Source organism: Neltuma alba, unplaced genomic scaffold (genome assembly GCF_004799145.2).
Source record: "Neltuma alba isolate B1F8T4 unplaced genomic scaffold, ASM479914v2 tig00002157_pilon, whole genome shotgun sequence".
Taxonomy (NCBI): domain Eukaryota; kingdom Viridiplantae; phylum Streptophyta; class Magnoliopsida; order Fabales; family Fabaceae; genus Neltuma; species Neltuma alba.
The window spans coordinates 1-56,492 of record NW_021632759.1 but is presented as its reverse complement, the minus strand read 5'-3'; the positions used below and the strand labels follow the sequence as shown (position 1 = coordinate 56,492).

Here is a 56,492-nt window from a genome sequence, read left to right as displayed (position 1 = left end):
TTTTTTTCATTGGCGCATCCAAAGACAAAATATGATATTCTCATAATTTAGAGTAATATGAGCGGTGTGACAATAATCACGCCATGCAGATGGAGTCCTACTGCAAAGAGACAGGAATGCCCTTGCTTTTAATGTGGGTTTTGTCTCTTAAATGTCCCAGAATAACACATGCTAGTCAGGGCCTACTGACCTAAGGACCAAGTATTTTTTCCCTTTTCATTTGAGTTGGATCAAGCATAATTTGTGGGTAAATCTCTGCTGATAAATGAAAGGTAAAATTAAAAACATAGTGCTAGTTATGAGAAAAGTAATGTGCAAGAGCATAATGGAGACCCGGTTTGGGCTCTTAGAAATACAATCACCTCCCATGTGATCGCCCATCTTCCCCCACGCCTCATTCTTAGCGCGTCATGGAATCCAAACGGCGATTGGTTGGTTTATTGCGGGTCAGAATGTGGGCCGTTGCCTCATGGGCCTTGTGAATAGGCCCACACGTAAGCCTCAAATTAAGCCTGATATTTTTGTCCATTTTGTCCATTTAACACATTTTTACCTTGCATATATTCCTTAATTTATAGGGATATAGCAAGAAGAGATATAAATTAATATGACTTTTAAATAGTTGGGTTTAGCACAATCACAAGCATAGTATTAAAAACTAATTGATTTTTATGAGAACTTTAATATTTTTAACCGGTAGGTGTAAAATTAAAAAAGAAGTTATTTATATTAAGGACATGAAAAAGTATATTACTCCTTTCAATACTGAATGTATGAAGTTAGACAACTGATAGGGTTGTTCTGGATTTAGATGCAAGATGTTAATTAACTTTCTCTCTTAAAATTATAACTTTATATATTATTTCTAATAATTACACATATTAAATAAGAATTTTTTCAATGAAATAATTTCAATGCAGATTTTTAAAACAAAAGAAAAAAATAACACACGTGTATAGTGAATATAAATAATATAATTTAACCAAATCTTGTAGTCCCTATCCATTAGTCACAGATATCGCGGGATAGAGCATCGTCGAGGTGGGGATCGAGGGCATTAAATTTGAGGGCATGTTGGAGGGAGAGAGGTTGGAGTTTGGAATTTGGAAGCACGAGAGGGAATACATTTACAGAGTTTGAATGTTTTTCCCATTACAATCTCAATCTCATGCTCATCCCTTTTGTTTTTTGTTTTTACCACTTCTGCTTTCCCACCGCCGTCCCGACCTTTACTTATTACCATATCTTATCAATACTTAAAACTCCATCATAACAATCACTCCACGTAAATCAAATAAATATATATTCTTTGGTCTTATGTATAGGACAAAGAAAGAATATATTTTTTGATCCTATTTATAGGATACTGAGAGAAATTTTTCGTATGGATGTATAATTTACCTCTCATTTATTATTGTGTTGACTTTGTTTATATGAGATATAATGCATATTAAATAGGGATAAAATTAAAAAATTATTAAATTATTAAATAAAAATTAATTTAAATTTTAGATTTTTTTAATCTGCTAACAAAAAAAAGATTTTTTTATTCTATATAAAACATACTAGAAGTCTTTTATAAATAGAATCAAGAGAAAGAGAATATATTTAAATTAATGTGACAAAAATTCTCTACACTATTCTAGGATGCCTTTTAGATTAGATGCAGTCATGAAAGTGAGCAGGTGGCTAGCAGCACCTTGGCTTCACGCCCCCAAGACATGTGGCACCCAACATGCCCCTTCCTCATATTTATGCCACTTTGACTGCTTTCCAAATCCCCACCGAAATGACATTACTGCCCCTCCACGTCCTAGCCGTTACATCTATCTTCCCGAATGCCACATGAAACGCCACAAAAGGCCACATCCGTAATTAGCTTCCTTCCTTCCTCTCTCCTGTCTCTTGACTGAACCCTGTCGTTGGAGTTATCTATTCCACTGTGACTCCCCCCATAACATCTAACCCAAATCCTCACTCCCTTCTTGGACTGAGCTTGAATTCTATCCATGGCTTCTTCTTCCTCTGATCCTCCTGCCAAGCCCGAGCTTGGCTGTGCCATGCCAGAGACTTCGGAAGCAGCCATCAACAACGATCAGGTGTTTTCATACAGGGATTTCAAGAAGCCGAAGAAAGAGAGAGGATGTACGGCCAAAGAGAGAATCAGCAAAATGCCCCCTTGTACTGCCGGCAAACGCAGCTCCATATATCGTGGTGTAACCAGGTCCGTTTATCCTTTGCTTTCTCTCACTCATAGGCTGCCAAACTGGTCCTACCCTTTCACCTTTCTTGCTAATCGCCTAACGTTTCTTGATTTGTAATCATGTCTAATTCTTCAGAGATTACTTCCCTTTTCATTTTCTTTCATTAAATGGGAAAGTGAGCATAAAACAGAACGGTAACTGACAAATACTGTCATGTGTGCCACGTCACAAAGCTTAAGGTTATACGTCAAAATTTCTTTTCATCGTATGCTGTCATTCATCTGCTATATCCGGTCTTGGTGTCTGTTCTGTGTCATCAGATGGGACTGAGTTTCTCTGGTTTCTAACTATTTTGAATCTCTGTATCGGCTCTGCTTTTGAGATGTGGAAGCTTTTCTGAAATATGACTGACTGTTCTTGTGTCGTGAATTATCAGGCATAGATGGACAGGTCGTTATGAAGCACATCTTTGGGATAAGAGCACGTGGTGGAACCAAAATCGAACAGAACAAGAAGGAAAGCAAGGTCTCCCCCCCCCCCCCTTCTGCTTCCTTTTTCCGTCTCTTTCTAATTACTTGCACACGTACGAAGTTATTGGTAAACACACTTGAATATCACGCTCTTATGATCCTATAGTCACTTACATTTTTTTGGGTCAAAATCCTATAGTCACTTACATAATCTCGTTATTTTGCTGTGCACTGGGCATGGATATGTTGGACAATAATTCATTGGTGATGCCAGTTTACTTGGGTATGTGTGGCTTCGTCCTCTTATTCCTTCTTGAAGTTGCTGCACCATTCATTATGATAATGCCCTTGACGGCGTTTATGCAGGCGCGTATGATGATGAAGAGGCTGCGGCTAGAGCTTATGACCTTGCTGCTCTAAAATATTGGGGTCCAGGGACTCTTATTAATTTTCCAGTAAGATAAGTGCTTGGATGGTTATGTTCACAGCAGGACTCATGGGGGAGGGGAAAGAAATGCTGTGTCTATTTTTCTTTTTCTTTTTCTTTTTAGGCCAAAAGGGTCATATGTCTATTCATTTCTTACTTTATTTTCTGATATCAAAAGATGCGTTGCATGACCAGAATTTGAAATTGAAAACTGCCACTTTGCTCAAGGGACTATTAAGTGTAGTGTCTACAATCTTTACCCCAATTAAAAAAAAAAAAAAAAAGCATTTACAATGCATTCTTTCCCTGAGACATTACTTGCACAATACTATACTCTATTGTTGCTCTGAATTGACTTGTGGTATGAATCTAACAAATTCAGTGCTCTATTTTTCAAGAAAAGTGCAAACATGCTATTCTCTTCTGATAGACACAATCAGATACTCGTTTTATTTGTGGCCTGTTGACATGCGCAGTGTCTAATTTTTCTAAGATGTACGTTTTGATAATAACCACCTATGAATTAAATACCTTAAATCTGGTGGCCTTCGGCAGAAGGAGGGGAAGACAAGATGTTCTACTTCTGGTATATACAATAATTTCTGCATCAAGTTTTGATCTTCGTACTGCAGGTGTCTGATTATACAAGAGATCTTGAGAAATGCAGAATTTTTTCGAGAGAAGAATACCTAGCGTCTTTACGACGGTATATACACACACACACTTCACCAAATATATCCTATCAGGAATTCAACTGCGTTGCTAACATGTGATGCTTTCTGCAGGAAGAGCAGTGGCTTTTCTAGAGGAATCTCAAAATATCGTGGACTCTCCAGGTGTGGATCCATCTTGAAGGATGCCAAATGCATGAAAACCACATAGCCAAACATATCCTTTGTAAACTGGTGTTTATTCTCCGCTAGAGAGTAGATTATAATGGTTTTCAAAAGAAATGTTGCTTTATATGCTTTCTATCACCCACTTTGAATTTTAATGCTCGTCACTGCACATTTATGGTGCCCGACACGGATTTGATTGTTAATTTTAATTCTGCATTTCATATTGCATGTGATGGTACAAAAAAATTAGTCGATGGGAGCCATCATATGGTCGCATGGCTGGATCTGACTACTTCAATAGCATACATTATGGTAAGTCCTAATCATATTTAGTGCTCAAGCAATCATCTGTCAAACCTAATTTGTATAAACCGCGTCTTTGATGGTAAAATTAAACTAGATTCTTTGGCTTGCATGAATTCAACTGATTTCACCAGTTTTATCTGCTAGAGCACTACCATCTTATTGCTCTGTAATATTAAAGGTACAGGCGACGACTCAGCTGCAGAAAGTGAATATTTAAGTGGTTTCGGTGTGGACAGAAAAACTGATTTAACGAGTTACATTAAATGGTGGGGATCTAATAAGAGTCGCCAAGCTGATACTGGAACAAAATTATCAGAAGAAAAAAACCGTAGTTTTGCTGGAGGAGACCATGGCAGTGAGCTCAGAACATTGGAACAGCAAACACGACCTACTGAACCATATCAGATGCCACGGTTAGGCACGTCCCATGATGAAAAAAGGCATAAAAATCCTTCAGTTTCTGCTTTAAGTATCTTGTCTCGATCAGCTGCCTACAAGAGCTTGCTAGAGAACGCATCAAAGAGAGAGGGAAATAGCACTGACCCTAATGAAAATGAAAACAAAAATGGCATTGATAAGTTGGACCGTGGCAAGGCTGTGGAGAAATCATCAAATCATGATGGCGGCAATGAAGGACCTGAATCTGTAATGGGGATGAGTGGGGCTTTGTCTCTTCAAAAGAATGTTTACAACCCACTGGCTCCATTCTTGTCTGCACCCCTTTTGACTGCTTGTAGTACTATCGATCCCTTAGTAGATCCTCTTCTCTGGACGTCTCTTGCTCCTATGCTTCCTGCTGGCCTTCCCCGTAATGCTGAGGTTGGTAGATTTTTATTGTACTTTACTTGAATGAATTTGTTTTCTTCAGAACATTATTTCATTCAACGCCGTAATATATGTTTTAAAGATCATCTCTTTACATGTTTACAAGCCTTATTTTCTTGTGCTGTTAGTACTAGCTACAATGTTATTTGTCGTTTGATGCTGATTAATGATTATATTTCTGGAATTCATCTTAAATGGTTCTGTTTCTGCATTTTGACGGGTATATGAGGAATAATTCTAGATAGGTAAATTCTGAAATAGCATAGCCACCAAATGTCAGTAATTCTAGACTCATTACTGATTTTCATTCAATTACCTGTTCGGAATGGAAACTATCTGACGAATGACAGTAATGAAATGGCTAAGACAACAAATGTTTAGAAGTCGGTAACACAAAACAGTTGTGATATATTTCCATTCGTCAATTTCTCCCCAGGTCATTTAAGAGTCACTCATTACATTCTGTGTGGATTCATACCACCAAAAACATGTGGACTCATTTGCAGGTTACAAAGACTGAGGCCAGTTCATCTTATAGCGTCTTCCAGCCGGAGGACTGAATGGAAGTTCCCTTTGAAAGGATTTGTGATGTGAAGAATAGCGAGTTCCTGAAGAACTGAGTAACATAATTGGGAGGGCTCCGTCTGTTCAGATCTTCATACAGAACGAGAGATCCAAGTGTCTGACTAGCTCAATGGTCTGAGAAAATGCCCCCATGGCTTGAAGCCCTGAACTATGCATGCTTATTGTGATACACAAACTAGGAACTTTGACATAAAAGATTACTGTGCTCAGTGCTCTATACATAGATGACATATATAGGGTTATAACAAATCATTTCTTGCGATATGTTGCTGTCAAGTTTTTGCAGGCGGTATCGAAGAGGGTGATTTCATGTACAGAACGTACGAGGGAGGAAGAAGTATATTAGACAATTTTATTTTATGTTTGATTTGTTTGTTTGAGTTAGACAGTGCTATGTCATATTTGATTCGTTCGCAACGTAAGATACATGCCAAGAGAGCAATGGTTTGAAGTTTAATCATCGGATACGTACCAGGAAGTTAATTTGAAGCCAACAAATTTTGGTTTGTGGGGAAAATTCTACGTTGTGGTTGAGGATAAAGTCTTCGCCTTTGAATTTATGAGTGATCAGCCAGACAAACACCATGCAGATTTCAAAATCACGAAATATTCTTGCAATTTGATTCCTCCCATTTCGTTAGCAATCAATACGAAGATAGTACAAACATAAAAATCCTCCTTCTATGCTTTCCTACTTTTCGCCCTCCATCAAATTAAACCTTTCATTTTGTTGACTTCTGCTCTCAATTTTGACCTCTCACTAATTCCTTTTCTTTTTTTCACTTGCACCCTAAGGTAGCGTTTTGTAGGAAGCATTAAAAATAAGGTATTGAGATTAGAATTGCAATTGAAAAAATTTATTAAAAGAGTGTTTAATATAAGAAATTGTTTGTTATATAGGATTAGCCAGATTAGAGAATATCATGGGGGAAGTGGTATTCCTCAATCCTACCTCTATAGGTTTACCTAATCTCATATAATAAGCAATTATTCATGTTAAATACTACTCCTCCGGTCCTAAATATAAGGGTTTTATATTTAAGACCGAAGGGATATTTTAATGATTTCTTTTCAATTGCAATCCCAATCTTAATATCTCATTTTCAATACTTCGTATCAAACGAGACCTAAATAGTTCCTACAAAACTACACCACATCTTATTTTTATTATGACCTGAATCGATATCAATTGACTTGTCGCTGGCTTCATTGGTTCAAAGTGAAACACATAATTATGTCTATCACATGCATACTGGGATTTGCAGAGTTGGACGGCCGGTGGTTCTATAAGAAATCAATAAAAAAAACAAAAACAAAAGATTGAAAACGTGCGCATTGCTTGCTTTGTTGGAAGAAGAAAAGGTTGTTGGATTTGGCTGCTACTAGAAAGGAATTAGAAGAAGGATTTAAAAAAGTGGAAATTAAAAGCGAACGTTTTCCATGAGAGGAAGAAGAGTCCAGGTTCAGGGGGCCGCCAACGATTCTGAAAAAGTAGGGAATCCTACAAGGCTTAAATTTGATCACATCAAAATTCAAAATTTGCAGGCCATAATAGCAATTGGCTAGACAAATCGAACACACTTCAGATTTTTTTTCCCCCTCATTACTTACTTAGTATTTATAATATCTTTTTTATAGAGAGTTTAAATGTCAACCTCATATTTAAGAGAGATTAATATCATTAGACTGCGAAGCTTCAGAATTCTTGTCTTATTCCTGAATTCTAAAATTAATATCAATTTCGAATCGGCGAATCCATCGTCATCACATTTGCAGGTATTCCTGCCCTTCCCAGACTTTAACAACCGACCGTATTAGAATCGAAGGAATCTTGCTTTTTTTGGGGCGACATGGATACATCCCTGTTTATAACCTTTTTCAGTCAGATTTTGAAAACAAAATTTTTTTTTTTTACTTTTAGAATTGTGTGTTAATGAATAGCAAATGGTGTTGGTTTTATTTTTAGGCTTTAAAATATTTTTAATGAAAAAATTGAATTAATATTTTTTTTGGGCAAAACTTATGATTCGGTCGGGTCATATAATTACTAAGAAATTATTTTGTTGCATTAAAAAAAAAGTCATAATCTCCTTGAAAATTGACCCATATGACATAAATAGAAGTTCACATGATTTTAACTGACATTTAATTTGGACTAACCGCTTCCCCTAAGACGGGATAAAAATGGAGCAGTTAAAATCTTTTTATAATCTTGCCCTGTCAGCATGTTTTCAATTCTCATTGTAGTCATTGGTGTTAATGAATCACAAAGTAGAAAGTCACACATCTTTTTAAAAATAAATAAATAAATAAAATATCACCTATCTCTTGAGAATAATCAAAATCAGTCAATTATATTTCACTGGGATTAATTAAACAGAATCACGACTCTATTACATTTGTAATTCTGATGAAAGACCGTATAATAACGTAACAATGCGATTTGTTTGATATAACACAGCACATAAACTAGATACAATTGAACTGTCTTCACTGTTGAATTTCATTCCTGACTTTTTGGTTTTTTGCCAGCAATTTCATTCCTGACTTAGACGATATTATATTATTATATTTAACACTGTACGTATGGTATATTATGATCTATGACGGATTCATTTGCATGACTGGGGCAGTAAAATACTGGGATTATTATTTGTCTCTGTCTTCAAGTCTCTCTGTCCTTGGTTCACATCGAGCCTTACCCCAAATAACATAGGCCTCTCGTCTTCCTGCTCGGTTTTCTTGGCATGCTTAGCCACGAGCTCAAGCAGGTCCTTGCACTTCCTCTTCATGGCCGTGAGCTCAGAGTTCAATGCCCCATTCTCTCTCTTGAGTCTCTTGTTTTCGTCCACGAGAGTTGAATAACCAGAAGACGAAGAGGTTGAAGAAGACCTTTGGTCTTCCTCTGAATATTCCTGATGATTTCCTTGTGTTCCTGCTGGTTGTTGTTGTTTGCCTGCTTGACCACGCCTTTCTTCGTCTAATCTCGCTTAGTTTTTCTCTCTCCCCCTTCCTAAATTTGTTGTTGCAAAATTCCCATCTGTTCGTCGCCGCTTTACGAAATCCCTGCGATCATATTAACAAGTTTAATCCTTTTCATGTTGCTCAGCAATATATTGATGATAATCCCAGTACTTTACTCAATCAAAGACGACAGGGGTTTGAAATGGCCAAAACTTGTGGATTACACGCTTGCAGTGTCTTCTTAAATACATAATCCTACCTTTCTTCACCGGATAATTATAAATTAAACTTTTCATTTGGCTTCTCCACAGTAATACAAAAACTAAAGCCGATCGATAAGAAAACTGAAAGCGGCAAGAAGGCAATTACGTGGGGAAAATAAAGACACTGGATTATATATATATGCGTACGTACATAGGTATTGAGCTGGCGAACAAAGCTAGAGAAGTTGCTGTGCTTGAAGAGAGTAGGAAGAAGGTCGCGGGCAAACTCCGCCGGCTGCCACACCACAAACGCCGTGCCGTCAGCGTTCCACGATATGACGTCGTCGGTGGCGGGATCCTCCACCAGCATGTATGTCTTTAACAAGAAGGGTGGTGGGTTCGACTTCCTTGCATGTAACTGATCCAACGACTCTTTGTTCTTCACTTCCTCCATCATCATCACTTCCTTTCTTTCCATACCTGCCTGTGTCTATCAGGAGGAGGAGGAAGAAGAAGAAGAAGAAGGAGTTGACGAGGATGGTTGATTGAGAGAGAAAAGAAGAAGAGCAGTTAAGAATTTCCAACCCCAGCAATAGAAACCCAACACGACTCCACAGTTCATGAGAATTGCAACCCCCTTAATTTCCCTTCTATTTCTTCCCCTCTTCTTTCCTCCTTCCTCAATAAATATTTGAAACGTATGTTCTAAGCCTTCCCCCTCATTATAGTCAACTATTTCACAGCTCCCACTATGTATATTTTTCTTTCCCATTCAAAAATTTATATCATGCCGCGTAAAAGAGATGATGATTTTCCCAGTCAAATCAACAAGTTTATTTTATCTATCTTTTTTCTTCGTCCCGATTCGTGTTCACAATACATGAACCTGCTTATTAGTTAAATGCAAGACAAAGCAACACGAGCGTGTGAAGTGGCGATTAGTCAACAGTAATATCTTTTAAGAAAGTCAAAAGAAATTAAAGTCGACAGGGTCGCAAAGCAAATATTGACTAATGCGAATTTGTCGCACAGAAATCAAACCTACGAACAGAGCAGGAGAGATGAAAAGAACACGGCGTTATCCAGATTATGGTGAACTTGGAATAACAATTAAGAAAAGACAGGAACATGGACTTGGCATGGGGGAGTGTTTGGCGGAATTGAGAGACAAAATTTTCTATGAAAATAATGTTTGTTTAAGATGTGTAGGTGTGCTGATATTTTCATTAAGCAATAATAATAATAATAATCTTACGTGTAGATTCCTTCTCTTCCAGAGCTTTTCTCCTACGTCGTGCCACAGTTTTGATTTATTCCTTTAATGCATGATGGCGATATAATCATATAATGCCTTTGTGGCCTTTTCTCTAATTAAAGGAATTACTTCTTTATTTGACTTTTTGCATTCTTCCAGCTGTCCTTTTTCTTCCATTCGGCTTTCAACACTGATACACTCCAAACCCAGTTAGCCCCCCTTCTCACCTTAAAACGAATTAATATTACATTTTCTCAAGTCCTGATCATAAATATAAAGAGGTAGTTGAGAGGTTCATGTCAATCTTCTTCTTTTTTTAGTAAAATATTTATTTCAATCTTAAAAAATCTTAATTTTCCTTGTCAATCAAATTTATAACTTTTTTTCAAACTATTTTTATTGAATACACGTAGTAAGATTTATAATTACGATGTAGTTCTAATACAAGTAATAATTAATAGAGATATTTTAAGAAAATCAACCCATGTTTTTTTCTAAATAATTAATTTAATTAATTTTTATAATTTAATACAAATTATTTAATCTAATTTTAATAATTGCAGGTGAAAATGTTTCCCCTCTTTGTATATATCCCAAATATGAGATTTAGTTTATAATATAAATTATATTATAAAGTGAATTTTGTATTCAGTAAAAATGGTAGTATTATCCATCACATCAAAACAGAAAATGGTCGTATTATCCATGTTTCATGTTTCGGGAATAAACAAGTTTGCGGGGGATGATTCTATTTTGGTGGGACCGGTTAAATTAGGCATCAGTTCAGTAGGTCTGGGTTTGGCCAAAAAAAAAAAAGTAGGTTTGGGGCCATGTTGGATATCAGATTAGGCCATTTCTCACCTCAAGATGCATCCATCGACCTCCATGCACATTCGAGATAATCACCTTCAGAAGATTCCTGCATAGTACGTCTATATATCTACCATAATCATACTCTACATTTAGATATTTAATTATTTATTACAGAGCCGGTAAACCGAGGTGTGAAAAGACCAATTAGTTTTTCAAACTTCGTGTAGAAAACTACATAATTTTGTGTGTGTGTGTGTGAAAAATTCCCATTTCCCATTTATTTCAACATATACACTGTAACATGTGTGATGACCCAATTGCCCTTCTTTTTTTAACAAAAATTACATGTAGCCCCCTTAAAAGCTTTTTTTTTTTTTTTTACGCATGAGTAACATTCTATTAAAAACAATCCTATTTGAAACACTGTTGAGTACTAAATGTGAGTACTTCTCTCAACAATATCTGGATCCTAATTTGTCACGTTATAAGAAATTAGCCATTTCTGTTAGATCTAACCTCTACTTGTCTAAAAAATTATTTAATCAGTGTAATAGAAACATTTAATATGTCTATGCTAAATACACAAACAATTTGATACATACATTTTCATTACTCTTTTCAGTTTTGAATGCAACACCTATTCCGTAGTGTAATTTATATGATAAAATGTATTTTATATTTAAGGCGGAAGAGTAATTTTTTTTTCCCTCTCGAACGTTTCCGAACAAACTCAAAAAACTGAGTTTGCCTTTATCCATATAGTCAGGGGACTTGGACAAATTTAAGAAGCTACTGAATTTGGTTGGCCCGCTCAACTTTCTTGACTGCTTGAGATTTTAAAACCTTCCCTTCTTTCTCTCTTTTTTGAGGTCTTCAACCTTAACGAGTACGCCTCAACAACCACCTTCCCTTCGTTACATTGAAAAACTGCGTGTCTTCGTTTCCCTCATGTAGCGTCCTTTCAAACTGCAAATTCAGAACCGTAACTAATGCAAACTCCACGTTTTTTTCATTTCATATTACTATTTCTAATTTCGTATCATTTCGTTTCTCTCCGGGCATGGCCTTCCATTTGACACTTTATGCCCCAAAAAAAACACACACACACACACAAACTCAATTATTTAATTGTTTGGCTGTATTTCTGGGTCAATCACGAAGTTTCACTGTTAGGGAATGAAATTGTTTTCCCTTGATTTCTTCAAAGCGTGCTTGACGGGGAAGAGTCTTTTCATTAGTAGATTATGTTGTCAAACGCGGGTGAGTGGTTTCTTTTTATATTATTATTCTATAAAATTGAGGAATATTTTCAAATAAAATTTTGAAATAAGTCATCTTCATGCGAAAAGAATGTGCCGTTCAAATTATTGTGGGGCAGATGGTTACCGAAGGAGATTTTTTTTTCGGTAACAAAAGGTTTAGGTGGGTTCGGTACCGGTCAACCCACCAAGGCTAGTTCACGGCCCGAGAGCCTAGAGAGCACTTACAAGGGACTTACGAGATCGCCTACCAATAGAGTCCTCACAACAGCATGAGGAGCCGAACTTGCGTCCTTGTGGGATACAAGTCTGCTCCACTGACCATCTGTGCCGACATCTGTTGGCGAAGGGGATTATTTTTGAGTGGGGCTATGTTTTACACGGGCTAGTATGGGCCGTCTGCCTTCTCCAGTTTGGCCCAAATTGCAACCGTTACCTCCGCCATGGCTCACCAATGTAAGTCCCTATTATGATTCATTCACTAAGCAGCAAACTGTGAGTCCCCAGATGGCCCATGCATATTTAACCAGGGACAAATATGTCATATTTGTCAATAATAGGTGATTGGGTTGTTAAAAAGTCAGCTTACAATTCACAAAGTAGTGAGTTTGAATCTCGCTACAAATACAAGAACTCTATTGATGTGCAATCTGTAAGTACCTCGGTAAGTATTCTCTGAGTCTAGAGGTATATTCTAACCCTGATGAATCAAAGCATTCAACTCATCTAAATTTTCTTTATGTAGGAAAAAATGCCATATATCTCTGGCCAATGTATGTGTATATATGCCATGTTTTAAATATGAATAAAGAACTAGTGACGACACTAATGTCATATGAGATCAAATGTCACTGCTCACTACAAAAATTCTCGGGATAGAATGTGTCCGCAAGTAAATTATCAATCATTTAGTTAATTATTCAGCTCGATTGTATCTGCTCAGCTCTGCAAGCATGATGATAATGCCAATGGAACCGAGTTGATTGTCCCTTTGTTAATCATTGAATCTTAAACATCAAATTATCTTTAAAATCACTAAACAAATTTTGTTTGATGCCTTGATCATCTTTTCTCCATAAAGAACTATAAAATATGGCATCGGAGTATCTCTTACTTGGATTTGCAAACGAGCATGACCAGAAAAAAAACCACTTGCATCTGTCCATGTTAATATATTCTTGATACAAAAAAAAAGCTTAAATATAAAATTAAAAAAAAACCACCTTTAAAACAAAAATTCAAGAAACGCCATTATTCAGATATACAAAGTTTTAAGATAAACATTCAAACTGTTTATGTTTTTCAAAAGCACATGCAAATCAGTAATTATGTTTATTCTTTTGAAATAAGAACATTTCCACGTACAATATACATACTCCATGAACAACGGGGCTGGGTACAAAATTTATGTTCTATACTATTAACTGATGAATATTAATTTTAACTAACACAAGAAATGTGTACGCATATTTTTTTTAACACTCCATTTATTTGAAAATTTCCACTTTGAAATTTTGAGCTTGTTCCAATACAATTCCAAAATTTTAATTATTTTTATGTCATAATTTATTAATGAAATTAATAGCAAGTTAAATTCACCTGCCATTAAGTTTTACATTTTAATTACAAAAAACATTATTTAATAAATTCATAAAATTATAAAACAGGGGCAGCGCGTGTTCCACAAGCACGTACGATATAAAGAAAAACGGACCAATTTCAGCAGATGGCGCTTTAACTACTCTTCTCTCATTGTATGGTCTTAAACTTCAATGGCTGCTGCGAAGATAGGCATCGGAGTGGGACTCGGCCTCCCTATCCACCGAGTCTCAATGGCCACAATCTCCTCCACCTCCCTCCATCAACCGCACCCCGTCGTCTTCTTCAACTCATGCTCGTCTTTGTCTTCCCCCACTCGGCGCCTCGACTCACTCCGAACTCGTCCTTCCCTCCTCAGACTCCGAGCCTCATCCGCCGACGCGCCAAGCTCCCCAGGTTACTCACATGCCTGCACAAGCACTCTCACACTTTCTCATTGCTCTTTTTTCTTTTTCTTTTTTTTTTCCGTTTGCGTCTGATGCTTGAATCCTTGGAATTGAACGTTAGTGAGTGGACAGCCTCTTTTATGTTTCCTTTATTGTGTAATCACGTTTCGGAGATAATAAAAAGATAACATGCATGTTTATGGCAAATTCTTAGCTTCAAAGTCCAGTTCTTTTGCAGAGTATTAGTGCTGACGCTATATTCAGTCCCCGAAAGCAGAATGGAAAAAACGAGACAGCTGTTCATAGTCCGCCTGTTTTCGGGTACCCCTTAATTTCGGTAACTCGGAAACTAAACCCCCATTGGCGATGTCCGTTGAGAAAACTTCATATTTGCTAAGTTTATTTGTTGAGAGTGTATACAGCTGATGCCAAATTGGACCGAAGAATTAGAACGTTAATCATGTCCTCGTTGCGTAACGCATGGACGATGATTGAACCAATGCCGCGACTTTTTTGTAGTTCCTCTTTATCCGATCGATTACGCTAGAAGAAAGGCACTTTTGGGCAGCTGTATTTATATTTATATGTCTTTCGCTCTGCTTATTTGATTAGTCTAGCGTTTTTAGGCCGAAGTTTGACCTTCTAGCAGAACCTGCTTTAAGGACACTACCTAGGTGTTTATGAAGTCCTGCTTATTCAGATATAGATGTTTCTGATGAGTGATGATAACGCAATACTGGCTTGTCAAATGAAAATCAGCCATAATAACGCATTGATTGTTATTGGTCTTAAATCTTAATACGTTTTTTCCTTTCCACAGGACACGATGTCGAGAATGTAGTCGTTATAGGTTCAGGTCCTGCAGGATACACAGCGGCAATATATGCGGCTCGTGCCAATTTAAAACCTGTAGTGTTTGAAGGTTATCAAGTAGGTGGCGTACCTGGGGGGCAGTTGATGACCACCACTGAAGTGGAGAACTTTCCAGGATTTCCAGATGGGATAACTGGTCCCGATCTGATGGACAAGTAGTAGAACAGAAAAAATAAGATATAGTATAATTGTGTTGTTATTAATTGACGTGAAGGCCTTGTAATTTACACATTTCCTGCCTGCCTATGCAGGATGCGACGGCAAGCTGAACGATGGGGAGCAGAATTGTTCCAAGAAGACGTTGAAGCTGTTGACGTTAAAAATAGACCTTTCACGGTCCAAAGCAGTGAACGTAAGGTGATACTGACATGTTCATCAGCCCCAAGTTGATTTAAAGTCACATGATTGCATAAATTAATATTCTCGCTTCTTCTAAAACTTATCCGTATCTTCGAATCTAGCTGCTCAATTAAATCTGATTATGTATGTGTGTATTAATTTTTGGAGTTAAAACATTTGAATGTTGCACGAGTGTGGTGAGGAAGTTTTTTCAATCATATCTCTTCTCTTTGGAAGAAAAGTAGTCATAAAATTATCAGAATTTTTTATTAACATTTTATTTCAGGTCAAGTGCCATACTGTCATTTTTGCTACTGGAGCTACAGCAAAGAGACTTAGGCTACCCCGAGAGGATGAATTCTGGAGTAGAGGAATTAGTGCCTGCGCAATCTGTGATGGAGCCTCCCCTCTCTTTAAGGGTCAGGTCCTTGCTGTTATAGGAGGGGGAGATACAGCTACTGAGGAAGCAATATACTTGACTAAATATGCTCGTCATGTTCACTTACTTGTGCGGAAGGCCCAACTAAAGGCTTCCAGAGCTATGCAAGATAGGTGGGTCTGAATTTAATGAACATTTTCCAACTTTAATTACTTGGTAGTCTGTGTTTTTATATGGAGCCTTCTGTTTGGATTCCTTGATGAAGGTAAATTATATACTAATAAACAATTTGCACGTGAGTTTTCAACTCCCTGAATGTTTGTTTAACAGGTTGATTATCGCGAATGTTTCAGAGTGTTCACCAATCCCAATGTCACTGTGCATTTCAATACGGAGACTCTAGATGTCGTGAGCAATGCAAAAGGTCAGATGTCTGGAATTTTAATTCGAAATGTGGATACTAGGGAGGAGTCTGTGCTTGAGGCAAAGGGGCTATTTTATGGCATTGGTCATTCACCGAACAGCCAACTAGTGGAAGGGCAAGTTGCGCTTGACCACTCTGGCTATATCTTGGTTAAAGAGGGTACTGCAAAAACTTCAGTTGAAGGTGTATTTGCGGCTGGAGATGTACAGGTAACCTGTTGAATATCTTCTCCGTTGTATTTTTGCAGCAGACTTGTATTAGTTCTACACAGTTGAAAAACAAAAATAAAACTTATGCAGGACCAGATCCAGTAGTTATGAGATAATATTCTTGGTACTGAGAATATAACTTTCCAGAAAGTAAATTGTCTAAATCTATTCGGTTGATGTTACCATGTTTAAAAAATAAGTTGTATGTAGTAATTGCTGTAGGTTCTCTTAAAATTCGTCTTTTAGGATCATGAATGGAGGCAAGCAATAACAGCTGCTGGTTCTGGGTGCATTGCTGCTTTATCAGCCGAGAGATATCTTGTTAGCAATGATCTTCTTGTGGAGTTCCATCAGGTATTTGATTTCAATAGACCCCGATTTATATGAGCTTATTGTCCTCTGGATTCATGGTATTTCAGTATGTTCCAATAATTTTCTCAGTCTTTCTATTTACTCATAACAGCCTGCAACTGAAGAGGTTAGGAAGGAACTCACAGAGAGGGATGTTCAAGAGGGTTTTGATATCACACTTACAAATCATAGAGGGCAGGTAAGTGTTTCCTTGCCACGTTCTTAGGCTAATGGGATTGATATCTGGCTTTTATTATGCATCCAAAGAAAGAACTGGCTTTTATCGTTTAGTTTTGGGTTTGAATTATAATGTGTTTTCTTCCTTTGTTATATATCCTTTTTGTAGTATGCTCTGCGGAAATTGTACCATGAAAGTCCGAGGCTTATATGCGTAATATATACATCGCCAACATGTGGTCCTTGTAGGACTTTGAAACCAATTCTCAGTAAGGTATGTGTTAAAAAAGGCAAATGAAAGCTATTTCACTTTCCTTGAATATATAGAATGGTACTTGCCATGTTCTTTTCACTTTGTGATCATTAAATTTATGTGACATGATTCTGCTGTCGTTCTTTTCATGCTAGGAACAAGCACAAATGACATAATCTTGCTATCAGAAAGCATGAAATTAATATTTTATGAACTTAATGGGGAATCAATAAATCACATTTACCTGTGCTTATGTATAAAGTAATTAAAAGTTTAAAACTTCTTTCCACGTGTTACATTTACCATAAACTACTACTTATCCTGGTTCAATGTTGCCCATGGTTTTATAACACTGGTAGTCTGTTTTCAATTATACATTGAGAGTAAAAAATGTTTGGATTTCTTCTCTCAACTCTCCCATGGCAGGTTATTGACGAATTTGATCAGAATATACATTTCGTTGAAATTGATATAGAGGAAGATCCAGAAGTAGCAGAAGCAGCCGGTATCATGGGAACACCATGTGTGCAGTTTTTCAAAAACAAGGAGATGCTTAAGTAAGTTATTTATTATCTGTCTTCCGTCCTTATTTTTCTCCTCATCATCTTCATTGTCATCGTAGTCATTATAGTCATAATCATTGGTGGTCTCTTCAATCCTTAAATTGCTACTTTGATGCTGGTCGACTGTCTTGTGTTGTATCCATTTGCAGTGATCCTCTTTTTGATTGCAAACTCTAATTCTAAAGCTGATGATTGCCATCGATAGCATTATAGACTGAGAGGCGATTGTTGCTATGATTTTTTATACTTGCATGCTGATGCTTGTGTACTGATATTGCAGGACTGTACCAGGAGTGAAAATGAAGAGGGAGTACAGAGAATTCATCGAAGCAAATAAATAATAGTTCAGGCATTGAAGAGAGGAGAAGGGTCGATAGATTCGTGCCCTCATTTCGTGATTCATTTTTGTTTTCCAAATTGGTCAAGTGGAACGTACTGTCAATTTTGACAACTATTCCTTGAACTGATGAGGAACTTCATAGACTGTACATGTAGAGCTTCGAATACTTCATCACAGGTTTTTGACTGTTCAATGCATTTTAACTGGAATTGTACAAGTCTCAATTATGATCTCAGTGACAGCATTGTGGCGATTGGATGGACTTGTATTCAAGCAAGAACCCTAGTTTATGATATTACCATTTTCTTCTCGAGTAAATTTCTGTCCAAATTTAAATTTGCTATGTTTGTGCTATCAAACTCTGTGATCCTTTCATCTAGCATTTGTTCAACGCTTATGCCAAGTTTTCCCTTTCCTTCATTAATTATGCCTCTCCAATCTCAATCCCCAGGCCTGCTCGGTTGATATAGCATTATATGACCTATTAAGTGAAATTGCGCATAAAACTAAAGGCCTGGTTTTGAAGTTAAAATCAGAGAAAATCGGTTAATGGGATCACAGAATCAGTCTCCGGGTGATGTCAGTTTCTCTGATTGAACTGTGATCTTGCTATTGGCTCAAATGTCTAATAATTAGTCTGAACTACAAGGGAAGGCAGACTTTCTGGTGTCATCACTGTTGTATCATCCTTATCTGCTCCAGCCTGCAACTTCACTTCAATCAATGTCCAATATATTCTCTGACCCAATCCCGACCTATTTATATGTTGCTAAGATTGAAAGGAGCCAGCTCTTCTCTTGTATATACTTTGTAGGATGAGTATTATTTGTTGATTATGGCACGGTGTCGGTATGGGTAGGTCTCTTCATGTTGAAGCTTGATAAGTTGCGTTTTGATTATGTGCAATAAATCATGTAGAGGTTAGTATGCATGTAATTAATTAGAGACTCGCTTAATAAGCAAAAAATAATAATTTTAAAGATGAGGAATGTTATCACCAAAAACAGAAAAAAGATGAGAAATATTTATTGCATTTATTTTTAAAATAAAAAATAATTATTAATTATTAATATTTATGAGAAAAATCAATACCATTATATCTGGCCAAAAAGTAATATCATATAAAGCAAAGACACAAAGAATTGTAACCAAACGAGGCCCACGGTATAGCCATCCCACGGGCAAACTGCTATCAATTGAACTAAATTCAGATATGTTTTAAATCTGTGTTTTTGTTCTGGCATCTAACATTCCTGGCTATCTACGGACATAAGAGGACATGTTTGAATCAACCAATTCTCTCAGAACACACTTGGATTTAATCAAATAAGCATATGGGCACCGACCCCCAGTTTCCAAGTCTGATTATTCCATTTCTGGGCTCCCTTTTCCAACAAAATATAACCCCAAACGGCGGGGTAGTTGGATATCGTACACTATACCTGACTCATAGTTATTGCAGACTTAAATGCATACCCAAGGACCACATAAATGATATAGATAACACAACGAAACAATCCAAAATATGGGCATATATTCAAATATTTTACTATGTCCTTTTCCCTGTATTGGGGTAAAGGAAGAAATCGGCCATAATGATAATATAGTTATATTGCATATCTTGAAGACATATAATACCCTATTCAGCAGGTAATGGAACAGCTTGCTGTTTCTTGAAAGCGACACGAAGTTGCTTGTTGCTCAATGAAAATCTTTCACCATAGTGTGGACTTGCCTTGGCATAAAACCACCGCAAGGGTGATATCCGTCTCTTGTTATATCGAAGTACCAAGAAAAGGATAAATCGGTGAGCTACTAAGAGGGTAACTAATGCTATTATGTCCCACCACTTGCCATGATTTAATGAAACCCCAAATATCACTTTCAGAACTTGTTCTCCCTTAACCTTGGGGTTACCAGGAATCAGAGGATCAAATTCAAGCCCCAGCATGTCATTCTTGAGTTGCCCCTGCAGATCATAACAATATGATTTCAGTTCATCAATATACTTCGAAAAAAATGATGGATCTCGTAACATATTTCCAACACTGAATTTTGTACCTGCACTGCCCAAGTAGCAAAGCTCAAGTAGGACATGGGGTAGCGCCAAAAGAACTTAGGAAGGTCAGGTAGCGGTCTGAACATTGGAGAACACATAATCATGAAAAGCTGCAGTCACCGCCATCAGTTAAACTGTTCGTCAGTTTCCGGAAAAGAAAATTTGTTTTGGTGATAGAGACATTGAGTTATGTTTGCTTACAATCACTCCAGTTGCTGCTCCTATGCCCATCAGGACATTAGGCACCAGTGAGGCTACTACCATGAGGCAGCACTCAATGACAGATAGGCACACAAATAAGTTGAGGAAAAAGAAAACACATTGAGCTAAATCCAGATGAAGTTTCACCATGGAGTATGTGATTGTGACAAAGAAGACCGATGTTACAAGTAGGAAAGGGAAAGACGATAGGATGTTTGATAGTACAAACACAGCTTCTCCGTAATGCCCTTTGGACCTCTCACCGTAGAACACCTGATTTCGGTTGGGGTTAGAAATGCATTAGTAGGGTGTAACAAGAGATTCAGTAGCTTCCGCAGAAAAAGAGATTTCAGTTCTTTATACCTTCAATTCTTCAATGAAAAGTGGCAATCCTCCAAATGACAGACAAATTATGAACCCATAAATGAATGATACACACTTTCCTCTGGCCAAGATTGAGTCCTTGTCAGTACCAAGATGAAAAAAGAAGAGACCAATACCAGTGGCTGCCAGTGAATAGAAAAAGATCCTCAGCCAATAGTAGCCTACGTCCCTTGACATATTTAAGAATGATCGATGGGTCAATGTGTAGAGCTGCTTCCAACAGCTGATACTGCCACTGACATTGGACTCGATTACTTGGTCTCCCTGCAATTTTAACACCTCTTAATCAATCAGGAGCATCAAAATGACCAACCAAAAACAAAAAACAAAACAAAAAAAACAAAAGAAAAGGCAACTAGAGTGCATTCTCATAGTTACTGTGCACGAAGCAGTATGAAGGTAAACTACATGATAGACAATGTTGAGTAATTCATACACTGGATTTCAAACATTGAATTCTCCTTCTTGCGTTGATCATCTGCTCTGAATTTTTGTAACTCTCGATGAGTGTCGCCCTAATCTCTTCTGTTTTCTTGCCTGTTGCAGGATTTGATGACGTAGGCTGTCAACCATGAAATTCACATTCAGAATCAGAAGCAAGATTTTTTTTTTTCAACAAAGATGCAAACAACAAGCTTTGACTAACAATACTTGCTTCAGAACTCATCGTAACTGCATCAATGGCGTCAAAGTCCAAATTAACACAGAGAAGGAAATGATCTGAAGGATTCCTTCTAACTGGACAGGGGAACCCTGCATCAGTGAAGAACTGTTCCCAGGACACAGTTAGAACTCTGAATTTCCCCCCAAAAAAAAAAAATCGTTGAAACATTTGGTTTTCCCAAATTGCTTACCTTCAAAGCCATCTTTGCTTCCCCAAAATAAACAGTTTCTCCGCTCGATAGCAAGAGAAGATCGTCAAAAAGGTTAAAGAGTTCACTGCTCAGCTGATGAATGGAACAGACAACTACCTTTCCATCATTAGCTATACTGCACAGGGTTTGAATCACGTAGAAAGCAGAGGCACTGTCAAGCCCACTTGTGGGTTCATCCAGAAGCAAGACGTGGGGTTGTGTCAAAATCTCAAGGCCAATGCTGAGTCTCTTCTTTTCGCCACTGCTGATACCACGTAAATGCCAGTTCCCAAGCTTACTGTCTGCACATTCTTCTAGACCCAGTTGGATTATGGTTTCTTCCACCACCTTGCTTATCTCCTCTCGTGTCATTCTCGAAGGAAGCCTCAGATTTGCAGAGTATGCTAAGGTTTCTCTCACCGTCAAAGTCCCCAAGAACAGTTCTTCTGTATCCACATAAGACTGTATAATATTGAAAACAAAAAGAAACTATCAAAACAATCCCAATTTGCAGGGAGGATCGACCTTTAACAATGCCGTAAATAGCAGTGAATGGGGTGAGAAAGAGGGTTTAGCAGCAGACGGGTTATCTTACCACTTCTCTGCATTTGAAGCATTTCTTCTTCCCGCCGATTAGAACGTTGCCGGTCACTACAACGTTCCCAGCCAGCCTTCCTGTACAAAACGTGGAACTTTTTTTTTTATTAAAAAAAAATAGAAACAACGAATTACAGAATGACGATGTTGAACTATTCGGAGCGATGCGGCTCCAAAACGCGGTTGGGTTGGCGCCACCCCGGGACCCTGCAACAGCATCCTTCGGGTCTTTTTTTTTTTTTTTGGCCGGCCAAAGCATCCTTCGGGTGTCTGGATGGCGCAGCGCCCGCACACTATTGCCCGGGGGGGGGTGGACTGCGGCTTCATGCCTTGGGCCTCGAAACTTGTCGTGTTAGAGCTTGTTGCGTGGTTAAAATATATTATTGTCTTGAATTTTTAATATAAAACTTTATTTAATTTTTATTTTAATTTTAAATATAAAATTTCAATCTATTTTATTTTTTTATATTTGTATGTTTTTTTAAGATAATTTTTTTTATAATGATAATTCTGACCAATACATTTGAAAGTAAAGATATTTTAAAAAAGGGTTAAAGTGCACCCAGCACCCCCAAGTATTTTGTTAGGTGCACCCAATGACCTAAAGTAATTTATGGTGCAATTTTACCCTCAAAGTAATTAAAATGGTGCACCGATATCCCATGCTAACAGATCTGTTAGTTTGACCGTTAAATTGATGAGTCAGCACAAGTTTGACCAGAAAATCTGACGTGGCATGTCTAATAAGCAGGTGATGTGAAATTTTTTTGGAGTTAAGGTGCATCCATCACCCCCAAGTATTTTTCCAGGTGCACCCAGTGACCTAAAGTAATTTATGGTGCAATTTTGCCCTCAAAGTAATTAAAATGATGCATCGGTATCCTATGCTAATAGATCTCTTACTTTGACTATGAAATTGATGAGTCAGCACAAGTTTGACCAAAATAATCTGACCCAGCATGTCTAATAAGCAGGTGATGTGGAATTTTTTTCGTCTGCCACTGCTTTGTTTTTTCTGTTCAGTAAATGCTCTCTTTGGCTCTTGGAATTTTTTTCAGAGTAAGAAATTTTTTCAGAGATACTCCTCTAGTCTTATTTATAGGGTAGAGAGAAAAGATATTTTTTGGTCCTATTTATAAGGCACTGAGAGAAATTTTTTGTATGGATGTACAAATTTACCCCTCATTTATTATTGTATTAACTTTGTTTATAGGAGGTATAATGTATATTAAATAGGGATAAAGTTGGAAAGTTATTAAAATTTAAATGAGAGTTAATGAAATTTAGGGTTTTCTTTGGTCTATGTGAAACATGCTGGAAGTGCCTTATAAATAAGACCAGAGGAGTAATATTCAGACAAAACAATGGAATTAATTATTTTGAGGGCAAAATTGCACCATAAATTACTTTAGGCCACTGGGTGCACCTGAAAAAATACTCGGGGGTGCTGGATGCACCTTAACCCCGAAAAAATTTCCACATCACCTGCTTATTAAACATGCCACGTCAGATTTTCTGGTCAAACTTGTGCTGACTCATCAATTTAACGGTCAAACTAACAGATCTGTTAGCATGGGATACCGATGCACCATTTAAATTACTTTGAGGGCAAAATTGCACCATAAATTACTTTAGGTCACTGGGTGCACCTGACAAAATACTTAGGGGTGCTGGGTGCACCTTAACTCTTTAAAAAAAACAATACATATTTATTACAAATAACTAACTTAACTAGTTTTTTTAATCTATTCAGATTAGTCAATTGGCTCTTATATTTAGAACTGGAGGTAGTATTAAATAATTTAGGATATTATAAGCTTTATAAATTTTAACAAATGTTGGCAAAACAAAACCCCTATCGTTTTAAATAATTTATTTCATATGTCACTGTCGTGTCTTGTCCGCTAACATCGGTAATGTAAACCATGCTCAAAACAGAAAGCAGATTGAATATATTATCTTTGATTTTATTAAAATCCTAAAAAGTAGTATATCTTAAGAAAATAATTAAATTATGAGTAACACATATATTTACGCACACAAACAAAAACACTAATATATCCACATGAAATTAATTATGTTTTCGATGAGTGTTTGGTTTATATATACGTATATGTGTATTCTATATGCAAGACTTGGATGTTGAGCCCTTTGTTATAAACTTGCTACTGGTGGAAGTTAAACTTAAGTCACTCACAACATATGCTACAAAAGCTCTCTTTCCGAAGAAAAAAGAAAAGAGAGTGCTGTGTTTTCATCCTGTAAGCTGTGTGCGCGAAGGATGGAAACTGAGTATAACAGAAATGCACAGTAGAAACGAGGCTTGTATACGAGGATGCAGGAGAATATGTGTGTAAAGCTAGAGATGAAAAGGAGAGAGCGATACCTGAGAGGGAGCGGAGGAGGGTGGTTTTGCCGGAGCCGGAGGGACCCATGAGGGCCATGAGCCTTCCTGGCAGTGCATAACCAGTGGCCTTATTCAGCAGCTTCTTCTTGGTCTGCTCCGCCTCCGCCGTCAACTCTTCCCAGACCACTCCTCCCCCCGCCCTTCTAATCGTTTCCTCCTCCATCCTCCTTATTCTCGCCCTTTTCTGCCACTGCCACTGACACCCTCTTTATTGTATGCCAGGCTCTCTCATTTATACATGCATGCATGTGTAGCCATCTGCCCATTCTACCCCCACTCCTCTCTTTTATTTAATATATTTCCTCATTGTTTTTTTTAATTTTTATTCATAAAATATATGGATGGAAACCAAATCACGATTTTAAAAATAATTTTAAAATATACAAAATAAATATATAAAAGAGTTTTGACTCGACTTATATAAAAATATTTTTTAAAAGTATTTTTTTGAAAAACCAAACACTGTTTTAGAGAAATAAAAACTAATCATGCGAGATTACCTTACATTTCCTGTAGACAGAAGAAATCTTATCCACGTTTTTATATCCCAACCTTTTTTTTTACCATAATCGGGTTCGTATAATCTAGATGACATCAAACATTTCTCTAAAAATCTTTTCAACGTCGCGAGTTCAAGATTTTTATAGAAAATATAACGTGTTTGAGTTGCCAGGGGGAAAAACCTTGCTTCACAGATCTTGGCCTCTCCTGTTTGGTAATAAAGCGCCTTTATTGGCAATACCTAACCCCCAAATAACGGCGCCGCTCACATTTGGCGGTGAGCCGTAATTTTCTTTTTGTTCCCTCCCCCCACAAATAAGGATTTCGCTCTCACTCACCTCACCAGCAGCCCCCCTAACGATTTCACTCCCGCCCCAATAGTTTTATTATCTTTAATTATATTATTTTATTTTCTTAATTTAATTAAATTAGTTAAATGTGTTTTATGTTAAGAATTAAAAAATTATAATTCTTCTGGACACAAACTGCTAGCCAAACATAAATTAGAAATTAAAAGTTAGATACGTTTTAGAACTGGTGTAAATACACTATATTCAATCCGATTTTTGATTCCCCCAAGGCTCTCTCGCGGACAATAGATGGGATGATCAAACTGAACGCCTCTTTCTTTGAAAATAATAAACAACTGGAAAGTTACTTAGGAGTTGGATCAAGAGAAATTTTATCAGCATACAACCTGTTCCCTGCTACTGCCTATTACATCTTACGTTATGACTTGTGAAACCCTTTTCCTTAAAGTTTTTTTTTTTGGATACAACCTTAAAGCTAGTAGAGGGGAAAAAAAATCTTCTTAATATGGAGTACTTCAAATACTACGTGCTATTTAGGACCGCTGTGACAAGTGGATGAGAATAATATACCGTTTCAGAATATAATCATTTTAACTAATTAATTCATACCAAAAACAATAGTTAATTTACTAAATACGTTTTAAATTGAGAACTTTTTTCAACTGTATCCAGTTGTGAGGGGTATAATGAGTTTCATTTAAGCTTTAATTATAAGGATAAAATTGATAAGTAATTATCGGTTACTAGTAACTTATATTTTGAATTAAGTTGTGTTTCTAGAGGCCATTGTATAGGAGGGAGTAATCAAAATCAATATCTTTATTTACGAAAATGAAAATAACATTTGGATTTAAATTAGTGTCCTAGAGGATTTAAATTAGTGTCCTAGTTTATGGAATTAGGAGGGGGCAAATTTAATGGTGGATAAAGAGTCTCTCCACTTCTCTTTCTCTCTATTTTTATTCACCTTTTATTTTAACAATTAAGTTTGAAATTTAGGTAAATTAGTTAATTATAAAAAAGTGACACATTTTTCCTAAAACACCATAGTCATATTTTTTAATACCCTATCTCCTTCTTCCACTTGATTATGGTTGAAGGAGTATTCATAAGAGTAATTTAGAGAAAATTAATAAATATGATAAATGGGTCTTATATTTAGGACCAAAACTGACTCAAGAATTGAGTCTTATATTAAGGATCAGAAGAGTAATTCAGAATTTATGTTTTAGAAAATAATTTTATAAAATCTTTTGAATTGTCCTGACTAAAATTTAAAAGCGTCATTTTGTTTTATTTATTTATTTATTGAAAATTTAATATTTTATTCATAATTTTATGCATATAAAATCTGAAACATTAAAATTTTAATTTTATGATTGAAATGAGAAGTGAATAAAAATAAAGAGGAAGAGAAATAGAGGTATCCTTGCCCATTGCCCCATCCAATGGCCGCACGCAGCCCTTCCCATGAGAATCAAAACAGGGAGGGACGGAAGCTCATGTCAGGCGAGGTGTCTCCGCCGCCATGGCCGCCGCGCCTTCTCACTCGTTCCCATCACTTATTAATTACTACCTTAACTAACACCTCCCCACCCACTTCTTCATGTTCTCCTTCCTTATTGTTCTTCTCATCCCCAGCTAAGAAGTAAATGTCCTTTTTTTAATTGATCTTTAATTCTAAATAATTGCAGTGAGCTCATGGTTTATTCGCCCGATTCTGGATTTCAACACACTTTCAATTGACGCAAGCACTGCGCATATTAAAAAAAAATTCTCCAATTAAACTTCGATGGCTCGTCACGTTTAAAAAAAGAAGTGCATGGAGGCAATTGATATTTATGGTTTCAGACAACTTGAAAAACAAAAGTATACTACCTTCGGTCCCAAATATAAAAGTTATTTTAATTTTTAATTTGAGCCTAAATATAAAATTTTAATTTACCTTATCTCTCATATTTATTTATTTTTTTTCAAAATAGTCCCTGTACTAGTTGCACATGTTAAAAATTCATCAAATGATTGTTCTAACTACTACACATAATTAACAAAAATATTTTAAGAAAAACAACACCTATTTATTACAAATAACTAATTTAACAAATATTATTGACCTACTCAAATTAGTCAGTTAATTTTTATATTAAGGACCGATGTAGTATAAATTTGAGATGTGATCTATATGACCATTCATCTATAGAGTTGTACAGTAGATAAACAAGACCAAATCAAAAGTTAACCAGAAGTCTAGTATGGTTTTTGGTTGTGTTGGGTTTAACAATTTGTGGTTTGGTTTAGTTTAGTAGTAAGCTGAGGTCGGGTTAAATTGAATATGGCCTACTAAACTGATGAACTAGTCCAAGCAAGAGGCCTTTTGTCTTTTTTGAAAAAAGGCTAATGGTCAAGCCCAAGGCCATTACTTGGAGTCTTCGACATAAAGCGGGCTTTTTTTGGGCCAAAAATACATTCCCGGCCTTATTTTAGCCCTAAACCTAGTATTGGGAGAAATCATAGTCCTGGAGATCTGATCCTGGAGAAAATCCACACAAACTATAATTTGAAGGTCAATTTGAACATGTCTCGACCTGCCTGTACGTATGTTCTCCCTCAAAAGCGATTTTAGTAATTTTATGGAAGTTTAACAATACAGCCTTTTGAACTAGCAGAAAGGACTTTCTTTTCTACCAGAAAAAAATTAAAGGTGCTTTGTAACTTTCCTGTTACTTAAATCTTCTCGATCTTCCTTTCTTCTCCGCCTAATTGGATTTCATTGAGATGCTAGATACGATGCACCACCGCTGTAATCTATATCCCTCTATGTGCGTTGAGGGCAAGTGAGGTTTTTTTCCCCCCCTTCTTTTTTCAAAAAGACAGCCAGATTGAAAGCTCTATTTTAGAATTTCAAAAAGTGACCTTTTCTTCTAAGGAACTTTTCTTCAATGAAATTAATTTTTAAATGTTTTATGCTATTTTAAATTTTATTTTTACATATATTTTTATTCATGAAATATATCTAATTAAGTGTTTTTTTTTATTTACAACGTTTTTTTCAATAGGACGATAACTCTTTATATTTTTCTCAAAGTTATGTGTATTCTTATAAGATTCATATTATTTTTGATATTTTATGTTTAGACTTTATTTTTAATTATATCATCTAAGTAATTGTCAGTTTTTAAAAATGATGTTTCATACAAAGGCAAGCTTTAGGAATGTTAATCCAAACAAGTATCATTACTTATGTGAATAGGAATGAAAGAGATTTGATTTTAATTTTAATATTCCTGACTTGGCAAAAATTAATCTTAAATTCAAAATAATTTGAGAATATACTCTACGCTATATATATATAAAAAAAAGAATGGAGAGAATTTTTTTTAAAAAATTTAAATTTAAAAAAGCAGATACGAAAAAAATAAATAACCTTTTAAGCAACTGTAGCGATTGCTCCTAATTGTTGGCAAAAAAAAGTGATTACTCCTAATAAACTCCCACATTGCCTGATAATAACGATGATAAAAGCGAGAGATTTTATTGCCGCACTGGGCATGGCAAGCGTACTCGGGGAACACCTGAACTTCCATTACCCAAAGAGGGACCTGATTTTGCGTGCTGCGCCCTCACATCAATGATCAATCCGCGCCGCTTCATTAGTTCCGTGATCATGAGAACGACGGACGGAGATTATCCTCCTTCGCATTCCCCACCCGGGTCCCACAACGTGGCCTACCAATTTGAATTCAAAATCATAGGTAACGGTACAAATTCCGCACCTCAGGTTCTGATCCAAACTTAACCCAAACTTCGCATTCCTCCGGGCGGTTGCCCCACCAAATCTTTCACACTTGCTGTTCATCACTCTCCTTCACTGTCTCATTCCAGAAAGCCACATTCACTCTGTTTTCTGGGTTCAGGTCCTGGGCAAAAGCACCCACTTAATAGAACCTGTATTCATCTCTCTGCCTATCTCCTCTTTCTCTCCAACTCATCTTTTTTTTAAAAAAAAGAAAGAAAGAAAGAAAGTTGCTGTCTTGGGTTTTTGGCAATTTCTGGATTTTGATTATTCATTCAAAGCTCTGTAGGAATCCAGAAAATTTGGGATTTTTCATGGAGGATTGCTCAAGAACTGGCTTTCACGATTTGAATGTGGCGTCACGAAAAGCTGAAGAAGCGGGTCAGTTTATTTTTTTGCCCACTGTTCATTATAATCAAGGGCCGGTTCGCATAAAAAAAAAACTCTTTTTTGTTTGTTTGTTATGTTCCAAGAACATCTATATTTTTCTTTCATCTTTTCCCTCTGCATTTCCGTCTCAATCCATATCTACTGATTGTCAAAACAACTTCTGCAGCTTGGAGACGTTATGAAGCCGCAGAGTGGCTTGAAAGGGAAGTGGGCCCGCTCGGCATATCCAATCAGCCGTCGGAGAGAGAATTCATTTCTTGCTTAAGAAATGGTCTCGTTCTCTGCAACGCAATCAACAAGATTCATGCAGGAGCCGTCCCCAAGGTGTCACTATGTTCCACTATCGCGTTCATTATTTCTTCTCGCTAATCTAATATATCACCCGCTATAGTTCAAACAATTACGTATAATCAAACAGGAGCTTTTCATAATAGGAGGTCGTAAATTTCAGTCTTGCATTATTTTTTCTTTCTCTCTATTTTGCTCACACAATTTTCCCCTGTGGCTTTAAGGTTGTGGATTGTCAAATGCCCTTGCAATCGGTTGCTAGGGATTTCCAGCCTTTGCCTGCCTACCAGTACTTCGAAAATGTAAGAAATTTTCTGGTTGCAGCAGAAGAATTAAAGCTTCCACCCTTTGAGGCTTCTGATCTTGAACGGGTAATCTTGTGAATTAGTAACCATATCATGTGAATGAATTGGCAAGTGAAAAGTTGCTTTTAAGCTTGTGTTTATGGAGAGACGAGTATGAATTGTGGTTGACTATTTATTATACAGGATGCTGTAGACGTGGGATCAGTATCTAAGGTTGTCGATTGCGTTTTAGCGCTTAAATCGCATCAAGAGTGGAAGGGGACAAATACTGAGAATGGAAGTAACAGGCACTTAAGATCTCCTTTTTTAATGCACTCTGCCAGTAGAATGTATCCAAGACCCTCAGCTGCAATCTCTTCGGATGCCTGTAGGCGCCTGGATTTGTCAGCCACGTCAGATAAAGAGCATTCTCTCGAGGGTGATTTTCAGAAACCAGAAGGTTCAGCCACTCTCTGTTGCCTTTTCATGGGGTTTGGTATTTACTAAAGCTGCAATTTTCAATTATGCTGAGGAATATGTACAAATAGCTCATAAAAGAAAGTTGCATCTGATCTGTCAAATTTTAGAAGCCTGCTGAATTCAGACCCTGATGAACTGTTTCTTCTTCTCAGTTCTCACTTTCAGTTGGCAATAATTTATTTTTTTCCCCCTATACTTCTATTGAATACAGGCAAAATTGTGGAATCAATTGTTAAGCTATTGGTTGACTGTATGGTTGACGCCAAGGAAAATATTGACGGCAACCTTGTTGCTTCTATTCGTAATGCCCAACAGGTATTATAATGAAATGTAATCATGTAAACATCTTACCGCAAATTATTAAATTAACACATTGAAATACATTGGTTGATAAAACTCTTGAGCCTTTTATCTTTCTCCTTTTGATGCTACAGGATCCAATTAAGCTATTTAGTGGGATCATGTCAACTTGTGTTGGGGATCAGCTCCAAGCCAAGTTCCCCGAGGTGAGTGTGATGTTATCCATGATCATTATGTATGATTTGTCTGTATGCCAAAAGTCATATTGTTAATTCTTATTTGTTGAAGAAATACATATATGCCATCATTAATCGTTATTTTCTTTCCGAAGTAATGAGATAGTTAAAAACAACCATCCGTCATTTTTATTTTTACCGAAAACCGAAGAATATCTTAAATGGTTGAAATAATGGCTGTTGAAGTGTGCCTTGCTGTCCTTAAGCCCATTAAGACCTAGCCTCGGAAAATTCCTCACCTGTAGCTGTCACACAGATATTGTGATCATTCCATCTAACCTAACGTCCTGGTCTCCTATAAAGCTAACTTTGACCTCCAAAAATTTAATTTTGGTAGTTACTCGTATGCTGCAGTTTTTTTGGCCTGCCTCGATGATTTGGCCATATATTTTCAATGCCAAACCTTCTGTTCCAAAAAAGTTGGTTAATACTTAACAAAAAACTCATTTTGACCGGAAACAGTTAGCATTGCTGCTGAAGGGTTTTACAAAAGAAAGGAGCACTTTAAGTAATTCAACATCCACAGTGTCAGATGAATCTACACCTCAAAATTTTAAGGTACCTTCTGTTTTTTTTTTTTTTAATACTTCCTACTCTGTTAATTGTCTATTAAAATTTATGCATGAAACAGCCGCTCAATAATATTTCTTCCGTACTTGTAATTGTAACGTGCATCTTGTCATTAAGTGTCAAGGTGACAGACGATGTTCAAAGGTAGTATATTCAGTGTGTTTTTATAGCTACAGATGAGCGTAGCGACGTCATGCTTGGCAGCAAACCGTGTTTTTCCGGTTTTCTAAATTAACGAGCTTTGCCAGGTCAAAAAATAAAAAATAAAAAAATTAACGAGCTTTGCATGCTTTATTTAGTAGATGGACAGATGTTGATATGACCGGTGTTTGCCTTGTATAGTGTTGCAGAGGCTGCACTACTAAGTGCACTTGCAGCCAGAAGCATCTCTTTGACCAGCAGGAAAAAGAACTTGTGGTATGTTTCCATGTAGCTTGTTTATTGAATTAGAATTGGTTACAAAGGAGAAGAAGAAGCAGTTAGAACATTGTTTAAATGAAAAACGTTGCTTTTGTCACCCTTCTTACTGGAAACTGAAAGCATTAGCGGGTACTGTTTATCGTGGAGGTCATAAAAATGAATGTATATTTCATCGTTTACGTGGTCATTTGTATGTAACATGAGCTCCCATAATAATGCTGGTATAATGATGCGTCTTTCAGGATCTCAAAGCTCTGCTGTCGAAAACTAAGAATGAGTTTGAAGAGATGAAGTCCCAGTTTCAAAGAGATCTGAATTACCTAGGTATGTGTAGCCGCTGTATTTTGCAAGTTTTTAATTTGTTACGCCAACTGTAACATAATAAGAAGCAGCTTATTTTCTTATACATAATCTTTATCTGGTCGTATTGTTTCTATCCATGACCACATATCCTAATACCCAAAAAGGTTGGAATGTGGATGGTTATGATGTTTAAGAATTGTGTTGATGTTTTAAATACCGTCATCTTTTTTTTCCTGGCGTGTTAACTTCGTTACATGTTGATATTGCTCTTAATCATCTATTCCTGATTGCGACATGAGTTTAGGCTGCCAGGTACTGGAAATGTCCACTGCTGCATGTGGATATTACAAGGTGGTGAAGGAGAACAGCAAGTTATATAATATGGTCCAAGATCTGAAAGGTTGATTTTCTTTTACCTTACGCTTCTTCTTCTTCTTGTTGCCCCCCCCCCCCCGGGGGAGGGAAGTTTCGTTAAACTAACTTTGTCTACCCTTTTCAAATTCAATCATGTTCAGGTAATATTCGAGTTTACTGCAGAATTAGGCCATCCTCCTGTGCTGAGTCCAAGAATGTTATAGAGTTCATTGGAAAGGATGGTTCTCTAGTCCTATTAGATCCATCAAAAACACAAAAAGATGGAAGGAAAGTTTTTCAGTTTAATCGGGTTTTTGGACCATCGGCTGGCCAAGGTAGCTCCACAACGATCTTTTACAAACCAGTTTTGCAGATTCTTTTCTTTATGTTCTTCTCTATATGGAAATTTACTATTTACCATGCTCAGGTGAAATATACACGGACACTCGACCACTAATTAGATCTGTGATAGATGGATATAACGTTTGCATATTTGCTTATGGACAAACTGGATCTGGGAAGACATATACCATGGTAAGCCACTTTGACATGATCTATATCCGCTTCACTATTAGTGGTTACCGACATTAACCTGGGTTCTTTTTTTTTGGTTGGTGACAGAGTGGGCCATCAGGTGGATCTTCTAAAGATATGGGGATTAATTATCTTGCATTAAATGATCTTTTCCAGATGTCTAACCAGCGAAAGGACATTATAACTTACGACATTTACGTTCAAATGGTTGAGATTTACAATGAGCAAGTAAGAGACTTGCTTGCAGAGGAAAAGACAGACAACAAATATCCTTTTCTTACTGGTTTATATTGTGCGCCAGAAACATGTTGATAATAATGTTCAAAGCTTCTCTCCCTGCTGATTTTACAATATTATTTGCAAATAGTTCGTTTCTTTAACGTACCACAAATTAGAGATACGAAGTTGTAATGACAATGGCTTGAACCTTCCGGATGCTACATTGCGTTCTGTAAAATCTACACATGATGTATTGAGCCTCATGAAACTTGGTGAGGTTAACCGAGCTGTTAGTTCCACTTCCATCAACAACCGGAGTAGTCGTTCCCACAGGTCAGATTCTAGTACCAACCGGAGCTATTAGTTCTAGATTTAATCTATGCTTGCTACATTAAAATGTAAAACAGTTTAGTTGAGATAGTGATGAGTCTGTTCCGCATGGATCTCAGTGTTCTCACCGTGCATGTTCATGGCAAAGATATCTCTGGGAGCTCCATTCGTGGTTGCTTGCATTTGATAGACCTTGCTGGAAGTGAGCGAGTGGAGAAGTCTGAAGTTACAGGGGAAAGACTAAAAGAAGCACAATTCATCAACAAGTCTCTTTCCTGTTTGGGGGATGTGATCACAGCCCTGGCTCAAAGAAACTCTCACATCCCTTACCGGAATAGTAAACTCACCCTTCTGTTGCAGGATTCCTTAGGTTGTAATTCACACTCTGACGCTTTCCCTTGTTATGACAAATTAAACATTGAACCATTTCCCCCTAAATTATATATATAGCCCTTTGTTCACAGAGTTTTCTCTTGGTAATTTTCGCATCAGGTGGGCAAGCCAAAACATTGATGTTTGCTCATGTGAGTCCTGAAGAAGAGTCCTTTGGCGAAACAATCAGCACTCTAAAGTTTGCTCAGCGAGTTTCCACTGTGGAACTTGGAGCAGCTCGATCGAATAGAGAAAGTAGGGAGGTTATGCAACTTAAGGAACAGGTAAGAGAGCTGGATATAATGCTATCACAGATAGAGAGAGAGAGAGAGGGAGAGAGAGAGAGAGTTGGAAAATTATGATTTAAATTCAAGGCTTACTAAGTTGACTCCTTGGTATCATAGGTAGTTATACTAAGCTGGTTGCCTCTGCTTCATTTTCCATGATTTGTTAGGTTGAGAACCTTAAGATGGCATTGTCGAACAAGGAAGCACAGAGAGTACAGTTAAGTAGGACTAAAGAACCAAGGACTCCATCTGAGAAAACTCCATTGCGCCTTAGAAGACTTAGCATTGAGAACTGTAGCGCCACAAGGAATGACAACACTTCTATGAAGCCTGACGATAAAAGTGGAATGAAATCACCTTCTTTTATGCCTCGTTCAAGAAGATTGAGCTTGGAAGGTTCAAAAAGCATAATCAAGAAGGGCACTGTACAGCCAAAAGATGTTACTGACGTAGACCAATCTTTACAGTTGGATTCAGTATCTCAACAGAAAAACCGTTCTCTGCGAGATGCTGATCCAGCGCCAAAACTAGTCGGGCATTTCAGTAGTAGCAGTTCCAAGTTAGAGTTGCACACTAAAGCTCCTCGAAGTCCTACAAGCATTAAATATCAGAAGAAGGTGATCAAAATAGATTGTGCAGCTCAAGTTCATCCACTTAAACTACCTGAGACACCTGAAACACAAGGGTTTGATAAGACTGAAACATATAAAGCTGTATGGAGCGATGTTGCGGTTTCCATGGATTTCCAGACACCAAATGTGGTTAGCAGCACAAATGGCAAAGGTTCCCAAATAAGGAAATCCTTACGGACCATAGGAAAACTCATTAATGGACCAGATAAGAGGTGGGTGAAATAAAGCAAGCAAGTTTTATCTCCTGCTTTTGGTCGTTTTTAGTGAAGCTTTGCTTGTGAAATTGCAGGAGCCAACAAAATATGGTGGAAGTGAAGTCACCCATGAAGAGCAATACTAACATAATTGAAGCAAAATCACCACCAAGTTCTGTTGCGAGAACAAAAAGGAGACAATCTCTAACGGGGATTCAAGCACCTGGCACTGAAAACTCCCGTAGATCTTCTCTTGGAGGGAAGTCTGTGGTCTCCAGTAAGTAAAACACAAGAAAGAATTATTTTTTCATTAGTATTTCATTGACTGCGTAATTTTTACTCGTTAGTGCTGTTATTTCTGTAGGCGATAAGGAGCACAGAAACACGAAAACGCCTCCTACAATGCGATCAGCCACCAAGAGTGGGAAACGGTGGCTATAGAGAAAAACAGGGAATAACTGTGGGTCAGTGCTTTGACTCTAAGCACGCCTAAACTAACTATTGTGTCGGTTGCTGTCAATTAAGTAGCTTGGTTAGGAACGTCTTCTTCCTGTAATTATGAAACTACCTTTGTCAAAATCAAGTTTTGATTTTTCCCCCCATTACTGGTTTCAATAAAAAGTTGAAAGTTGCCAACTTTTGCTCAGCAGCCAGAATCGCATTGTTAATTGCCTATTCAGTCAAACAAGAACAATTGTCAACTTTTTTTTAGTGGTTTTTTTAATTGATCCACAGTTGTGTTGATAATGCTTTGTATAGGGATAATTACATATAGGTCTTAAATAAGAAAATCAATTCTTTTTTTTTTTTGCCTGTTGCAATTCTCTTTTTAAATACTAATGTTACTACTTTTTATTAAGCAACAAAAATCACATAATTCAATGCCTTCTTTAGTCAAAAGTGGAGGTTGCACTACTGCACCATGCTAATTACATGTTTGACGATAATACCCACTGCTATCTCAATATTAGAATGTGACTTTATATGATGATTTTTTTAAAATTAAATATCATATTTTTAATAGGAAAAAACGATTTGTTCACCGTACACTTAAGTGTGCCATCAACTGGAATCAGGAATAGATTTGGAAGCTGTAAAAATGCAATGCAGGCATGCATAATCTGCCCAAAACTCAGAATTTCTTAGCCGTTAGTGGTCCCCATCGAATCTGCCTAACGTTCACATGCTTCCTTGTCGTACCAAACTGACACGCAACAAGGAATGCTTCCATTGAAAAATATCTATCATTAATGTCCCTCTTCTCTCTCTCTCTCTTTCTTTTTTAAGACCCCTTAAATTTATGAGAAAATGATTAAAAAAAACTGTCAATTATAAATAAAAACTCATCACAATATTAATATGGGTTTTGATAATAATTTTTATAAATTGGTCCCCGTGTGTGTAATGTTTTTATTTTGGCGGTTTTTTTTGTCATTTTTCCTAAATATTTACTTCGATTCATATTTCACAATAGCCAGAAAAATTGAGAATGGATCTATCCTCTTCCACCCCTCCTCCACCCTGCTTTTCTCTGTATCGGTTATCACCATTGAATTAAAATTTAATGCCTATGAAAAAAATATTTAATATTTTATAAAAAAGTTATAATAATATTTTTATAAAATATTAATTCTAAACTATTAAAATTAAAATTTTAATCTAATAACGGTTAAACCAAACGGAGGGTAGAGGAAGGACAAGGGTGAGGATCCATTTCCCAAAATATATATACTCTCAGTTTGTTTTACTAATAAAAAGTATACTTTTACAATTGTCTTGCTTTTGCTGAGGGGAAGGAAAAAGCGTCATCCAAACCAAACCGCCAGTAGCACAAATTAAAGAATGAAAAAATTGAAAAGAAATAGTTAAACGAAGGCATGGAACAAATGAAGATTACTGAGATAGATGCGTATTTAATTTCGAAACACTGTATTCATAAGCACGACGCAGCCTTTTCTGGAATCTTCTGAGATCCAATGTGACATTTTGGCTGTCAAGATAGATATTCTTAGTGTATTCCCACCCCCTGTTGTTAATGCTTTCTGGATCTGTAAGAACAGGATCATCTCTATCATACCTCTTACACAGAGAGCTTTCTTTGGGCTGGATTTTATACCCAATATATTTTAATCCAAGCTTTCTTGCAGGTTCACCATAATATGTTTCTGCTGCCCAGGATGTTCCTAGAGGGATAACTTGAATGAACACAGAACCAGGTTTCATGAACAGAAAATGTGTCATCGCAGCACCATGTACCCCAACCATAACCTCACTTGAATTAAGTGCTCTGTAGATTTTTGCCAATTCTGTTGTCCTATCTGGCCTTAAAACCTCGACTTTAAACCCAATTTCCGCTGCTATTTTCACTAGCAGGTTCTCATTGGTTATCATTCTTGATCCTGCTCTTGACAAAATAGTCAATTTAGGCTTGTTCCCTTGATTTTCTGATGATCTAGGGAGTAATCTATCCTGTGCTTCCTTTGCTTCGTCTTGGATCAAGCTCTCAATCCGAGGCCAGTAAGCTCGATCCAGAAGGTTTCGGAAATCAACAATGCTCTTGTTATCTATCATCAAGCTAGAATCCACAGTAAGCTCATCATGGATTTTCAGACCAACAATGGCTTCGGGGAAGCAATGGGTCCGGTTGTCTCCAGTGAAATCAATGGCGGGAAAGCCTGACAGATGAGAAAGGATGTCTCCATACTTCATAATCCACCAATTGTGGTATTCAAGTATGACGAACACAACCTGCTTGTTAAAATGCTGGGAGGTGATGAACAGAGGTATGATCCCATCGTTGAATTCGTGATAAACATTGCCGGTATAGCCACCAGTAGAGAAGAACAATGCAGGAACGTCATGATGAACATCACAACTATGATTACCAGTACCCAAAATCACTTTCTTGGAAATGATGTTTAGTTCATCAATGGTGTCCATGACACTTGTTTCCCATTTTCGGGTATATGGCTTGATCTTTTCATGTTGGAGCACCCGATCATCATCCCGTTTACTACTTACAGCTGTTCTTGACGCATTAGTCATATGATTATGGACGCCGATGGGATTGTAAAGGAAGATTGAGGAGGAGGAAGAGTGTGTTCTTATATCCCCTTTCATTATGCAGATATCAGAACGGTAGCCAGTCCTATCACAACATATAGTTCCTGCATCACCAATGGAAGTATGTAAGATATCAAAGGAAAACATCCAACACAAGAAAAAACCTTAGGAGTCACTGTTGAATAGTTAGACCAAGCCAAATATAGAAGATATATAAGCATATGAATCAAATAGTGACCTCTGATAAGGTTACAAATATGTCAATAATTTGATCTATCTATCTTTTTAGTTTTTACAGAAGAGGGCTTCCAAGACACGTCTCTATCCCAAGTCCTAATGAAAAATAGGAATTTCTGAGATAGAAGATATGAATTTCATTACTTAAAAAAAAAAAAAAAAAAAAGATCAGCACACAGAGAACAATAGAATAGGAACACCTACCCCCAGCAACTGAAGAGCACAACCCGACCACGGCCGGGCCGTTTTCCGTGCCAAGAGGGTCTGAAAAGCGAAAAGAAAGGTAAACAATATTTAGAGTTGTACAGAGATTGGGAAAGACCGAAACAAGAAACAGGGAAAAAAAAACAGAAAGAAATCAGAGGAAGGCGTGAGGCGAGAAACTTACACAAGCGGGGCAGACTGAAAGAGAAGCCGATGAAAGAAGGTGCCAAGACGAAGCAGCAGGAGAGGAGAGTGAGAAAGAAGAGAGAGAACAACCTGGACCTGGTTCTCCTGCAATAGCCAGGGTCATTATTTTCATTTTGAGACATGTCGTCTTTTATGGATTCTCCACCTTTCCTGAGTTGATGGTGCCGGTGATAGCGGACCATTTCTCCCCTAAAGAAAGTATTTTTATTCCTCGACAAGACCAGACTTATGCAGAAAGATGCAGAAAGGAAGAAGCAGCTGGGGGAAAGTGATACTTTCTTATAAGAGCGTACCCTGTTCCAAAGAAATACAGGATAAAGAGAGAAAGAGAGGGGTGAATTTTGAGCTGCCTTGGGAAGTTGGCTCTAGAGATTTGCAACGAGTGGATGAAACAATATGGGAATTGGGGAAGAGGAAGGCAGAAGCAAAGAATGATTTTGGGGGACGAGGAAAATTTCAAAAGAGACTTATACGAGAAGAGGGAGGCTGGGGAAGAGACCTTTGTGGTGGGCTGATAGCTGTATCCGTAGAAAACCGCGTAGTGTACACAGCGTGACGACGATATTGAACTCAAACTTTCCAAAGAAAGTCTGCCTGACGCTGACTGGAACCTGGGTGGTGGCTTCTTATCGGCACTCGCTTACGCCAATAGCTATGTGAACGGATGTGATTTTAGTTTTTTTTTAATAGCAAAAATAATACTCCTTCGGTACTTAATATAAGACTTATTTAACTAATTTGATTATATTAAATAAGTTAGGTAAGTTAGTTAATTATAAGAAATATGACACGTTTTTTCTAAAATACCATAATCATTTTTCTTAATGCCTCCTCTCTTTCTTTTACTTGATTATAGTTGACGGAATATCTATAGAAGTAATTTAGAAAAAATTGATAAATATGATAAATGAATCTTATATTTAGGACTAAAATCAACTCAGGTTCTATATCAAGGACCGGAAGAGTAATTATCATTAAATATTGCATGCAAATGCTAATATTTTTACTCAGCTCGTGAATCCACCGTTTGTTGAGGGTGGGGTGTTGGTCCAAATTATACTTGGCTCTTAGAAGCCTTAATCAGGGGCAGGGCTTGCATTTTGTTTCCCAGCCTTAAGTACCGATTTGGGATCAACAGAGAGCTTAGAGGGGGGGTCTGTTGACATTTTTATTTTATAATTCTTTATTTATTTCTGACCACCACAGAAAGAAATCAAATATATATATATATATATATATATATCTGTGTGTAAAGGGGTCGTTCGAAAAAAGGCACGTTACCCACACAATTCTTTTGTCAATGAGATGACGCCATATTGCCCCCCAAAAAAAAAGTGATTAGGTCCTAGGGAAGCCAAGTTCATGTTAGTCCCTGTTCTTTGGTGGGAGTTCGACGTGTTCAAAAGTGGCAAAGCTTCAGATGCCCAAACTTACGTGCACATATCTGCGTAGAGACGTATCGTGTTTGCACCCAAGATAATTATATTTTTTTCCCCCCATAAAAGTCTGTATTGTCTATTTTTATTAGAAACAAGGTGTATACGTTAAAGGGAGAAAACGAAAATTATGCCAGATGATAGCATTATATTTAAGGGAGACGGCAAAGAAAGTACGCAAGAGACTGCATCATTTAATTGGCGATGGAGTCACCAAGAAGGACCAACGGAGAGCAGATCAAAGAAGGGGATTAAGACGGATACAGTAATCATTTATTGGGGTGTCAAATCCTCAATATGGTTTCCTCTCTATCATAATGGAAAATATGACTTCAGATTAATAGAGGTAATTTTTTTCAAAGCAGGGTATTGATGAAACCTTATTATCCAACTTCAGTCGGGCGACCCATGATGTTGAAATAACATGGTTTTTTTTTTTAAAAAAAATTCTTGCTCACAAATTCACGGGAAGTGGTGGAAATAAGGTAAGTTGATGAACCATGAGTAGTGGAAGAAATCCGTTGGCAAAAAAAAAAAAAGAAATGGAAGTAGTCCAATATGTTATTAATTAATTATTAACCACCACGGTAATATAATAAGTTCAGAGGAGAATAAAGGAGTGGTGGGAGATAACCCCGAAGAGTTAGGTCAGCTGACTGGAACTGTCCTAGCTTAACCACGAATAAAAAAAAAAAGGAGTGGTGGGAGATTTATAACTGTGGAAACCCATGCGAGGACTGATTCCCTTCTCGTTCTCTGTCTTCTTTTCTCTTTCCATCTTATTTCCGCCTTTCGACTAAAAATTGAACAGGGCGGAGATTTAATAGTATCCTTAAAAAACACAGTTATAATATAATATAAATAAATTTCAAAAATTGATTTCAATTGTTTGCGATTATAAACTACCTGGAAATTTAAAAAATAATAATTTCATAAAACACTGAGCATCAACATTTAGTTTTTTTTTTTGTGACGGGGAAATGTTGAGAAGAATAGAGAGAGAGAGAGAATTAAGAAGATACAAATCGCTGGGCAGGGGAAAGTAGGGAACAGAGGCTTGGAATTCATTTGTGAATTATTTTATGTATCCCAAAAACAGAAGATCAGATCAGATTAGATATTTGCAATTTGCAAGTGGGGAGTGATGAGAAGCAGAGATGGGATACAAAATTACAAATCACGAGCCAGCCACGTGCATATCTGTTGCTCGCAGCTCTGTGGCCTCAACTCCCACTCTGACTGACTTTCTGCTTCTGCACTCTCCCCTTGCAGATCGCAATTCACATGTCGAGGTTTTTTTTTTGTTTTAAAAAAAATTACTTGTTCCAAAGATGAAATAAAAAGAGAATTCTCGCGAGTTAATTTACATATTTGCATATCACAATTCACAATTTGTCCCGCTTTGAAATTATTATTACCATTCAATTTGTATGGATTGATTTTATAACCTTTTCTATTGAATAAAAAATAAATGAAAAGCAAGAGTTTATCAAGAGTGAAGTGCCTTCACTTTTTTTTTTTCCCCCTAAATAAAATTTAAATGAGTTAGGTTTTGAGAGTTCACTAAGACCAAAATATGCCTCCATATTTAGGGATTCGTTTTTGTGCTGTTATAATCCAAACACAACCTCCCGCATCATGTCACTTGTAGGCCCCAAGGGATAAGAAATAAGGCCCAATAATATTTTAAAAAAAACACTTCGAGGCCCAATCCAAACAATAATCCCTACGCCCCCTCGGGATTGAGCCTCCTCAAAATTGCAACCACATGCGCAAGTCTCCTTCAATTCCACAGCTCGGGGGGCGCTATTCACATCTTTTGGGCCGTGCAATTTGGACCAAGCGGCCAATTATCAAACACTTACCTACACACTAATAGGAGTTGGGTCTAATAAAATAGGTTAGTTTCTTACAACGTGATAAACCAATATTTGAATCTTTATTAGGAGAGGTGTCCACATTTAATATCTGACATTATCTCGAATATGATTATCTCTAATAGGAAGATACCTATACTTCAGCGGAAAAAAAGAAAAAGAAAACACTTACTTACACTGACCATTCCAAGTCAACATGGAGCATAGCAGCAACATGAATTTTCTTGCAACTCATCTAATTTTGATTTTGTAAAGACTTTTAGACTACCTAATGAACTAGCATTCCAATATTCATTGAGATAGATGTCTATATTTAGTATTTGGCAGTGTTTTAAATAGGATTGTCTCTAATAACAGAATGTTTATACTTTAGCAAAAAAATATTATAATGAAATATTAAAAAAAAAAGCTTTTCCCTCTAAATTTTGCTTAAATATGAGATTGTGTGTTTAAGGTGTGGAGTTTTTTTTATTAGATAAAAATAAAGAACAATAGAAGACAGTGAATGGTTGAAAAAATTATTTTCAATGGATGCTCGATGGGTGAAAATAAAGGAGCTCGAGAAATAGACAAAAAAATATTGTTATTCAAATCATACCCAATGCCAATGGGATCGATCCAATTCGCCCAACCCAGCAAGCAAAGACAACCCACGTGAACTCCCGAGCAGGTCCAGTCATTTACTTCTCTTTCCACTTTCCTATGTATACCCAACGATCCCCTCTTTTTGGTTTTTGATATTTGGATATCTCAAATAATTACTTTTCAGATATATATTTTTTTAAATCGAAATAAACTTTTTCATATATTTATCTCATATATATATATATATATATACAGTAAAAGTATTTCTGGAATTATAGTTTTGATCTTCCTCAAATATATTTTTTTTTGTATTTGGGTGTTCGGTTTGTCTATCCTTTTTAGCGCGCACAAACCTTAGCGGGGAAGATTTGGCCAAAAAATAGAGAAAAACTTAGCGGGGAAGAAACGACCCTTACATATGCGTGAAACTGCTGGAAATCAGCTCTCATCTCATAATCCCCATCGCCTGGTACGCTAGCTAAAAACATTGAGTCTTTTTGGTGCGACAAAAGGTTGAATCATTAACAGGAATCTGAATCAATTTCCTTCACGTTCTTGGTGATTTTAGAAAAAATGTCTGATGCGTTCTGCTCCGACTGTAAGCGCCAGACAGAGGTGGTCTCCGACCACTCCGCCGGTGACATCGTGTGTTCGGAGTGCGGGCTTGTGCTCGAGTCCCATTCCATTGATGAAATTTTTGAGTGGCGTATTTTCGCCAACGAGTCTGCTGATAACGACCCGGTTCGTGTCGGGGGACCCACCAACCCGCTCTTGAGTGACTGCGGTTTATCCACCGTCATAGCCAAGCCCAATGGAACCTCCGGCGAATTTCTATCGTCGTCCTTGGGTCGGTGGCAGAATCGCGGGTCGAACCCGGATCGAGGGTTGATTCTGGCTTTCAAGACCATTGCTACTATGTCAGATAGGTGAGACACGGTTTACTGAGCTCTTAGTTATCATCAATAGCGGTGATGCTTTGCTGGGCAAAAAAATTTAATCTGAGAAACTTGATACGGAGGATGAAATTTTCCTAGAAACCTGGGATTAACGTTGCTAGAATTTGTTCGACTTTATCTCGGTATTGCCTTTCGAAGACCGAAGCTATAAGGGGCGAGACGGTTGAACTTGTATATATTCGGGACTGCTAGACTGTTTGTTAAATTTCAATCAACATAGCGTTGAATTTTTATCTTGGACAATTCTTTATTGGACATCGTTCGATTAGAAATCTCACCGAGAAGCTTTTTCTGCTATATCATGGTAGTGAAAGAGGAATTATTAAATTTCCATATCTTAGTTATTGCAAACTGTGATGTCAATTGCTGTTTGCATGTAGATTTGGTGATCCTTTCGTTCTTATAAGTCTCTCAGTTATTGCAAACTGTGATGTCAATTGCTCTTTGCATATAGATTTGGTGATCCTTTCGTTGTTATAATTCTCTCTTGAGATAGTAATAGGTGAATAACTCAGGCCAGGGACGGAACCAGAAAAGTAGCATGGGGAGCAAAATATGCTGCGCCACCATCTTGGGTCTCAAATGGTCACACCATCCACATAACGGCGGTAAATGGACCTAGGATACTATATTTTCTAGAGAGCTTAATGATCCGTAGGAGTGTGCACAAAGGGGCTGGAGTGAATTCTTTATAAAGCACTTTCAGTATTGTAACCCAATGTTGTATCATCCAGGCGGTCTTCTCTTGTGTAGTAAAGCTTCTCTAGATGTTTCTCATCACCTACGTGAAAGTGGGGGCATGAATCATTGGACTTACAAGAATCAGCAAGACGCTAGTAATAGCATCTTTGGTCATTCTTTAGGTGGGCAGGAAGCTAGCCCTGAGATGCTAAGCCTTGGTCCATCCCTAGGCTTGGGTAGCGTGACTCTGATTCTACCTGGATTATTATTTATTGGCAACCATTGTAATTTGTGCAACAGGATGTATATCTATACATTCTGAAACATGCTTTGCTTACCATTCCTTTTGTTGGGATGAGTTTTTTCATCTTGTTAAATGGTGTCTCCCCAATCTTCATCTGGGGTTTTCTTTCTCTTCATTTATTGATTATTGTTTATACTTCGGAAGCTCTATGAGAGTATCTATAGCTCATAATTAATACTCTTACTATTTTTATGTTTTTATATTCATGCCTAAAAGAGCGGGATTTTTTTATCATCCTTTACTTGAGTTTTTCTATTGGGAAACTAACTGATTGGTTATACATTTTCAGGTTAGGACTTGTTGCTACCATTAAGGTATGATACACTCTCGTCTTGGACACTTCACTTGTTATGGGGAAGTTTGGTGATGCTGCATCTATATGCACTGCATATGATTACTTTGATTGATTGAGCATTCTATGACCATGTTTGTGTACCTTACATCATGTCAATTGCACCTTGAATCTGTTATCTTCTGTGCTTTTATGTTCATCTTTTAAGTGAGTGTTTTAGCCATATTTTTATTCCTTTTGCTGTTCATTCAAAGGATCGGGCTAATGAAATATATAAGAGGGTTGAAGATCAGAAGTCCAGTAGGGGGAGAAACCAGGATGCTTTGTTGGCTGCTTGCCTTTACATAGCTTGCCGAGAGGAAGCCAAACCACGTACTGTAAAAGGTACATGTTGTGATTCTTTTAACGTCTGGATGCTTCCTATTTATCTTTCCCTATAAAAATGAGCTGCCCTGAAAGGCTGAACCTATGGATTTCAACTAGAAATTTGCTCTGTTGCCAATGGAGCTACAAAGAAGGAAATTGGCCGGGCAAAAGAATATATAGTGAAACAACTGGGTTTGGAGAAGGGTCAGTCAGTGGAGATGGGAACAATACATGCTGGGGACTTTATGGTGCGTAATTTTTATTGAAATGTAGTATATCTTGCTTTTTTGGCAGCTGTGTTGGCAAGCTTTCTCATCTTAGTTGCTGATAGATTCCAAATGGTGTTACTAACATTATCTTTTTTATTTGAAAAAAAAAAAAACTTCAGAGGCGATTCTGTTCTAATCTTGGCATGAATAATCAAGCGGTTAAAGCTGCTCAGGAATCTGTGCAGAAATCAGAAGAATTTGATATAAGGTAATTGTACTGATACTTAAGGTTAGCCTATCGTATTGTTCTCACTTCTATTGATCTGTGAACATGTTACTCGCTGATTGCTTATAATGACTTCAATCAAATAGGTGGCTGAAGTAAAAACTCTGGGGGATTTTGTTATAAAATAAAATGAAGATATCAGCTTAAGATGAGGGTTTTATAATTATCTTGACTGAAACAATTAGCATCAGATTTAATTGTCACTTTTGAAAGCTGTGTTGGGGGTAAGGTTTGAAATCTGAACTGTTTATACTATGTGCCATGTGTGTCATATCTGTAAACTCTGAAGTGAAATGAAGATATACTAAGATCATGGTTCTGTCGATAATTGTGACTGTGCTGTTTGATTGAGGCTTAAGCAGTTTGCCTGTGAGTAAGAAAGGGTGAGATTTTGGGTTCAGAAACTTCCTGTGGATGTGTGCGTGCAACTTGAAGTGACAATTGTATTTGGCCACTAGCTTCTATGTCTTTTACTGGCAACTGTAATCTCAGCCTGTGATTATCTACCTTTAGTTGCTCTGTGGAGGCATTAATGTTGGTCTATGTTGAAGCAGATTACTATACACTGATGATCAATTCTAATAAAACGTCTAATCTTTGCCAGGAGGAGCCCCATATCAATAGCTGCAGCTGTGATATACATTATAACTCAGCTTTCAGATGATAAGAAACCTCTCAAAGGTTTGTAAGATCTCTTTAAACACAAATACACTATATCAGTGAAAAAGCGGAAAACTAGAGTAGGAATTGTCTCTAGAAAGAAATTCCGCCGGCATCCATGTTCATGTTTAAGAGGGAATTCTTATCCTTTGTAGTACATGTATATATGACTTGATTTATTGGTTGCAGATATATCAGTGGCCACAGGGGTCGCAGAAGGAACCATTAGGAACTCCTACAAGGATCTTTATCCTCATGTTTCAAAAATCATACCTAGTTGGTATGCCAAGGAGGAGGACATTAAGAATCTTTGCAGTCCTTGAGCTGTCATATACCCATATATAACAACCTTGATGGATGCTAGTGGATGATTTGGTTTTGGATGTGCTGAACTTCTTTCCATGGAATGAAAATGCCATCTTTCCTTTGCGGTGACCTACACTGCCCATTTTTTGTGGTCACAAGTTGAGCTTTCTGTGAGGCCTTATGCTATCCGATCCATACATGTATAAATTTGAATGCCCCTGATGCAATTTCCACCAGTCATTGATGTACAAACGGTAAACGGTGAATGCATCCGCATCAATACTTAGTTAAAAGTTATACTAGTCTTTAACATCCATTGACTCCCTTGCAATGCTGATAGTTGTACTTTTTACTCTTGAGGGCACCGTATCTTGGAATTTTGCTTTCTATATTTTTGTTTCCATCACTCTTTTGTGCATTAAGCATAGAATAAGGTAAATATGGGACCCGACTCTCCCGTGGACAGATTCACGAGGCTGGCTTTGAAGCATCCAGGAGAATATTACTCCTCTACTCCTTGATTAAGATTTAATTGCAGAGTTATTTTTGGTCTTAAATGTACTATTTTTTTTTCATATTTATTACTTTCCTCTTAAGCTACTGTCTATTAATATTTTCTCAACAAGATGGTAGATTTTTCTTACATTGATAATTGAAGTTAAAGACAATCCTAAATAAAAGTATTTTAAAACAGCATGTCATATTTATTATAATTAATTAATTTAATTAATTTTTTAATCTAATCAAATTAGCTAAACAAATTTTACATTAATAATAGGTATGGTTTTTAAACCTTATCCTCTTTAGTTACTTTAGCCGACAGATGTCATTTTGGGACGTTCTGTTGATTAGTATTTAGTTATATGAATAGTCCAAAACTTTTTAGCAGTTAATTTATATATATATATATATATATATATATATATATATATAAAGTTTCAGCACAAACACATCAGTGCCTGTATATATTGGGGGCGGATTGCATGTCAAGATTGTAATTGACAGGAGCATATCTTTGTCGGATAATAAGGAAGTCGACAAGAAGAAAAAGGAGAACAAAAGTGGAAAACGAAAAAAGAAAGCAATCAATATTCAATAATGCAACAAAAAAGAATTCGAGCTTCGCAAAATTGGTTCAAGCAGTTTTTAAAATTTTAGCTGTCCATTTTGTATGTGCCATCTTTTTCTTCTGCGGTGTATGAAATAGGTGGCTTGGAATTTAAAATGAGAGCTGTTTTGTCTTAGAAATTAAACATCGTTCGAATTGTGTGAAATTTCAAAATCTGCAATATTAAATTAAGCTAAACTACATAGCTCTTACTCATCTTTTATTTTCTTGATTGAAATTTGCGTAACAAGTGGTTTGTAAGATATATAGATTGTAGATCCATAGAACATATAGTCGGCAAAACCTAAAAATTGGTTGTTTGGTTAATTCAATCGATGGATATATGAATGTGCACGATCGGCAAACCCTAGACCTTTCCTGAATCTCATCACGCCAAATCCAATCCTAAAATAATTGCTCAACTCAAATCACTCTTCTTTACAAATTGATTTTCCCCTTGAAGACTTCATTACATTCAATAATTGCGCGCACTAACCCTAGCTCTTGCCATCCAAGGGCCCACAATCCTCTTAAATAAATTTATAAAAATAAATATAATTGTTAAACTGAGCAGTTAATCACATAAAGAAGCCAACTAGTGATGTAAATTTATGGAAGGTCCATATATATACATCAAGAAAGAGACACTTCTTATCACAGAAAGTGTAATTAGTTATTATTACAAGACATATAATTAGTTATTATATAATTAGCTAAACTTGCTTGCAATTTTGGCTTATATAGAGTAATAATTTAGATTGGAATAACACAATGCTCGGCAAGAATGTGGTGCTTTTCTTTGTCCTCTATTATTTTAATTTGTCACCAAAAGAATTTGTCTCCTAGTTTCAGTAGATTTGGTCATCTAAGGTCACCATCAACTTTCCCCTTAAAGACAGGTATCTTCTTACTAGAATAATCCTATTTAAAACACTATTGGATACTAAATGTAGACATCTCTCCTAATAAAAATTTAAATATTGATTTGTCATATTTGAAAGGCCGTCAACTTTAATATGCATTATGCATAATATAAGGATGAAGTGAGGCCTAAAAACACAAATACGTTGCCTTACTTTTATAAATTCATGACAGATTTAGCTGTTAATTATAGGAACAATAGAGCTTTCTTTGAATTAGGTCTTTATAAAACTTAATTAAGCTGTTAATTAAGTTTTATAAGGACCTAATTGAAAATTGATGTAATGTATAAGGAGTTGGGGAATAGTTTTCCCAAAAATAAAACCCAAAACTTTTGTTTACCAATCTCTCTTCAGAGCAACAAAAATCAACGGCCTACTGAAGTGTTGAAATCACGAATCAGAATTACAATTTTACTTTCCTTTATATGCAATTTCGCTTCATGAGGTTCTGATTCTGCACGCGATTCAGCCAGATTATCTCTTATATATGATCCTGAAATCTCCCAAATTTACAACTTAAATTGCCGCACTAACAACGAGAAGTAATATCTCGTTTAGTTACAGTAACTAGCTAGAATTTTCCCGAGCGAGAGGTTCTATAAAAGCAGCTCTCATAGAACACATAACAAATCACGCATTAGTCATCTCTTAACTAATTTGATTGTATAGGCTCCAAAACCATATTCATCAATGGCGTCCAATGGACAAAGCCACCAGGTGGTCGTGGTGGTTGTACCTTTCCCAGCCCATGGCCATGTGAACCAATCTTTGCCGCTTAGTATTGGCTTATAACATACCAGTTCACTGTGTTGGCACACCAATTCATACCCAGCAAGCCATACTTCGTCTTCAAGCTTATTGGGACCCTTACTCTTCTTCAAACTTCCATCTTCCTGCTTGTGATGATTCTGATACTCTGCATTATCTCATCAGTCCTCAAACCAGATTCCCATCTTACTTCATTCCCTCTTTCGAGGCCTTCAATTCTCACCATCTTCGTGAGCCTGTAGCCACACTTTTACTGTCCCTTTCGTCTGTATCTAGAAGAGTGGTTGTCATCTATGAGTCTCTAATGGCGTCTGTGATACAAGATGCTGCTGCTATAGCCAACGCTGAGACCTACACTTTCCATAGTGTATCTGCCTTTACCATGTCCTTGTTTTTCTGGGAGGGAAAGGGAAAACCTTCCATGGAAAACATTCGCATACCAGAATTTCCTTCTCTTGAAGGATGCTTCACAGCTCAGTTCATGGACTTCATTTCTGCGCAGCATAATTTCCGTAAATTCAGTAACGGGAATATCTACAACACAACCAGGGATATTGAAGGCCCTTACATGCAGTTAATAGAACGTATCAACTGTAGCAAGAAGCATTGGGCTCTTGGTCCCTTCAACCCTCTGGTGATTGAGAGAAAGAGCTCACAAAGAAGGCACTTTAGCTTGGACTGGCTAGACAAACAGGAGCAAAACTCAGTCATATATGTGTCTTTTGGAACAACCACCACCTTCACAGAAAACAAATCGAGCAGCTTGCAATTGGGTTGGAAGAAAGCGAGGTTAAGTTCATTTGGGTGCTGAGGCATGCTGATAAAGGAGACGACTCTGATGTCCAAATTACAGGAGACGAACAGTATTTGGAAGGGTTTGAAGAGAGAGTGAAAGGGACTGGTTTGATTGTAAGAGACTGGGCACCCCAATTGGAGATCCTAAGCCATCCTTCAACAGGTGGGTTTATGAGTCACTGTGGGTGGAACTCATGCATGGAGAGCATCACAATGGGAGTGCCACTGGTCGCATGGCCTGTGCACTCGGACCAGCCAAGGAAGAGAGTTTTGATAGCGCAAGTTCTTCAGATTGGCTTAATGGTGAGGGACTGGGCTCACGGAGATCAGTTGGTGACAGCTTCAGCTGTTAAGAATGCTGTGAGAAGATTGATGGCAACAAAGGAAGGAGATGGGATGAGAAACAAGGCCACGAACCTCAAAGATGTCGTCTTGCAGTCATGTGGTGAAGGAGGAGTTTCTCGTTTAGAAATAGAAGCCTTCGTTGCTCATATCACTAGACTCTAACCATTTGCCTCTCATTAGTAAGTTATTCAATATCACTATCATTTTTACTTTGGAAGCCCCAGCTATGAGAATATGCTAATGAAACTTATTACAACAATAACATCAATGTGTTTGATATTTTCTTAATTAATCACTTCTTAGAATGTGTCAAATTCGTCCATGGTTTTTTCACTTGTTGGCAGCCCATAAATTAGATGATGGAGTTCATACATTTTCATTTGGGATGTGATCGCCAACGACGCTCTCATTATGGCGGTTTGTTTTATGAGTTCCGTGAGCCTGCAAATATCCGTATTGCGCTGCTAATGGTTATTGATTGACTTTGAGCATCCCGTAATAACGCTGTCTTGTACCATAAACTGTGTCCATTATAGTCTAAATTGAAACTTTTATTTTTTAGTTCCAAACTTCGTGGATTGCCCATTTAAACTTTTAGTTTAACCTGTCTAATTTTGATATATCAGCATGAAATCGATGTATCATAAAAATAGTAATGAACACCACAATTCACTATATGTTGCAAATAGAGACTATGCATGTACAGTTAACTCTATCGAATTAAGATGCAAATCTACTTATAATTTTTTTTTACAAATATGCACATGGCATCATGGTATTTATTTGAGACCAAACATCCGTGAAAAGTTGAAAATGACACAAAAAATACCACAATAATTTATTTAAGCAAACATCAATTATTTTTTTAATGGTGGGTGCTACACCCATTTATGTTCTAAAAGTTAACAAACATTTATTTAAATTTATAGACATGATATTTTTGCATCCAAGTGAATATTATGGTGGCAAGTATACATTTGCAGACGTTTCCTAAATAAATTTGCACCTTAACCTAACAATCTTGCTCAAACTAAATTCTATACAAGGTTTATTCTGGGTATTGGCAGTAGCAAGAATCTTAAAAGTCATAACTATTTTAGATTTTAGGGATGTTTGGGTAATCTTATAAGTACTTTTTAAAAGTACTTTTTCATAAATTGAGGTAAATTTTTTTCACATATTTATTTCAAAAATCATAAAAACACTTTTAAAATTATGGTTTTATTTCTACCTAAATACTTTTTTTGTTATAATAGCTGTTATCTTTTCTCGGTATACTTTTAACTAGCAGAGAAAAGGTGATGAAACAATCTTGGGAAAAATTTGAATTAAGGCAGATACTGACATTTGATTAGTTGCTTTATGAGTTTTTTTTTCCCTACTGTTTCTCTCTTACAAACTCTGTGTTTGCATTTTATTTAGAAAATATTTGGATGAAAATCAAACTATAATTTTAAAAATACTTTTATAATATATGAAGTAATTAAATATACAAAATAGTTTATCTCACTTTTTTAAAAAAAGTACTTTTTAAAAGTATTTTGGATGGTTCTAAACATTTTTTAATTTTAGACGTAATACGACATCACCATTTTTGCATTACGTACCAATAACGCATACAATTCCTGTGATATTCGCAATTATACCTCTTAATATTTGTTGCATTCATCCGTAAGTATATTCTATCAATCAAACAATATGACATACAATTCAAATTCATTCATTGGTATATATTTAACATAAAAAAATTGATCCTCGCTGGTCCCACTCCCTCGTGGACAGATTGGATAACCTTATCCACGAGAGATATTGACCTCAGGTCAAGGGAAAGAAAAAAACACCGAAGGACCTGTTCTCGGTCGTCTTGACACTTGAACCGCATTGAACTTGGGGAACAGAGATACATTTGTCTTTTACCGTACCGTCGTGTCCTTCAAGAGATATCCAAAATATTTTGTTTCATTCTTCGGAGCTGAAACTAAATGCATTTATCTGTTATTTATGATTGTTTGGGCAAGTGTCTTCCGTAGCGCAAGAATATAACATAATCCTCTGCGTGGAATTTAAGACAAGTGATGAAGAACAATAGCATTTTTTTGGACCAGCAAGAACAATAGCATTTACAACTTGTAATGAATTGACACTCTGATTAATTGAGATTCTTACATATATGACGGCAGTGTTGTGTGTGCAGAAATAGAGACGTGAACTGTGGGGCAATGAACAATGATAGAACCAAAATTCGAACAGAACTCTACAATTGCAATTAGGAATTTGTCAAGCTCACACGCATGGATGGAGGCAAGTCGACGTGAGAAATCACCACGTGGAAAGTATCTGCAGCAAATCTCACAGCACTATAACTGAGTTCTTCTTCTTTCAGTTGTCTTTTCTGCCCACTCTGATCACTGTAACCGTGTCTGGAATCTGTATGAAAGGATTTGAGCTAACAATATAGCGACAAAGTAACAAGCAAGCAAATGAATCAACAGAAGCCTCTCCTTTGCCGACGCAGGCTCTGTTCACATGCCACGATGTAAGGCGGCTGAGTAGTCAAATCAGAAATGGCACTGAAAATGGAAAATAAACTGTTGATTTGACCGATAGATACATAATGCTGTCATGAAAATGGAGAATAAAGAAGCAGGAGGCTCAAAAGAGTTTATAATAACCATAAAAATTAACCCAAGGTCAAAGCAACCTTCTTTTACAGAACCACGTGAAAAAAGAGGGAGAGATCACAAGGATGTGTAAAGACAGTTTTTAACATAAAATGCAATTACCACAAAAGTAAAGTTCCACAATCATTCCAAAAGAGGGTTCTTCTCTGTGGTTTTTAATCGTTGTCGCGTGGAAGGTGGGCTTTCATGAGAGTGACAGCTACCACTCAACACATAATTATATTATTACTGTAGAAAACCATTCAAATGATAGATTGGGTTGCATGCACTGATATCAAAACACGTGGGCAGCTTTGCATGGAGTCCTCAGAACTTTTTGTAACTTGCATCTACGTGGGCCTTATTTTCCTTCAATCAATTGCAATGACTGAGTCATGGTTTTGTGGCTATAGAGAAACTTTAAATACATATAATATATCAAGTAAAACAAACTGTCAAAAATTTATCAGAACAAAAATGTTTCAAGTGGCACAATCCACTATCACATTCATTTTAATGAGTTTCTTGCACTACCAATCAGTCCAGGGGTCCAAGAACATATATCTCTCCTCAGGCTATAGGCTGATGCACTTCCTCTTGCTTTCATTTTGAGTGCATTCATCTTTAAATACAGCTCTCTTATCCATTTGCTTGTGGAGTAGGTTATGTATTACGTATCTATCTAGGGCCACCCTACGCATACCGCTTGGCAAGTAACATGTATATGCAACAGTTTGACAGAAGATATACCAAAATTTCAGTAGCGAGCAAGCATATCAACTATGGAAACTTTCCTAACAACTAAACTGTCACCATTGCCATGAAATGGTCAATAATCTGCAGCCTTAGTTAATCATGTCGAATAAGTCGATAGATATTTTAAGGATATATGTTAGTAATTTCTAGTAGGATAAGCACGTATCTTGTTGAGTTGTTAGCTTTATCAACGATTAATGATTGACTTGAAATGACTTAAAAAAAAAAAAACAAGCATTTTCCTTTAGTCCTAACCAAAAGAATACATTTCAGTGTCTGAAAAGAATTTCACAACTCTGGTTCTATAAATAGGATAGCGCAGCAAATACGTCTAAGCATTACCAAACACTCTTCCTTCACTTAAAGACAATGTGGCCAGTGTCCATGGCCTCTAGCTTCCAGAGATCACCAATGGCTTCCAGCAACCAATGCCATAAAAAGCATAGCACAGGGGAATTTCATCAAGCGCAAGTGGTGGTGGTTCTAGTACCTTTCCCTGCACAAGGCCATCTAAACCAGCTTCTCCACCTTTCCCGCCTAATCCTGGCATATAACATACCAGTCCATTATGTGGGCACACCAGTCCACAACCACCAGGCCACAATTCGTGTGCATGGCTGGGACCCTAATTCCATCTCAAACTTTCACAGCCATGACTTCAAAATTCCTCCTTTTGTTTCTCCTCTGCCCAACCCCAACGCGGAAACCAAATTCCCATCCCATCTCCTACCCTCTTTTGAGGCCTCTATGCATCTCCGCCAGCCCGTAGCCATGCTTTTACGATCCCTTTCATCTGTGGCTCGAAGGGTCATAGTGATACATGACTCCCTCATGGCATCAGTCGTGCAAGATGCTACTGACATAGCAAATGCAGAGACCTACACTTTCCACAGTGTCTCTGCCTTTGCCATGTTCTCGTTCTTTAGGGAGGGAATGGGAAAACTTTTGGGGGAATTGGATGGCATCCATATCCCAGAAGTTCCTCCTCTTGAGGGATGCTTCACAACTCAATTCTTAGATTTCATTTCTGCACAACATGAATTCCATAAATTTAGCAGTGGAAAGCTGTACAACACAACCAGAGCAATTGAAAATCCTTACATGGACTTGATAGAACGCATTGACTGCAGCAAGAGGCACTGGGCTATGGGACCCTTAAACCCACTAGCAATCGGGAAGAAGAGCTCTGATGACAGGCACCTTAGCTTGGAGTGGCTTGATAGACAAGAGCAAAAATCAGTTTTATATGTGTCTTTTGGAACAACAATCACATTAACCAAGGAACAGATCAAACAGCTTGCAATTGGGTTGGAAGCAAGCAAGCAGAAGTTCATTTGGGTGTTGAGGGATGCTGATAAAGGGGACATTACTGATGGAGAACTTAGAAGAGCTGAACTTCCACAGGCTTTGAAGAACGAGTAAAAGGGATAGGCTTAATTGTAAGAGATTGGGCCCCCCAATTGGAGATTCTAAACCACCCCTCAACAGGTGGGTTTATGAGTCACTGTGGATGGAACTCGTGCATGGAGAGCATTACTATGGGGGTGCCAATTGCAGCATGGCCTATGCACTCAGACCAGCCAAGGAACGGGGTTCTGATAACCGAAGTGCTTCAAGTTGGTTTAATGGTGAAGGAAAGGACTCAGAAAGATGAGTTGGTGACTGCATCAGTTGTTAAGAATGCCGTGAATAGATTGATGGCGACAAGTGAAGGTGATGAGATGAGAAAGAAGGCAATGAACATGAAAAAAGTTATCCAGCAGTCATTGGAGGAAGGAGGAGTTTCTTCCTTGGAAATGAATTCTTTCATTGCTCATATCACAAGAGTTTAGCCATTGGCGCAATTGAGAGAATGCAGGTATAGAAGAGGACGTGGCAGCATATTCATACTAAATAAATTTTTATAAATTTTAGAACAGATTTGAAAGCAGGGGTCTCTCCTTGTTGAGCATGTAATAAATAACAATAAATGTGAAGATTAGTTTATCATCTAGGGATTCCAAACCTCTCATTCTCTCATGTCAATGGATGCCTAATAAATCACTTAACATTTATAACATTGCAGATATAATCTATAGAAAAATTTGATAATATTATCTCTGTCATGAACTACTGTTATAGTTAT

The 56,492-nt window shown here is 37.1% G+C and overlaps 7 protein-coding genes and 2 pseudogenes across 8 annotated transcripts; 6 read left to right on the top strand and 3 right to left on the bottom strand.

Annotated features, from left to right (window-relative positions):
• Positions 1-1,912: 1,912 nt before the first annotated feature.
• On the top strand, positions 1,913-6,078 carry LOC114717928 (AP2-like ethylene-responsive transcription factor At2g41710). Its single transcript, XM_028903162.1, has 9 exons — positions 1,913-2,224; positions 2,641-2,729; positions 2,949-2,957; positions 3,041-3,129; positions 3,734-3,807; positions 3,887-3,937; positions 4,191-4,252; positions 4,425-5,065; positions 5,578-6,078. Exons 1-9 carry the CDS (start codon positions 2,010-2,012, stop codon positions 5,629-5,631), a joined length of 1,284 nt encoding a protein of 427 aa, XP_028758995.1. The 5' UTR covers positions 1,913-2,009; the 3' UTR covers positions 5,632-6,078.
• A 1,921-nt stretch (positions 6,079-7,999) lies between these two features.
• On the bottom strand, positions 8,000-9,526 carry LOC114717909 (heat stress transcription factor B-3-like; annotated as a pseudogene).
• Positions 9,527-13,885: 4,359 nt separating this feature from the next.
• On the top strand, positions 13,886-18,379 carry LOC114717920 (NADPH-dependent thioredoxin reductase 3-like). The gene is made up of 10 exons (XM_028903149.1): positions 13,886-14,145; positions 14,956-15,163; positions 15,260-15,365; positions 15,634-15,899; positions 16,080-16,359; positions 16,606-16,713; positions 16,823-16,909; positions 17,057-17,161; positions 17,567-17,697; positions 17,984-18,379. The coding sequence occupies exons 1-10, from the start codon at positions 13,923-13,925 to the stop codon at positions 18,042-18,044; spliced, it is 1,575 nt and encodes a 524-aa protein (XP_028758982.1). The 5' UTR covers positions 13,886-13,922; the 3' UTR covers positions 18,045-18,379.
• A 1,163-nt stretch (positions 18,380-19,542) lies between these two features.
• Positions 19,543-24,708, bottom strand: LOC114717943 (ABC transporter G family member 15). The gene is made up of 9 exons (XM_028903184.1): positions 24,525-24,708; positions 22,137-22,216; positions 21,542-22,003; positions 21,334-21,456; positions 21,124-21,249; positions 20,667-20,951; positions 20,304-20,576; positions 20,105-20,212; positions 19,543-20,012 (listed from the first exon to the last, which is right to left on the bottom strand). Exons 1-9 carry the CDS (start codon positions 24,706-24,708, stop codon positions 19,683-19,685), a joined length of 1,971 nt encoding a protein of 656 aa, XP_028759017.1. The 3' UTR covers positions 19,543-19,682.
• Positions 24,709-29,426: 4,718 nt separating this feature from the next.
• Positions 29,427-35,785, top strand: LOC114717955 (kinesin-like protein KIN-14L). Its single transcript, XM_028903212.1, has 19 exons — positions 29,427-29,531; positions 29,707-29,864; positions 30,053-30,199; positions 30,317-30,572; positions 30,804-30,907; positions 31,027-31,098; positions 31,591-31,686; positions 32,041-32,115; positions 32,361-32,442; positions 32,726-32,821; positions 32,937-33,110; positions 33,203-33,309; positions 33,397-33,552; positions 33,677-33,861; positions 33,978-34,228; positions 34,351-34,514; positions 34,685-35,361; positions 35,439-35,620; positions 35,708-35,785. Exons 1-19 carry the CDS (start codon positions 29,465-29,467, stop codon positions 35,782-35,784), a joined length of 3,126 nt encoding a protein of 1,041 aa, XP_028759045.1. The 5' UTR covers positions 29,427-29,464; the 3' UTR covers position 35,785.
• Positions 35,786-37,208: 1,423 nt separating this feature from the next.
• On the bottom strand, positions 37,209-39,602 carry LOC114717949 (beta-1,2-xylosyltransferase XYXT1-like). The gene is made up of 3 exons (XM_028903199.1): positions 39,032-39,602; positions 38,848-38,907; positions 37,209-38,510 (listed from the first exon to the last, which is right to left on the bottom strand). The coding sequence occupies exons 1-3, from the start codon at positions 39,234-39,236 to the stop codon at positions 37,237-37,239; spliced, it is 1,539 nt and encodes a 512-aa protein (XP_028759032.1). The 5' UTR covers positions 39,237-39,602; the 3' UTR covers positions 37,209-37,236.
• Positions 39,603-43,316: 3,714 nt separating this feature from the next.
• On the top strand, positions 43,317-47,364 carry LOC114717884 (transcription initiation factor IIB-2-like). Of its 2 annotated transcripts, XM_028903118.1 has the most exons (8): positions 43,317-43,421; positions 43,521-43,878; positions 45,183-45,207; positions 45,440-45,569; positions 45,669-45,799; positions 45,940-46,028; positions 46,651-46,727; positions 46,896-47,364. In XM_028903118.1, exons 2-8 carry the CDS (start codon positions 43,526-43,528, stop codon positions 47,027-47,029), a joined length of 939 nt encoding a protein of 312 aa, XP_028758951.1. In that variant the 5' UTR covers positions 43,317-43,421; positions 43,521-43,525; the 3' UTR covers positions 47,030-47,364. The 2 variants fall into 2 exon arrangements, with proteins under 2 accessions (XP_028758951.1, XP_028758944.1); XM_028903111.1 differs by lacking the exon at positions 43,317-43,421 and having other exon boundaries at positions 43,466-43,878.
• A 2,369-nt stretch (positions 47,365-49,733) lies between these two features.
• LOC114717933 (zeatin O-glucosyltransferase-like) lies at positions 49,734-51,113 on the top strand (annotated as a pseudogene).
• A 3,623-nt stretch (positions 51,114-54,736) lies between these two features.
• Positions 54,737-56,244, top strand: LOC114717900 (zeatin O-glucosyltransferase-like). Its single transcript, XM_028903128.1, is given in 2 exon segments — positions 54,737-55,766; positions 55,769-56,244. Coding segments are annotated over 2 exon segments (1,461 nt in total). The 3' UTR covers positions 56,200-56,244.
• The last annotated feature ends 248 nt before the right edge of the window (positions 56,245-56,492 follow it).

Bases quoted from the DNA above. Each gene is read 5' to 3' on its own strand.
- LOC114717928 (XM_028903162.1), top strand. From the start codon at position 2,010: ATGGCTTCTTCTTCCTCTGATCCTCCTGCCAAGCCCGAGCTTGGCTGT. The intron at 2,225-2,640 runs GTCCGTTTATCC...GTGAATTATCAG, and splicing joins ATATATCGTGGTGTAACCAG to GCATAGATGGACAGGTCGTT. The intron at 3,808-3,886 runs GTATATACACAC...TGCTTTCTGCAG, and splicing joins TACCTAGCGTCTTTACGACG to GAAGAGCAGTGGCTTTTCTA.
- LOC114717920 (XM_028903149.1), top strand. From the start codon at position 13,923: ATGGCTGCTGCGAAGATAGGCATCGGAGTGGGACTCGGCCTCCCTATC. The intron at 16,910-17,056 runs GTAAGTGTTTCC...TCCTTTTTGTAG, and splicing joins TTACAAATCATAGAGGGCAG to TATGCTCTGCGGAAATTGTA. The intron at 17,162-17,566 runs GTATGTGTTAAA...CTCCCATGGCAG, and splicing joins TGAAACCAATTCTCAGTAAG to GTTATTGACGAATTTGATCA.
- LOC114717943 (XM_028903184.1), bottom strand. From the start codon at position 24,708: ATGGAGGAGGAAACGATTAGAAGGGCGGGGGGAGGAGTGGTCTGGGAA. The intron at 22,217-24,524 runs GTATCGCTCTCT...CGTTTTGTACAG, and splicing joins CCTCCTCCGCTCCCTCTCAG to GAAGGCTGGCTGGGAACGTT. The intron at 20,013-20,104 runs GTACAAAATTCA...TATGATCTGCAG, and splicing joins TTGCTACTTGGGCAGTGCAG to GGGCAACTCAAGAATGACAT.
- LOC114717955 (XM_028903212.1), top strand. From the start codon at position 29,465: ATGGAGGATTGCTCAAGAACTGGCTTTCACGATTTGAATGTGGCGTCA. The intron at 32,822-32,936 runs GTTGATTTTCTT...AATCATGTTCAG, and splicing joins TATGGTCCAAGATCTGAAAG to GTAATATTCGAGTTTACTGC. The intron at 33,310-33,396 runs GTAAGCCACTTT...GGTTGGTGACAG, and splicing joins CTGGGAAGACATATACCATG to AGTGGGCCATCAGGTGGATC.
- LOC114717949 (XM_028903199.1), bottom strand. From the start codon at position 39,236: ATGGTCCGCTATCACCGGCACCATCAACTCAGGAAAGGTGGAGAATCC. The intron at 38,908-39,031 runs GTAAGTTTCTCG...TTCGCTTTTCAG, and splicing joins TTTCAGTCTGCCCCGCTTGT to ACCCTCTTGGCACGGAAAAC. The intron at 38,511-38,847 runs GTAGGTGTTCCT...TTGGTGATGCAG, and splicing joins GTGCTCTTCAGTTGCTGGGG to GAACTATATGTTGTGATAGG.
- LOC114717884 (XM_028903118.1), top strand. From the start codon at position 43,526: ATGTCTGATGCGTTCTGCTCCGACTGTAAGCGCCAGACAGAGGTGGTC. The intron at 45,208-45,439 runs GTATGATACACT...GTTCATTCAAAG, and splicing joins GACTTGTTGCTACCATTAAG to GATCGGGCTAATGAAATATA. The intron at 46,029-46,650 runs GTAATTGTACTG...AATCTTTGCCAG, and splicing joins TCAGAAGAATTTGATATAAG to GAGGAGCCCCATATCAATAG.